General features: G+C 31.7%; 5 protein-coding genes and 2 pseudogenes across 9 annotated transcripts; all 7 read left to right on the top strand.

Annotated features, from left to right (window-relative positions):
• The first annotated feature begins 7,178 nt into the window (after positions 1-7,178).
• Positions 7,179-14,801, top strand: LOC100788717 (sucrose synthase 2). Of its 5 annotated transcripts, none has more exons than XM_003547342.5 (15): positions 7,179-7,492; positions 7,609-7,741; positions 7,867-8,018; positions 8,424-8,616; positions 8,953-9,071; positions 9,215-9,431; positions 9,792-9,887; positions 9,970-10,143; positions 10,637-10,753; positions 10,891-11,057; positions 11,668-11,892; positions 12,538-12,859; positions 13,499-13,743; positions 13,829-13,967; positions 14,477-14,801. In XM_003547342.5, the coding sequence occupies exons 1-15, from the start codon at positions 7,413-7,415 to the stop codon at positions 14,504-14,506; spliced, it is 2,409 nt and encodes an 802-aa protein (XP_003547390.1). In that variant the 5' UTR covers positions 7,179-7,412; the 3' UTR covers positions 14,507-14,801. The 5 variants fall into 5 exon arrangements, with proteins under 5 accessions (XP_003547390.1, XP_006597734.1, XP_025981545.1 ...); XM_026125760.2 differs by lacking the exon at positions 7,179-7,492 and adding an exon at positions 7,505-7,523; XM_006597671.4 differs by lacking the exon at positions 9,792-9,887 and having other exon boundaries at positions 7,180-7,492.
• A 9,683-nt stretch (positions 14,802-24,484) lies between these two features.
• Positions 24,485-34,576, top strand: LOC100788184 (probable acyl-CoA dehydrogenase IBR3). The gene is made up of 17 exons (XM_014767965.3): positions 24,485-24,700; positions 24,880-25,017; positions 25,686-25,826; positions 25,930-26,061; positions 26,488-26,673; positions 26,966-27,043; positions 27,277-27,390; positions 29,339-29,437; positions 29,805-29,922; positions 30,065-30,327; positions 31,429-31,623; positions 31,766-31,908; positions 32,092-32,176; positions 32,266-32,475; positions 33,667-33,819; positions 33,936-34,040; positions 34,139-34,576. The coding sequence occupies exons 1-17, from the start codon at positions 24,566-24,568 to the stop codon at positions 34,328-34,330; spliced, it is 2,487 nt and encodes an 828-aa protein (XP_014623451.1). The 5' UTR covers positions 24,485-24,565; the 3' UTR covers positions 34,331-34,576.
• Positions 34,577-37,035: 2,459 nt separating this feature from the next.
• On the top strand, positions 37,036-44,316 carry LOC100787654 (pectinesterase/pectinesterase inhibitor-like; annotated as a pseudogene).
• Positions 44,317-45,678: 1,362 nt separating this feature from the next.
• On the top strand, positions 45,679-51,467 carry LOC100787117 (pectinesterase/pectinesterase inhibitor-like; annotated as a pseudogene).
• Positions 51,468-52,562: 1,095 nt separating this feature from the next.
• On the top strand, positions 52,563-59,786 carry LOC100786571 (condensin-2 complex subunit H2). The gene is made up of 11 exons (XM_003547338.5): positions 52,563-53,118; positions 53,215-53,314; positions 56,533-56,639; positions 57,066-57,208; positions 57,288-57,714; positions 57,805-57,977; positions 58,061-58,219; positions 58,306-58,392; positions 58,699-58,800; positions 58,872-59,039; positions 59,179-59,786. Exons 1-11 carry the CDS (start codon positions 52,929-52,931, stop codon positions 59,545-59,547), a joined length of 2,025 nt encoding a protein of 674 aa, XP_003547386.1. The 5' UTR covers positions 52,563-52,928; the 3' UTR covers positions 59,548-59,786.
• A 5,743-nt stretch (positions 59,787-65,529) lies between these two features.
• LOC100786058 (uncharacterized protein At2g29880) lies at positions 65,530-66,705 on the top strand. Its single transcript, XM_014767631.2, has 2 exons — positions 65,530-65,760; positions 65,855-66,705. Exons 1-2 carry the CDS (start codon positions 65,635-65,637, stop codon positions 66,503-66,505), a joined length of 777 nt encoding a protein of 258 aa, XP_014623117.2. The 5' UTR covers positions 65,530-65,634; the 3' UTR covers positions 66,506-66,705.
• A 24-nt stretch (positions 66,706-66,729) lies between these two features.
• On the top strand, positions 66,730-67,964 carry LOC102664719 (uncharacterized). Its single transcript, XM_006597670.4, has one exon. The coding sequence runs from the start codon at positions 66,817-66,819 to the stop codon at positions 67,903-67,905; it is 1,089 nt and encodes a 362-aa protein (XP_006597733.2). The 5' UTR covers positions 66,730-66,816; the 3' UTR covers positions 67,906-67,964.
• The last annotated feature ends 4,125 nt before the right edge of the window (positions 67,965-72,089 follow it).

Genomic DNA, 72,089 nt, shown 5'->3' with positions numbered 1-72,089 from the left:
GCAAGAAAGAAATATGCATCCTTGTTGGTTTTGCCTAAATTTGGGTTAAATAGTTTTGATTATGGGTTTAGTTAAAATCATTTTTCAATTAGTCAAATGGCAGTTTTGGATCTGGACGGAGATGGCGGCCCGCAGAGTTGGTGCGGTGGTGATGGGTTGGGTGGAGTGAGAAGAAGGTGAAGGAAAAGAGAAAGGGGTAAGGTCTTTTCTCATTTTTGTAGGAGCCAATAGCAAATGTGGTTGGGGCTAATAACAACTCCCTCCACACAATGAAGAGAAGCCTAGGAAAATTCCAAGCTCCCGATAGCATTTGCTTTTATAAATTGTGATGACTAATTTTAGTTAATTTATTCAACAAATCTAAACAATTTGGATTCCTTTAAATTGGACATCGTTCGGGGTGGTTGTGAGTTACCAGTTTTCAGTTTTGAAATGCTATTTTGTTGTGAGTTTAGGTTTTACTTGTTTTTAAAACATTTTTTACCATATATTTACAAAACAATAAAAATAGGTTTTAGGATTTGGGAGGTGAGTTTTAAACAAAAAAAAAAAAAAAAAAAACTGGTGGCCTATCTCTCTCTTTCTCTTGTTTTTGACTTGGTTCTCCACTCTCGCGTGTCGTCGTTCTGCCACCTGCCACCGTCGCCATTGTCGGTCGCCCGTGACTTTCTATTTCTCCCTCTCTCTTCTACCTGTGGGTATTTCTGTTTGTTCTTCTTTCATCCAATGTCGTGTGTGTCTTTTCCATCACTCACTTTTGATCGCAAGTTGTCACTGCTTTTACTCTCCCTCTGGTGATTCGAATACTCGCGATCAGCCTCATCGCGATGAAGAGCAACGCCACATTCCCCATCACGGAATAGCCTAGATTCACCCTCACGAGCGTCCTGCTCCTACAGGCAAACCGTGATTCATTGGTGATGAAATTCAAGGCCTTGCCCTGTGACTTGAACACATCAAACCCTAGCTTTGCCTTGCAACGCAGTGTGTCGATGGTCAGATTAATATAGATTACCTGAGTGTCGATTCTGGTGTAGAGGCTCACGACGATGAAGACCTCATCGGAGTCCAGTGTCACCACGACCACTAACGATGAAGACCCGAGTATTCCCATGTTTAATTATTTTTATTGTGTTTAATTATTTATTTATTTATTTATTTCTAACTTACAACAACTTTTAAAATTTTGAAACCAAAATTGAAACTCAACACTCAAAACTGAAACTGGATTTAGTTTTTAATGATTTCAAAATTAACCACCCCGAATAGGGCCTTAAGTGTTTGGGGTGGATGTTTGTCGAATTAATTTTGAATGAAAATGATTTTGGTTAGAATTATGTGATTTATATTTAAATGATTTTTAAAAAAAATAGTTAATTAGTAATAAAATTTAGACTAAATTATAATTTTTATTCTCCTATAATTTTAAATTCGCAATTTTGGTCATCATATTTCTAAATCAAGTCATTTAGTCTTCCTATTTTTATTTAATTAATTTTATAAACACAATTTTACATGTATTTATTTTTGTAGTAAAAATTTACTTTAATATAAATTAATAAATTATTATATATAAAACTTTGTTGTTATTTTATTATAATTTTAAGAAAATTAAATAAAATAATATATAGAATATTTTAAAAAATATTTAATGTAATTTATACAAATTACGTGAATTTAAAATAATATTTAAATAATCTAAAAATTAAAAATTTTATTTTTTATATATAAAATAAATTTACATAATTTATATAAATTAAATAAAATAATTTACATATTAAATTATTTCATTTTCTTGATTTATATAATTGATATTAAAAAACTTATTATTACATTGTTTTTTATATTTAAAATGAAAATATTAACATGTAAGTTTCCAAAAAATAAAATATTAAAATTGTATTAATTTACATAATTATAATAAAAATAACATATAGAATAAAATAAATTTAAATAATTTAGATAATAATTGATGCAATTATATTTATTTATATAATTAGAGTAAAAATCAATTTGTAAACTAATTTATATCTTAATTTATAAATTTAATTATATATAATTTATGAAATTTAATTATAAATTACTAAAATTAAAATAAAAATATATAAATTATTCAAAATAAAAATATATGAAATGATATAAAAAATTAAAAATATTTATATATTAAATATTTTTTAATTTAAATATTTTTATGAGTCAAAAATAATTAATAAGTTTATACTAATAATACATACAAAATAGTGTTTATAAATTAATTATATAAAACAAATGTTTTAATGTTTCACTATTGTATCTTTAAATAAAAATTGTAAATTAAATTCCTATTAAGATTCTTTTCATTTTTCATTTTATTTAATTTTTTCACATAAATGTTATGTCAACAACTTACATAAGCACCACATTAATTCCAATATGTCACATAAAATATAATTTTTAATTTTGGGTGATCAGAAGAATCAAAATTATTTAGTCTAAAAAATATGAAAATTAAATATCTTGATTTAGAAATATGGTGACCAAAATCATGAATTTAAAATTTAGAGAATCAAAATTACAATTTAACATAAAATTTAATATCAATTTTTGTATCCAATATAAAAATTATCTAAAGTTACTTTACTCAAAATCAAATTTAAACTTAAAATAATTCTCTGTGATATTAATTAAGTGAACATTTGCGTAAAATCACATTAAATAATACTACATGATCCCGGGAATATTTAAACATGCACTCCCACACATTATTGGTAGGTACTGTGAGAGAGATGTTTTGACAAGGCCAGGTGAATTATTTGATCTAACAAAAGGAGAAAATGTAAACTCCAAATATCAATACATATAAGGGTACCCCATAACATATCCACTAGCTAGAGTTATAGTACCCACGCTACAAGGCAATCATAACATATCAGCATGCATTCAGCTGCGCAGAAACCTTATACACATACACTGCCACAAGCTCTTTCAGTACTTTCATACTTGGTGCAAGTATGTAGCACTAAAAGGGAAAAAATCAGAACAAACCTAAGTAGTTGTATACTTACACTAGTTGACACAACTTAATGAAACCGATGATCTACCACCCCAATTACGACGTGGTGGCTTTGGCTTTTCATTGTTGGTAATATTATTAGCCCCCACCAAATGGCTTTTCATTGTTGCTATTCACAATAATAGCCATTCAAGTAGGGGGACTTGATTTCTTCTGAATCGATCATAGTGCTTCTCTATCTGATCAAAGCCATCCGAACCTATTTTGTTAAGGTTTGATATCGATGGAGATGCCTTTGGACACATTGTAACGAAGTTGATTTTGAGGTTATGATCTGGTTTCTTGCTCGAAAGTACCAAGCCCAAGGCCTCTTATATAGATAGAAAAAGTTTCTCTTTTAATTAATATCTTGCAGAATCTATGATATATTTGTACGAATGAACCAAATTACATGTCAAAACTACAAGGGTAACATGGATTGATGCGTTTATTAAATATAGACACTTGGACCCTTCTTTGGATTATAGTACTTTATATGGGATGAAGCATTTTTTTGATATTGTTGCAAATATCTCAGAATCACTTAATATCGTCACATCTACATCGGTTATCAAAAAATTGATGTAAAAAAATAAGCGGTGATATTTTTGTAATTAAAACTAACTATATCAAGTGTTAACGACGATTTTTATAAAACCGCCTTTGATTTAAATGTTACAAAAGATGTTTTATAAAAACCACCTTTGTTCATAAGTAGACTACTGCAGTTTTTTAAAAACCCATCTTTGAAGTCACACGATTTTAATTTTCTATTTTCACTTTCTAATTAAGTTGACTACTATGGCTTGGTGACCTACGCAGTGTGTCAAAAGTTCTGTCATCACCTCCTTCACTCTCCCGTGACCTCGAAAGTGTGTCGCAAGGTCCGTCGTAGTTCGGGATTTTGATTTTTGCCAATGTTACTCGCTCTCGACAGGTAGCGCTTTCCCTGTACTGCTTCCAGCTGCCTCCAATCGAGTAAATACCAATATTTGATTCATGGTCCTAAATTTAATTTGTTCTTTATTCGTACCCTAAATATAATTAGTTTTTAAAAAATTTCCCTTTTTGGAATACACTGTTGGCATCTTAGGTTTGTGCATGTCATAGATTAAAAACAATGTAAAAGCTCAGGTCCTCCACAGAAAGCTGATGTAGACACTAATGTGTTATTTCTACACATTCAATCAGGAAAGAACATGAATTTAGAACCAAAGCAAGCCTTTTGATCCACCCTATGTTAACATTCCTGGTAATAAATTGAATTGCAACATGAACTTTGTATTGTTAATATGAGAAGATAAATCTTACAGCATGTATGTCATGTGATATCTGGTGTTTGAAGATTTCCTCATGCATTTGCATTGTCTTTTTTATGGACTCTATGTTGTTTCTATCAAGCATCCTATCCACGGGATCTTGCAATTTATTCACTCCAATACTACAATGTTTGTTAGTCTCTACTTTGTTATGATAATGCTCCCAGACATCCACACCACCCACAATGTTGATGTTGTCTACTAAGGATGCTAGAAGATTTATGGAATATTCAATTTTAATTCTCATGTCAACCAGTAAAACAAATTAATACTTTTTAAGTTCAGTGGCTAGTGAGTCTTAAAGAGGCATATTCAAAGACTGTTCTTATGTACTAACCGTTTTTTAATGTGGTTGGTACATAAAAACAGTCTTTAAATGTGCATGTTTTTTAAGGCAGTTATTATAGAATTATTGTAGTTGTAAATCATTTTCAACGTCATTGCCTTCAAAGAAGGTTTTACAACCATTGTTAAAATCTATTTAGAACTGTCTTTGAAAAGCTTATTTCTAGTAGTGACCCCATTAAACGGATTTAGATAGTCATGCACTAAAGTATAAATAATACTACATCCGGTACTTATTATAATTAAGAAATAAATAATAGTGTATTTTATGCTATCATTTATTTCTTATAATAAAGATCACTCTTTGTAATGTTTTGTGATATTTCGGTTCGTTCTTGAGCTTGATTAGTTACCGGATATATTCAAATTACTAGCACTAACAGGGATGGAATTTGGTGTTTTGGTCGTTATCTGATCTAGGTATGGTTATATATGAGGCTACACTTATTTGAGTTATGAAAAAGCCATTAAACAAAGTAGTTTCAACTCTAATTGATCTAGTCTTCAAATCAGATAGATCAATCATGGTAAAGGACATGGGGAATCTAATTCCTAACTGGACCCTTCTACAACTTGTTTTTATATATTGAGAAATAAGCTTAATGTCCTAATGCTCGATCTAGTCTTCATTTTCAGTGAGCCCTTCTAAAATAAATTTACTTCTTTTGCATTCAAATCTTGAGAAATAAGTATAAATTTACTTTATTTCTTTTTATGAAAATCTATCTGGCTAATAATTGCATTTTAATTTATTTTATTGGTTGTATGACTAGGTTAATTATGTTTACCATCTACTTTTACCTTTAAAAGTGATGAAATAATTCTTATATTGTAAATTTTAGTTAATTAATTACTTAACGATACATTTTTAAGATTTAATTTTTTTAGTAGGGTAACTATAAAAAATAAAATTCCTCCTTTAAATATACAAGCATCAAATTTGATGCAAAAGTTTCATAATTATGTGTTTTTCAAAATAATCCAAGAATATATATTAGAAAATATATTTACTTGAAAGATAAACTAAATATTTTTTTCTTTTAAAAATCCAAAATTACAAATGCCAATCATAAGTTTCACATGTCATCGAGAATTTTTCTAAATATAAAAAAATGATATTTACTTTTATGAAAAATTCTTATCAACTACTATTCTAAAGGGCAAAAAGAAAAATAAAAATGAGAGAAAAAAATTAACAAAATGGAAAGAATAGTAATTGGAAAAAGAGAATATTTGTTTTAGCCTATCAAAAATCAAGATGTCAAACTCTTATATAGTATTTTTAAGTTTGTTTCATTGCAAAGATTAATAAATAATGTTTAATCATCAAATCAATTATAACTAAATTAATATAAAAGGAAGGGCATAAAAAATAATTGATTGCAAATGTCGTCATATATATCTTTTAAGATAGAAATAATATAAAAGAAAAAACTATTAAAAAAATTTCAACTCGATTATTTAAAAAAAATTGAAATTATTTTTTAATGAATTTACCATAAAGACTATAAAAAGGAACTAATTAATGTATTTTATAAATAAAAAACTAAAGAGAATATAAAACTTAAAATTATATATATATATATATATATATATATATATATATATATATATATATATATATATATATATATGAGATTTGTTAACATAGATCCACTTATTTTTTTAGAAGGAGTAGGTTAGCAACATACCTACATTTAGGTGTATTTTAAGAACAATTATAGTTATAATATATTAATGTACATCAACTATTTTTTTTAGAAAGAACACGTTACCAAATTACAACTAGACATATTTTAAAAATAATTATAGTTATAATTTACTAACATGTTTTTTAAAAAATAAATAAGTATACGTTAGTAAATTCATATATATATGAAATAATTTACACTCGTTTTTCATAGAAGAAATAAATTAAGAAAGTATAACTATGCTTAAAATACATTCAAAATGTTAGTTGTTAACTTATTCTTTCTTAGAAAACAATCGTGTGTGCTTATAGTAATAAACATGTCCCTGAAAAGAATCATGAATATTGACCTCGGTCAACCTTGTATAATTTGGATTGATCCAAATTTAATATTTTTAAGTTGAAATGACCCGTCATGGGAATTGAATCTTATCGTTTTTTTTATTGGTAAGTTCTCAGTTTTATTTTATTAGAATTAAAATGTTATTGTGAGATTTAAATCTACCACCTGTCCACGTCTCCTCCTCCTTTCTCCCTTCAACTCTTCAAACCTTTATTCCAATCACCAAGCTAACTTACTGGAATTGAATTGAGACAAGACGTAATTTGAGTAATCTTAAACGTGTGTTTATCGACTAATTAAGACAGGAAAACCTCATGAATGTAATGAAACTTGCCTTGGGGCGACAAGTTTCAGAAGCGGCAACAAAAGAACAAGTCCACCGTTTGAGAATTTAAATTAAGAGTGTAAGAAACAGCAGTATTCTGTGTTGTGGGGCGACAAGTGCATGCAGCCACCTCTTCCTTTCCAAGTGCCAAGTGCAAACAACAATGCCAATTTCTACACTCTATTCCTTTTCTTTCCCTTTCTTCCCTTATCACTTGCCTCTTCCCCTATAAATACACACCTTGACCTCATCTCCAATGTCCTTCTCTTCCTTTCTCTCTCTCACACACTTTGCTTTGTGTCGTCATTCTGTCTCTCTTTTCCAATGCTTCACCCACTTTTTGCCATTTTTTATTAACCATGCCCGCTACCAGTGTGAGGGAGAGGGTGCTAGACACCCTCTCTAGGTACCGCAACGAGTTCATCTCTCTTCTCTCCAGGTGAAGGTTAAGTTGTGATTTTGGCAACTGGGTATTCTTAAATTCATCTTTATGAATGCTAAGTATGTGTATTGTGTGTGATAAGTAAATAAATAATTACTCTTTTTGTTGCAAAGGTATGTTGCTGGGGGCAAAGGAATACTACAACCACATGACCTGCTGTACGAGGTAGAAAAGCTTCTTGAAGAGGATGAAGGGATGCAGAAACTCAAAGATAGCCCTTTTGTCAAAGAGCTAGAATCTGCAAAGGCTAGCTCAATATCTCTCTCTTAAGTTTTAGCTCTGATATCGATAAATGACAGACAATACTTGAATTTTCACAAGTTTTCCTTGTTATTGCAGTTCTTAAAAAGTTATTCTTTCTGTTGTGACAGGAAGCAATAGTTCTGCCTCCTTTTGTGTCTATAGCTTTGCGTCCAAGACCTGGTGTTTGGGAGTATGTTCGTGTTGATGCATTTGAACTCAGTGTGGATAATCTGAGTGTTGCAGAATATCTCCGACTCAAAGAAGAACTTGTAGATGGACAGTAAGGGTTGTCTGACTTATCTCTGTTATGTGAATTATTTTCTTCAGTACTATTGAATGTTGTATTTATTGCCTAGAAACCTGAATTATTTTCATTTCTTTTAGTTGTCAAGCCTCTACAGGTCAATATTCTTACCTCTGTGAGTCCGTATTCTCCCCTCTGCAGGTTGACTTGAGAATACTGAGTTTAGAACATGCAGAGATACTGGCTATTGGGACTTGATTAAAAAAATAAATACAAATTCAGGGACCCAATTGAAAAAATAATTCATGAACCCAGTTAAAAATGATCAGATAGTTAAGACACCTGCAGATTAATTCAACCTTTTTGTGTGGCATTCTATAATTTGATTTTGGTTTCGCAGAGAAATGTAATTATAACATGATTTTTGAAAATTTGATCCAGGTGCACTGACAAATATGTGCTTGAACTAGACTTTGAGCCATTTAATGTTACGCTCCCTAGACCAACTCGATCATCCTCCATTGGTGACGGGGTTCAATTTCTCAACCGACATCTGTCATCGTTCATGTTTCGTAGCAAAGAAAGTTTGGAACCTCTCCTTGCATTTCTTCGCACACACAGATATGATGGTCATGTAAGTTTGTCTAGTATATGGATGAAAGCAATATTTAGTCATTTAGAAACAGTGATGTATAATTATATATCTCAGTAATATTGCATGATTCACCGAAATCTTAGAAACAGTGATACTTATATGCAGTAATTTTGCATGATTCACAGAAATCTTAAAATACCAATGAATAAATATATTCTTTTGATGGTGAAGATTTGTTCTTTTAGTAAACATTAAATTTCATTGCTACTCTTATTTTACCTTCCTCATTTGTTATAGTTCATGAATTATTTCAGTGCTGTTTCAACTTGCTGGCTGTAAATTTTCAAATATTTTTATTACAAATATATTATGTAGGCAATGATGCTAAATGACCGCATTTATAACTTATCCAAGCTCCAGTCTTCCTTGGCAAAGGCAGAAGAATTACTTTCTAGACTACTACCCAATGCACCATATTCTGACTTTGAATATGAGTAAGCAAGAATCTCTACAAACTGATGTAATTATGAATTTTCATGAGTTTTGGAGCTATTTACTTACAGGTAGAAGTAGCTATTCTTTTACTGGATTCACTAGATTAGATATTAATTTTTTCTTCCTCATTATTTGGGTGTAGACTACAAGGATTGGGATTTGAGAGAGGTTGGGGTGATACAGCAGAGAGGGTGTCAGAAATGGTGCATCTTCTCCTAGAAATCCTTCAAGCTCCTGATCCAAACACCTTAGAGTCATTTCTAGGAAGAATTCCTATGGTGTTCAATGTCGTAGTTGTATCACCCCATGGTTACTTTGGCCAAGCAAATATCCTGGGTTTGCCTGATACTGGAGGACAGGTATTATTTTATAAGTTTTATTGAATTCTACATGACATCAATTACAAGTGAAATTACCACCAAGCACGTGAATCAACTGGCTTGGAATTGTTCCAGCTTAACTTGAGGACTCGGGTTCAAGTCCTGGGCATGCAACTGTGTTGAATACTTGGAGAGAAAGCTTTGCTGCCCATAGTGGTCCTATCCGGCTCGAACAGGATTGTCTCCGGTGGAGAATACCTTTGGTTTAGACCAAAAAACATTACAAGTGAAATTGAACAATTGTTTATTATGCTTATGATGTTGGCTTCTTTGTACTCTAAGAACTATAAATCCTCATGCTGATTAATTATAAGTAATACTGTCACTCATGATGGACAGCTTGTTTATATACTTGATCAAGTACGTGCTTTGGAAAATGAAATGCTGATCAAAATTCAAAAACAAGGACTTGATGTGTCTCCAAAAATTCTAATCGTATGTGATTCCAAAAGTGCTATTCTAGGTATGACAAGAAATATTTTATCACATTTTATTGAAAGCCTTGTGGTGCTTCTAGGTTACTAGATTGATACCAGAGGCAAAAGGGACAACATGCAATCAGAGACTGGAAAGAGTTAGTGGAACTGAACACTCATACATACTGCGAGTACCTTTTAGAACTAAGAATGGGATTTTGAGAAAATGGATTTCAAGGTTTGACATGTGGCCTTATCTAGAGACATTTGCAGAGGTAAGTATCAGCTGATGCTTAAATTTTGATCTTGTCTTGCCTCGTTATTCTTTCTCTTCTCCCTTTCTCCATGCACTAGTACAAAAAGGAAGTTAAATAAGTATATATACATTTCTAGTTTTCCACATTTACATTTTATTATTTATCTTGCTTTGGAATTGGTTGTTATGGCTAGCCTTTGAGGCAAACTGAGCTCAAGTTAATACAGTTGAAAGTTTGGAAGTATGCATGAAACTAAAAGTTCTTTTTGGTCAATAAGTGATAAAACATTTTGAAGCATTTTTTTTATAACTTGGAAACATTTTTTTTGTCAACTGATATCAGGGAAATTTTGATATATGTAATAATTAGCTTAAGAATTGTCAGATTTTTTTTCTGCATTTAATTTACATGCCAGGAATCCAGGATGCTGAGCAATTGTTGACCTTATATGCCACAATAGTCTAATGGCATTTCTGATTTATGGAATATGACTGTCTCTTACTTTATAAAGGATGCATCACACGAAATTGCGGGTGAGTTACAAGGAATTCCAGATCTGATAATTGGCAACTGCAGTGATGGAAATCTTGTTGCAACCTTGTTATCTTATAAGCTAGGAATCACACAGGTGCGCTAACTCTTCAACATCTACTTATTATCAAATTCAAAGATCAATCAACTTCAAAATTCATAATCACCCATTATTTTGGTCTGAAAGGATTCCAAGACTTTCTTAATGTTATCTTTACTGAACTTTCCATGTAGTGCAACATAGCTCATGCCTTGGAGAAGACTAAGCATCCTGATTCTGATATATATTGGAAAAAATATGAAGACAAGTACCATTTTACTTGTCAATTCACAGCTGACCTTATTGCAATGAACAATGCAGATTTTATAATCACTAGTACATACCAAGAAATTGCAGGAAGGTAAGTTCTTTTATAGAAACATAATACTTAAAATAAATGTTTGATTATTGTTTTCATCACACTAGTAATCAATGTTTCAAAGATTAATTTCTCTTTAAGACATATGTCACATTATATTTTACATATCATGTGATCTTTGTACAGTGGTCTAATTTGGATCATCCTGTCACAATCTAACAATATCCCTTTTTATCTCTTTTTGTCTATTAATAATTTGGTTTCCCATGTTATACTTTTCATATCTCCAAAAATGCACAGAGCAACTAAGCATTCATGATACTGACTGTGCATATTCAATTTTCCACTAATTTTTGTTAGACTCAAAAGTTAAATTGAAGTAATATTGATGAAGGATTTCTGTTTCTCATATGACTTAACTTAGTCATGAGTCATGACCGCATGATGAGAATTTCTAACGTAACTTGGAGTCAATAAGATTTCATCAAAGAATAATTGAATGGTATCCTTAAGTACTGGTTCTTTAACGTAGTTGTTTGATGAATTAGCTCTATCCACTTTTTTCTTCAGTTGACTACATGTGACTTTGTAAATATATTGTTTGATTTGCATATCACATTATTCCCTAACATTATTTATTACTTTGCTTCAGCAAGAATAATGTTGGACAATATGAGAGCTACACTGCCTTCACTCTTCCAGGACTGTATCGTGTTGTTCATGGCATTGATGTTTTTGATCCCAAGTTTAATATCGTGTCTCCTGGTGCGGACATGTGCATATATTTTCCATACTCGGACAGAGAAAGGAGACTAACTTCTCTACATGGTTCAATTGAAAAACTGGTATATGGTGCTGAACAGAATGAAGAGCACATGTGAGGATTTATCAATAAGATAAATGTTTGCATGATAAAAAAAGACACATTTTGTTCTCTTCCACTTTTTGTTTTTTAAATTGACTTTTTTGCACTGGCATCGTATCTAACTTGGATATTTAAAGATCAAATTAACAGCAGTTGCATTAATCGCTATCTAATGAACTAACTTCAATAAATACTATTTCAGCCTCTTCTCTAAGACATATGATTGAGCTAATAATGCACAAGGATAGACTTTTTCTTGATTGTAAGAAGCTGCCGTTGCTAAATTGATAAAAATAAATAAATAAATACAGTTAATCGTAATGTCCTATGTGGCATACTGTAGGGTAAGCCAAACCTAAATTGTTTTCATGAAGCCTCTAATTGGACCTGTTGTTCACTCCTAATATGACAATTAATACCCTAATCATGTTGTAGTTAATAAGAAACTTTGCTGGTTTATAGTTTCAAATTTTGAATATATGGCTTTAATCTTCACTTGGTTAAAATTGCACTGGCTAAGTGTAGCAGGTTTTGTGTTTCTGAAATGCATTTTCTTATGAATTAAGTAAAAACATTTCTTGCAATTCCTCTATTTCTCTTGTAACAATAATTGCAGATAATATTCTTCTTTAATATCTCTTTTTTTGGCTGATGCAGAGGCTTGTTAAATGATAGATCAAAGCCAATTATCTTTTCTATGGCAAGAATTGATCCAGTGAAAAATATAACAGGGCTTGTTGAATGCTTTGGTAAAAGCTCCAAGCTGAGAGAGCTTGTGAATCTTGTGGTAGTTGGTGGCTACATTGATGTACAGAAGTCTACGGACATAGAAGAAATGAGGGAGATAGAGAAAATGCACAATCTCATAGAAGAATACAACTTACATGGCCAATTCCGTTGGATAAAGGCCCAAATGAATCGCGCTCGTAATGGAGAGCTCTACCGTTATATTGCTGATGTGAAAGGTGCTTTTGTGCAGGTAGGAGAAAGAGAAGTATTCTTTTGAGTAATTAATGATTAACGTAACACTAAGATTTTCCACCCAGTATCCACCTAGAACACGTGGTTGTATAAATATGATTGACTTTGTCTTACAAGTAATTAAGAGTAAATGAATGTGGTTATATATTATTGTCGATTTGTACTTGTAGCACTAATGGTTAAATGTCTCTCAAGTAGTTAACAGTGTCACGAGATTTTTGAAATGTTTAATAGTGGTTAACTTAGTCTCAGAAGTGATTAGAATAAATTATGCATATACAAATTATCAGTTTGTAGGAGTGGTATTAATGATTAAATTTGTCTCATAAGTAGTTAATAGTGTGATGAGGATATTGTAATGTCTAATAGTAGTTAACTTTGCAGTCACAAGAGATTGTGATTAAGAGTAAATGAATGTGTTTATACAATTATCAATCTGTACTTGTAGTACTAATGGTTAAACATGCTTCACAAGTGATTAATGGAGTATGAGGTTATTTGAAATATTATATTTAATGGTGATTAACTATCCCGATGAACAATCCCCAGTGGAACGATTATAATTTTTCATTCATTTTGAGCAATTAGATGTTTGGAGGCTATGTATATTCAATCATGTTCTTGTTACCTGTTGCAGCCTGCTCTTTATGAAGCGTTTGGCCTAACAGTTGTGGAAGCAATGACATGTGGTCTTCCTACATTTGCCACTTGTCATGGTGGCCCAGCTGAGATAATTGAACATGGCGTTTCTGGATTTCATATTGAGCCACATCACCCGGATCATGTTGCTGCAATTTTAATTAACTTTTTTGAGCAATGCCAGAGTGATCCTGGCTACTGGAACAAGATTTCTGATGCAGGGCTTAGGCGCATTCATGAGAGGTCTACTTTTGCTAGGTGTATATTTTAAGAGATGAATCTTCCTCTACTTAGAAACTGACTTTTATTTTCTGTTTTAATTTTGTAGGTATACATGGAAGATATACTCTGAGAGACTATTGACTTTAGCTGGTGTGTATGGCTTCTGGAAGCATGTGTCTAAGCTTGAGAAGAGAGAAACTAGGAGGTACTTGGAGATGTTTTACATTCTCAAGTTCAGGGATTTGGTAAGCCATATTTCCCTCAACAATTTTTGTGTTCAACCTTTATGCCTTTCACTTTATTAGAATCAAGGTTTTAAAAAATGGTTTTCAGCTGCAACGTCAATGTTTTTAGGGTGTCTACAACCCTAACATGACTGCAATTGTAGTCCTATCAGTCGCATTTGTCCACAATTTTTCGCACTACATATCAAGGAACTTAACAAAACCGCAACCACAATTTAAATTCATCATGAGAATTTTTATGTGCCATTTTCTTCTTCTTCCTTCTATTGTAGCCTCCTTGGCCAATAATATATATATATATATATATATATATATTGGTCTATGCACCTGTTTAGGATTATGTCTTATGCTTCAATGCATTTTTCATCTGAAGTTATGACTTAATGAAATGGCTGTTTCCTAGTTGCAAAGCTTTGTTTTCATAAATAACTACTAGGAATTCTTGAAATTCCATGTAGAATGAATCAAATAATCTTGATGATGTTTCACACTACCTTATGTTTTTTCAGGTAAAATCAATTCCACTGGCAGTCAATTAGCATCTTCAACTTCGTTAAAGGAGTTTTTCTGCTTGATGCTCACTGATGAATTTACTAATAGAACAAATGAGAATGCTATATGAACTTTGTTTTGTAAATTTGCTTTTCTTTTTTTATTTAAAAATTGATTTTCTTTGTTACTTTATATATTTGATTTTATTGGGTATAAATAGAACATATTGAACTCTTCGTTTAGAAGAGACAATGCATGTTATAGCTCTATGAAGGTGTTCAAGTGATCAGTGGACGGTGTAGAAATCCACAGAAATCATAATTATAAAAGTTGGCTGTGTTCTATGGGGTGTTCTACTTACTCTTTCATTCTTTGATATTATAAAAAGACCTATGATTTTAGTCTTTCTGAAACGAGTGAACTTTTATTTTAATTTTTGTAAAAAAATGGTTTTTATTTCTCAATATGAAATTATTACTTCCTTTCTTTCATTATAATACAATAGGGTGTATAAGAGGAAAAAAATTATTTTAAAATAACTGTAATTTTAATTTTTTAATATAACATTAATTAATTTTTTTCACTCATGCCCCTTATATATATTAATGATGAATTATAAAATCTAAAAATAAATTAATTATGATGTAAAATTAATTTTGTAAAATTATTATTCTTATTCATCAACTTATTATTATTTTATATAAAATGTGTAAATTTTAGTTCTGTTCCTTTTAGTAATTTTTTTAGATTTTATTCCTCTAAAATATGAAATCATTGTCCTTAAAACTTAAACGTAAGTGGAGTTCGGTCCTTTCATTAACTTCTTCTTATGAACCCACTCAAACCACGTTTCTGCACTGTGATTGCTTGGAGCTATATATTTTGCAAGATGCATACATTGAATTTATCTAAAAGGCTAAAACACAATTGCATTTTCAATCTTTATTGTAAATTAAACACAATGGCCCGCGTGATGACGCAACAAACACAAGCGATAGTTACTTTGAACCTTATCACCCAAAGTATCACTTTGGTAAACAATATTCAAGGCCAATTACTGGTTTACCGTTTTCTCCATCAATTATTAATTCTTGGTCGAAGAAAACTTGAACAAGGTTTAATTTGAAATTTCTTATCCAGAAGAAACTGGTATATTCAGGTATTTGTCATATGATATTTTCTTTTGTTATATGTTGGTTCATTAACAATCTTTAATTAGTTCTCTTAGTCTTTATCAACTTAGTATTTTTCTGTTTTCTATTTTCTGTTATAACATGTAACAGTTAATTAGTTTTAAGTTGGTTGGATTAGTTAGGCTTGAAATAGTGCTTCTATTTCTTCTTATTATATAGCCTAATTTTGTAGAGAGTTCTGTACTTAAATTTTTTTGCAGAGATTGAAAAGTGACTGCTATGAGCACAGTGTAGTTTTTCTGTTCATCTTTTTTCCTGCATTTTGCTTATTCTTGTTCATACAAGAAACTCATTCTTTTGTGAATTAAAATCTGATCTTGGCACAACAAATTGGTGCGGTGAGCATGGAGCGATTTTGAGTTCGATTCAAGAAATGGGCTCGGCCAAGTGTGAGGTTGAAAAGTTCACAGGGCAAAATAATTTTGGACTATGGCGATTGAAGATGGCTTGGTAGAAGCACTTGATGGAAAAGCCAAACTCGAAAAGATGATGGGTGATGGGGATAAGAAAGCACTACTGCAGAAGGCACACAGTGCAATTATTCTCAGTTTCGAAGACAAGGTGTTGAGGCAAGTCTCTAAGGAAACAACTGTTGCTGGGATTTGGTCAAAGCTTGAAGGTTTGTACATGACCAAATCTTTAGTTAATCGTCTTTACCTAAAGCAGTCTTTGTATTCGTTTAAAATGCATGAAGATAGATCAGTAGGAGAACAATTGGATTTGTTTAATAAACTGATTCTAGATCTTGAAAATATAGATGTCACTATTGATGATGAGGATCAAGCTTTGTTATTGTTGTGCTCTTTGCCTAAGAGTTACTCTCATTTCAAAGAGACTTTATTGTTTGGAAGAGATTTTGTTTCTCTTGATGAAGTGCAGGCTGCTCTGAATTCAAAGGAATTGAATGACAGAAAGGAAAAGAAGTCCTCTACAAGTGGTGAATGGCTGACAGCAAGAGGCAAGACTTTCAAGAAAGATAGTAAATTTGATAAGAAGAAGCAAAATCCAGAAAATCAGAAGAATGATGAAGGAAACATCTTCAAAATCAGATGTTATCACTGTAAAAAGGAGGGTCATACAAGGAAAGTTTGTCCTGAAAGGCAGAAAAATGGTGACAGTAGCAATAGGATGAAGGACTCAGGAAATGCTGCAATTGTTCAAGATGATGGCTATGAATTTACAGAGGCACTAATGGTGTTTGAAAAGAATCTAGAAACTAAATGGATAATGGATTCAGGGTGTTCATGGCATATGACACCAAACAGATCATGGTTTGAACAATTTTCTAATCAAGCAGATGGGTTAGTACTCCTTGGAGATAACAAGCCTTGCAAAATTGAAGGAATTGGGTCTATAAGGTTCAAGTTTCATGATGAGGCTGAAAGAATTCTCACAGAGGTCAGATATGTACCTGAGTTGAAGAGAAATTTAATCTCTCTTGGTGAATTTGATAAAAGAGGGTATGTGTTCAAGGGTGAAAAAGGAATACTAAATGTAGTTAAAGACTCCATGGTTGTCATGAGGGGAATTATGAAGAATGGCCTCTATTCTGTAGATGGTGAAGTTGTAATTGGCTCTGCAGCCACTGCAACCGGAAGAGTTTTATCAAAAACAGAGTTATGGCACATGAGGTTGGGCCATGTAAGTGAGAATGGATTGATTGAATTGGCAAAACAGGAGCTGTTATGTGGGGACAAAATGGAAAGATTAAAATTATGTGAACATTGTATCTATGGCAAAGCCTGCAGAGCCAAATTCAATGCTGGACAGCAGAGAACAAAAGGTACCCTTGATTATGTTCATGCTGATCTTTGGGGTCCAACCAAGACTCCCTCTCATTCTGGAGCAAGGTATTTCTTGAGCATTGTGGATGATTACTCAAGGAAGTTGTGGATCTACATTCAAAAAACAAAAGATGAGGCTTTTGATAATTTCAAAGGCTGGAAAACACTTGTGGAAAATCAAACAGGCAGAAAGATCAAGAGGCTTCATACTGATAATGGTCTTGAGTTCTATTTTGAACATTTCAATGATTTTTGTAAAGAGAATGACATTGCAAGGCACAGGACAGTTGCGGGCACCCCTCAACAAAATGGTTTAGCTGAAAGATTCAACAGGACCATTTTGGAGAGAGTAAGATGTATGTTGCTGAGTGCAGGATTACCCAAGATTTTTTGGGCTGAAGCAGCAATGACTGCTGTTTATCTCATCAACAAGTGTCCTTCAACAGCTCTGAATTTCAAAACCCCTAAGGAGATTTGGTCTGGCCATCCACCGAGTCTAAAACAGCTAAAGGTATTTGGCTGTGTTGCTTATGCTCACATCAAGCAAGATAAATTGAAACCTAGAGCTGTCAAGTGTATTTTTCTAGGATATCCTGAAGGAGTGAAAGGGTATAAGTTGTGGTGTTTGGAGGCTGGTTTTAAGAGGTGTTTGGTGAGTCGTGATGTTGTAGAGAGTTTTGTACTTAGAAAATTCTGCAGAGATTGAATAAAGTGGTTGCTGTGAACACAGTGCAATTTTTCTGTTCATCCTTTTTCCTGCATTTTGTTTATTCTTGTTCATACAAGAAACTCATTCTTTTGTAAATTAAAATTTGATCTTGGCACAACATCCTCCTTCCTCCTTTCAGCTTGTTGTAGATATATCAAGTTTCTGTTTTATGTTAAACTCTTCATTTCTAACTTCCTTTTTACTTTTCAGTTACCTACCTTGTGGTTCTCATACGTATTCGGGTGAAGACACAGAGAAAGATTCATTGTGCACTTGTTCCAATCCAACACCATACTTTGTCTCTCTAATTAAGTTGTTTTAATTTGGAAATTAAATGTGTTGTATTTCTTTGTCTCTTTTTTTATTTTTCTGTGTGTTGGCTTTCGTTGGCTTTAGGATATTTCCAAAACTGAAGGTTGTAGAGGAAAAACCTGAGTTAGACAACAAAGCAACTCAAATAAAGTATGATGTTTTTGTTAGCTTCAAGGGCCGGGAAATTCGTCGGGGTTTTTTAGTTACTACTTTAGCATAATATAATTTTAGTTAATGCCACTATGCTAGAATTCCTCTTTATTTATTTTCTATTACCTGACTATTAAGGAATCCCCCACTAGACGGAAGGAAAAAATGAAGGAAATATTTTATCATGTATGTTGAACCCCCCAAACAAACTTCAAAATAATTGATTCATTAATTTAATATTGACAATATTGATTTTAACACTCTCTCTCTCTCTCTTTGTGTGTGACATATAGAGAAGCTATGCTTGTGAAAGAAATTGTTAATCTTGTATTGGAGAGGTTGCCTAAAGCCCCCTGCTAACTCAAGAGGACTTGTTAGAATTGATGAAAAAATTGTAAATGTAAAATCATTGATAAGCAAAGAGCCAAAAGATACTTGTCTTATTGGCATATGGGGGTATGAGTGGTATTGGCAAGACAACTTTGCAAAGAAATATTGAATAAATTACGTTCTGGATATAAAGGTTATTCTTTTTTAGCCTATGAAAGAGAACAATTAGGCAAATAAGGAATAATTTCTTTGAAGAAACAATTTTTTCTGAATCTTTGTTCCGTTTTCTCACGGGTTTACATCAAAGACAATTGATTCGTGCACCAACGTTCTTCTAGTACATCTAGCAAATTATTATGAATTCCAAAAGTATACATGCTAATAAACTTATAGATTCATAATCTCTAAAAATAAGTTAACGGATTCGTAATCTATAAGAGAGTTATGGATTACAGTTTTTTTCTTTAAAAAAAATATTTTACAAATTAATGGCCATGCAAAATTTAAACATATGACTTTTAGGTTATTAGCACGATACTTTAACCTACTAAACCAATAGGTCAATTATGTTATAAAATAATTAATGTCGTTATATATAACACTAAATTTTTTAATATATATTTAATGCACATATAAGTTTATATAATAAATTTTGTGACAATTAATTTTAATATAATAATTAGTTTGTTTATATATATAAATTTTTATGAAACCTAAGATTTTTATTTAAAATTTATATATGTAAAAAATATATTATTAGATCAAAATTAATTTATTAAGTAATATATTTTTTTACTAATTATAAATCCGCATGTATATTAGCAGGGGTACTTTCAGAATATACAATAATTTACTGGGTACAAGAAGAATACTAAATGTATGAAAGCAATTGCCTATATCAAATCGAATCATCAAACCCAAAACCTTTTTAACTGAAATCAGCCCAAACCGACGATTTACTTAGCGGGTTCGGGTCTACGAAAAGCAACCCTTGGGTTAGGTTGGATTGTTTTTTTTTCTTTTCAAAAACTTGGTGTTTCGAGATTATAAAATTATATACTATATGTAATATTGAATTTATACTTTCGTAATCCATTAATAACTTAACAACTCAATGAATTATCAACATTAAGTTATTATCTAATGTTATTATTTGATAATAAAAAATTAATGAAAATAAAAAAAAAACTTTGAAAGATTAAAATAAAAAGTCCTCTATTTTATAGGGATAAAAAAAATTATAAGACCTTTACTGACACCAATTTCAAAGCATCCTTTTTGGATAAAAGGATGTTTTCAACCATCAATTTGCCGTGTAGAATCACATGCTCCATTATCAACTCTAATGCTTACTGGATTGTTCTCAGTAAAGGCATATAGCCTCCCCTTTGTGAAATAGTAGCTGAGGCCTATACAATTCAGTTCTTGTTGCAATTGACCTTGCTCATTCCTCAGTTCACATACCAAATTAAAAAAAAATGATAATAATAATACACTTTTTAGTGCACTCTACTTTGTTATATATTCGAGTGATTAATTCCAATAAATAAAGTGGATCTTATTCCCTATTTAGTGCATGTACATAAATTTTAATAAAAATATAAACAAACACTTATTTTATCTTTCATCTTATTTTTTTTTTATCTTATTGTTACATTACTTATTATATATTACATGTATAATTAAGTCAAACTTATTACATCTATTTTTTTTTCCTTATATTTCTTCTTATTAATTTAATTCATCTCATTTACGTTTTTTTATTCCATCCAAACATTGCTCTTGTACATATAGTCATGTTTCCAGCAAGCACATTTCCGTGTGCAAGGTCATTTTCTTAACAAATTATGTTATCTTTGGAGTTAACATGTCTTTTTGGCATTTACTAATAAAGTTTGCGAAATGATACACTATTTCATGAGGTGACTAAAATGATAAAAATGAATTGAAATTTGGATATTAGTTCAAACAATCACAACATAAAATTTCAAACATATACTACTGTACTAGACAAGAAAGTCAAACAGCACAAGCCAAATAACATAGAGTTATCTGCTGCCAGTTATTTTGATGCCTTTAGGCTTTAGGACTATTTTTTATTTTAAAATACCCGTGCTTACTTTTTTTCCTTTTCTAATACTTCTTTAAATGGATAGTGTATAGCAGTTAGAATGTTTCAATCCATAATGATTAACAACATAACGGCAGAAAATAGTCAAATAAGTAGCCATATGATGCCTATTTTCTCAATGTCCAGAATTCATAGTAGAAGAAAATTAGAACAATAATCACCATAAACAAAGATAAGTTCCAAATCTAGACACTTGACCAAAAGACACATCACCCACTGGGAAAAGCTCTCAATGCCTGCACTTACTGATATTAGAAATGAATAATATATTTGGTCCAACTTAATATGCGAAATCCAAATTGCAGAAATTATATTTTAAATGCCTAACATTAATATATTGCAGAAGATTTCCAAAGGGTTCAATCCAATCCACAGACACGTATCAAAACGTCCAAAAATTATAGCAGAAAATGCAATTACAGTGAGTAGAATTAAACCAAACTAACTCAAATTAGGAGGATAAAATAGGACTCCTTTAATGAAGAAACTTCATTATGCAATAAAGCCCTCTAGATGCAGGGGTATTCACGAAATTAAATTGAACTAATTAAACAGTGATTTAACAGATTAAACTTTAACTGATCCTCGCAACCCAGTCACCTTCGTCAATATAATAATATATGAGAAAATCAAATTAATAAAACTTTTTTTTTCTACCACACCAAAAAAAGAAAAACAGAGTATAGCATAGCAGCAGACAATCAATACCTAGAAGGAAATTGAAAGACCGAAAGAATAGATGAAGGAAACTTAATCATAAAAATCTATATTTTTTGTCTACGTATTAAATCTAATTTAAAGAAGAATCGAGCAAATAACAAATATGTACGAAGAACATTAAAGAATATTTATCAGTAAGAATGGTACATACAATAGTGTTGAAGGAGTATAAAAAAATAAATAATTTATCAAATTTCCATGTTGTCCGAACCAAGAGAAAACTAAATGAAGTAAAATATCAAATGAAAAATCAAGCTGAAAACTACTACCAATTCAATTATGCAAATCAGTGTACAAACACCTTTTGGTAGGACCTCTGGTGTGAGTTTTTTACCCAAATATTACAAGTACAAAATTATTTATTCAAGTGATACAAAATATTGTTAATTATGAGAAATTGGCTTGGGGCAACCTGATTTCACAAAGGTGGATTTTTTTTTTAACATTGAGAAATCAGTGAGGCATGTACTGATTTCTCAATATGTTTTTTTTTTTCATTTTTATAATCCATTATTTTTTAATTTGTTGTTTTTTTAATTGTATATTTATTTTATTTTAAAATATTTAATTTTCCTTTTTTGCATTTTTATTTGTTTTTTTAATTGTATATTTTTGTTTATTCACTTTTCTAGAGTGGATTTCCATATTTTTTTTATAAAATTATCTCAATCCTTCTATAAAAAATATATTAATTTGTTGTTAATAAAATTTATATTTAACCCACAACTTTAATTGAACTAAAAAAGAGATTAAGTCAACATGAAATAGAATAGAATTGCAAACAATACAACATAATGTTTAAATTATCATTGTTTTGATTAAGAATTAAAATTACAAACAATGAGAGTATTTGTTTTTAGAATGACATGGGTTAGAATACATGAAACATCTTTTGTGTTACTCAATCTTTTCATATTCATTTTGATGTGTATACAAAATGATATTAGATGATTTTTAGAATTTCTTAACATTTTTGGATTATGATAGTTTAGTGGTTTGTGCCGGTGTGGTCATTATGCTTCATGCAATTTGTCAAATAATCATATGTAAAAAAAAGAAGAGAATCAAATTCATTTTTTTTATTTGGCATTTCAAAGAATTTTTTAAAATAAAATGAAAAAAAATTAAAAGAGTGAAGTGTTATTTGGAGGGAAATTTTTTAATCCAACAATAAACATGTGTTCTGGCACAATATTATTTTATTAATAGTAATAGAATAATAATAGATAATAGATTACCAATATATGTGTATATATAATTATAATTATAACTAGAGTGGGACTTCTGCACTTGAAATAATCAAATAAATATAGATATTTATTATATTACTATTAATTATTAATTCCTATCGTAGTAATCTTACACTTTTCACTACAATATCAAATAAATAATATAAATATGAAATATTGGATTGAATATTCTATATTTTTTTTTTATGTTTGTATTAATTTGAATTATGTTATAAATAATCAATAATTTACAACTCATATTTTCATTTATTAAATTCCTATGCATACGTATATTTTGGTTATGTTAGCCTAGGGTTTTTTAAAAATCAAAAATAAAAAGTGAAAGAGTAAACAACAGGTGACAAAGGAGTAAGGTAGTGACACGTGGAGGAATAAATGGTTATTGGAACAAATTATACTGCATTGTTCATATATCTTTAATATTTTAGCCTTCTATTTTTATATCAAAATTATTAATGTTTTAAAATTTCAAAATTAAATTATTCTTTTCAAATATGTCCTACTCTTACTGGTATGAACATTAAAAAACAAAATATTAAATAAGGACATATATTAGTTCAAATATAATAATATTTTATTTTATTAAATATTTTTAATCTATATATTAATATTAAACATCCAATGATATGAGCAAGAGATAAAAGAATTGTAAACTTTTAACTATTACTAGTAGTAATTACTAATTAAAATACGGCATTTTATTTATTTTAGAATATTCCATAATGCTTTCTCGACATTAATCCAAAGCGTGCAATAATTAAAAACTGGTTATTTTAGTAATTTTTCATATTCACTCGCAACTCTTTTCGTTTAACCCGACGTGACTTATCGAGTTTATTGTAGTCGACAAGGGTCCCACAATCGGAGTGTGACACTTACCTATACGTGACGTCCTAGGCTTCAAAACCGAATCCAAATCCAAATCCAAATTCAAATAGACATGGCAGTGAAGTGTGAAGTGGGATGCTATGTATTGTCTCCTAAATTTTTTATCCCCATTTCTCAACATATCGGGTATTCCGGGCTCTCTCTTATGCTTGAACTAAAAAAATATATTTTTTTTAAAAAAAATAATATTAAAAATTTTATTTAAAATAAATAAATTAATTATTAAATATTTATTTTTAACTATTTATATATCAATAAATTTATTATAATGTCTGTTTCTATAAAAATAGTTAAAAAAATAATATTAAATTAGATAAAAATTCTAAAATAAAATTAATTAATAATAAAAATTTTATGATTAAATTATGTAAAAATTCTAAAGATTTTAAATGATGTAATAGGTTTAGCTTTGAATCAGGACGGGTCTAGTAATCTCTATATCCGCACTTGACTTCTTTATTAGAAGAACCAAAACTCATATCCAATCAACTCAAATAACCAAAACTCATATCCAATCAACTCAAATATTACCCATCAAAATCAAAACGGATTAGAAGTAACTAGGGATACCGATTTTCTTGACATGGCTAAATCTAAATTGTCCCGCAACCTTCTGACCGTCATAGATCGAATTCGGATATGGCGAGGAACACAGCTGACCTCGTAACGCAGCTCAACGTTGCTCATCACTTTCCCCACGACTCTCTGCTCCGCTATTGCTCTTCCCACGTTTCTGGCTTCCCTCATCCTCCAACTCATTTCACCGTTTCCCAGGTTTTTGTCTTCTTTTTATTTTCAACATTGTTTTTCATCAACAAATGTTAGTGGTTAATTATTAAATTTTTTTGTTAGCGGGAATTCAAGGACTTCTCTCCCCTTTCTTTCATATGGGTTTGTATCAAAATTTGTTTTTTTTTTTCTTTTATTTTGACTCTGGTGAAATCTTGTTCTAGTTTGGACATGGACAATCCAACCCCACGTACTTGTTGAAAGTGGGTTCACATGGCTCCTTGGTTAAGCACTATGTTCTCAGGAAGAAGCCTCCGGGGACATTGCTCGCTTCAGCTCATGCCGTCGATAGAGAATTTCAGGTTTCTATGTTGCATGCGTGTTTGAATGAGAATTGGCAAAATTGATTTTGAACAGAATTGATTTTGAAGTGATGTGATTTATGTTTGGATGCTTTCATTATAGAATCAAGTTAAGAGTAAAACTCAATTTAAGTTTTTTGATCCAATGCAAAAGCTACTCAAAGTAGCATCAACAGTTTGCTGCACTAAATTACGTTAACAGGTAAGTGTCAAACATGTTGTTCAAAGCCATAATCAAGTTTGACTAGCTTTAGACTCAAGTTTGGTGGTTCCAAATGGGGAACCAAACAAGCTCTACATCCATGAATATTGACAGGATATCATCTAGTAAACCAAAGTGTATCAACCGCTTATGTGATTTTGAGTAAATGTTCACATATTTGGTTTCACATTGAGAAATTGATATGGGCTCTATAATTAATTGGAATCGGAACAACTTTACATAACTTTTTCCTTGAATAAAAAAAAATTATACTCAAAATAAAAACATCACAATCTAAATTACATTACTTCAAAATTAATTTTAACCAAAATCAATTTTACTAATGTTCATCCAAATGCACATGTAGTTTATGAAGTTTTGGAAGTGAATCAACATAACAGTGAGAAAAACATAATGATTCCTCTCTTTTCTTTTATTTACTTTTTTTGCCCCTTATAATTCACAGGTTCTCCAAGCATTGGGTGCTCATACTAAAGTTCCAGTTCCTAAGGTTTTCTGTTTGTGCAATGATCCAACTGTTATCGGAACCGCATTTTATATCATGGAATATTTGGAGGGGCGCATATTTATTGATCCCAAGTTACCGGTATGATTTGTTTTCTAGTTCATTTTGGTTTTCTTAACTGCGGTTGGTGATAGCTAATTTGTCGTTGATTTGAATGCTGATATGTGTTGTGTAAATGAATCAGGGTGTGGCACCGGAGAATAGGAGGGCAATTTACCGGGCAACCGCTAAAGCCTTAGCTTCCTTACATTCTGCTAATGTGGACTCCATTGGTCTGGGAAATTATGGGCGACGCAATGATTATTGCAAAAGACAGGTAAATTATTTTCTTATGATTAACAGATAAACCTTGTTCATGGTCAGTGTTATGCCTTGAAATGGTTTTTTTTTTTTCTTTCAAAGAGATATATTGTATGAGGATTTTAAGCTGAACACAGATGGATGTATTAAACAGTTATTACAGCACAATAAAATTCATTGATGAGAATGTTGTGAGACCTTGGAAAGTTTGGGCACTCTATTTGATTCATTAAAAAGTTTGAGCCCTCTACAAGGTTTCCCAGGGTCTATCCTGGACTGGGGGTACTTATCCCTTCCTTTTTTCATGCCCATATTTGGGCTCCATTCCTCCATCTCCTATCACCACCCCTGCTATTATACCAGGACACAGAAGAATAGTTAGGATCAAAATAGTTTTATTTTATCAACTCTATGGTGCTAATGGGTAGTTTTTTATTTTTAGATTGAGAGGTGGGCTAAGCAATATGTTGCCTCAACCCGTGAGGGTAAACCTGCAAGTTATCCAAAAATGTTTGCCCTGATTGATTGGCTACGGCATCAAATCCCTCTTGAAGATACTTCAGGAGCAACAGGAGGTCTGGTTCATGGAGATTTTCGCATTGACAATCTTGTGTTCCATCCCACAGAGGTAAACTGCATATAGTAACATTATACACTTTTCTAAAGTTCCATTGGATGAAGAGTATATTTCTATGTTCTGGTATTAATGCATAGTTTTTTTTATCTGCTCATGCTCAAAATTAGAGTATCATAACCGTTGTGCTAAAAGAAACAGAAATTTATGTTCTCAATGCCATGTATAGTTTATTCTGGAGTTTGGACAGTGTCAAGACTCAATATTAGCATTTAGGACTTATTAACTATTCATTGGCATCTTAGAACCCACTTCTTATGCCTGATAAGTTTTCTTTCTACTACAGGATCGAGTAATTGGAATACTTGACTGGGAATTATCTACCCTTGGTAACCAAATGTGTGATGTTGCATATAGCTGTATGGTATGTACTATATAGTCATTTTTCTGAATTGATATTTTTGCAAATAAAGATGTGTTATTTTACACAGCATAGTCATTTTGAATATGCATTTTGTTTATATGATCTTGATGGTTGGTATTTTCCTTTAGTCTGTTGGCTTGTTGAACGTTAAAATAGAATCGTTGTTTCAGATTCCCTAAGCTGTTGGCTAATTAAATTACCTGTTCAATTCATGGTTTTTTTTCTCCTGGAAGACTTATGTTGCAGATATTGGGCATGAAAAAGTACGTGAAGGTATGGAACGTTCTGGATTATCTGAGGGAATTCCTTCACTACCAGAATATTTGGCTGATTACTGTTCTCTAGCAGTAAGTATTGTATTATATATGCCTCAATTGGATTTTGTATCATTCATTAGGTATGCTGATATACAGTAAAGAAATTTATGTATTACCTTTGCCTGAAGACTTCTTGGGGGTTGGAAATTCCACTGTTAGGTATGTGTTGATTTAGATTTAAATCAAAATTAGCAACAATTCGAAAGTTCTAATCCATTACGTTCTAATAATACATCTAGATATTAAGATATAGGGTTAACTAGAAAAGTTGACATGGAAGCCATAATTGTTCCTAAAAAGCACCACAAAGAAGGATTCCTGTATGTGAAGGAGAGAAACTATCCACATTCTCTATATATGTGTAAAGTAAGATCACATAGCTCAATGGGGAAACCATGGCACATATAGGATAAGGATAGGGCTTCTCCTTGGGACAAACAATCTGTGTAAATCTTCTAATCATTAAAAACCTTTCACACGGCACACTAAACCCAAACAATCCTCATGGGTCTAAGTGCTTATGACAGCTCAATAACACATGTAATTACAATTTACTAATGTGTTATATCAATATATGCTTCATAATATGTGACATTTAACTATTCAAGTTTTAGGAATATGTGACAATTATAGTCTATCTAGGATTAAAATATTCAGCAGCACGTTCAATAACTAGCTAATCTCAGAACTTGGAGATTTGGATCATACATTTATTTTGTTGGGAACTTTTAATAATTTTATATTTGTTGATATTTGAGAAGAGAAAGCAAGAGACATGACTAAATTTATGTCTCAATGTACACAGCAGAGTTTATTATTATATAGCGTGAGTAATAATTACAGACAAAATAATTGCCTAATTATCATAATTATAGATACCTAACAATATCTAATACTCCCCCTCTCAAAGACTTGGTGAACATATCTGTCTATTGAGTCGACGAAGATAAGATCTTCTCCATGATGAAGTGACAATCTACCTCAATGTGCTCAATTCTCGCATTTAATACCAGATTTGAAGCAATGTACATATGACTTGTTGGGAAGCTGAATTTATGTCACCCAACCAGATATCTCCTTTGTAGTTAGTGCAGTCAGTTTCTTCCTTGTGAAGGACATTGGGATGGTGGCATTTGTATTCTGAAATATATCAGAAGGAGCTCCAGGAAAAGGTCTTTTGTATGAAGACAAAAGGCCACACTCAAGTTCTGGATAATCGGATGCAAATTGGGCATATTCTCTCACTGATAGGAGATCCACTCTGGATATTGCATTCTAATTGGTGCTAGCTTGATTTCTAGCAAAAGTAAGAAACAAAATATCTTATTATTTTATATGGGCCAAGAGACTAACTCAACTCCACAAAACTATCTTGTAAGGTGAGGACTGTCAAGCCTTATAAGGACTACATTGACCATATCTCTAGATGATGTGAGGTCTCAACACACCCCTTCATGCCTAACATTGAACATCTGGAGCGTTAAATGTCGGTGGCCCAATAACAACACCCTATAGCAATTCTCATCTAGAGTGTAGACAAATATGGGTGACCTTATAATGGAACTAGGATATGCTTTGATGCCATGTTGAGAAAAAGAGAAAGCAACAGACATAACTGAATCTGTGTCAATATACAAAGCAGAGTGTATTATTATATAATGTGGGTAGTAATTACAGAGAAAATAATTGCCTAATTACATTAATTATGTAAATCCTAGAATTGCCTAATTACCATAATTAAAGTCATCTAACAGTATCTAACTTTGGTCATTAACTTTTGCTAGGGATGCTTTTGTCATATCTCTGACATTTGTATGATAAGTTGATCTATCATGTTAATTTGAAGCTAAAATTTTCAATTTATATACATCTAGCCCCTAGAAACGGTTAAGTGAAATGGTGTTTGCTTTATATCAGTTGTTTTTGTATCATATATTTGCCTATATTAGAGATCTAACAATGGAGTTTTGGATGCCAGGGAAGAAAATGGCCTGTTGCTGAATGGAAGTTCTATGTTGCCTTTTCTTTCTTCCGTGCAGCTTCAATTCATGCAGGAGTGTATAATAGATGGGTTAAGGTATCTAAACTTGTTAGAGATGCTGTTGTTGTTAGAGCTTTAAGATATAGGGTGTGTTTGATTTATTTTTCATTTTAGTTTTCAAAAAATCATTTTACAAAAACAGTTTTTATAAACTAAATTTTAGACAGTAAGAGTGGGAAAAAATGAACAAGATAGTACAAAGAAGAACATGAGCAATAGAAAACTAAAAGTGAAAACTCAACAACTTAAAGATATTTTGTTTTTTAAAAAAAAAAAACTGAAAAGAGGTATTTTTTTTAAACAATTTTAAAAAAACTATTTTTATCCAACGAGTTTTTCTGTTTTCTTGTTTTTAAAAACAGAAAACAAACAGACCCTAAAATATTTTGTAGCTTCAATTTAGGGTAATGCATCAGGAGGTGAACGTGCTCGACACACAGAAGTACTTGCAAATGGCCTTATAGATACTGCTTGGAAATTTATTGAACACAAATCTGTGCTTCCTCAGCATCCTCCCTCAGGTTGCTATAGCATTTAAACATTATGGGCTCTCATATGGGACTTATCTCAAAGATGCTTTGTTACTCTACTTGAAGCTAGTCATCTTACTAGATTATTAGTATTGCACTAATAGCTAAGGCATTTTTACTCTTAACAAATCAGATGCAAACGCTCAAGACTATTCAAAAGAGTTAGTGAATGGGAATGATATACAGGGACTCTCAAATCAGGGGAAGTTTGTTCCTAGTCAAAAGGTTTTGGCGCTGAGGAACAAATTAATTAAGTTCATGGAGGAACATATTTACCCCATGGAAAATGAATTTTATAAACTCACTCAATCAGACTCACGTTGGACTGTTTACCCAGCAGAGGAAAAGTTAAAGGAGATGGCAAAGAAAGAAGGGTTGTGGAACTTATGGATTCCTGTATGCATCTTAATTTTTCTCTTTACTTTATTTTATCTGTATTTTGTGATTTCAGAAGCTTTTCTTATCCATCTATCAGGTTTGATATATTACAGCTTCCTCCTGATTTTCAATAATAGGGATGAACTTATTTGTTATAGTCTTATAGACCTTGGTGATTGATATATTAGTATTTTCACCATTTTCTATTTTTTATTGTCAAAGTTCACACTATTGTACTAGATATTCCATAATCTCTTAACAAAATAAAAAAAAAATTATGATCTGCTTTTTTAGTGAATACTAGTCACAGGATAAGTTAAATAAGGCTTTCGATGTGAAGCACTCAACCTTATGCAAAACTAATGCTTTTAGGACTTGTTTAGAAAGATTATTACATATACACCTTAGTTCAAACTTTGTGAGTTGTACAATGAAATATTAAATTGCCAATGTAGAAGTTTCAAAATTTGGGGAATTATATGTTGAGATTTGGCTTATCTAATAATACATACTAATTACTAAATCAATGTTCTTATTTGTACTAATAATTAGGTCAAATACTTGTGTTGTATTACTAGTCAAGCCCAAGCTCACAAGTAAGACTACTAACCCTAATTAAATTAAATAAGGAAATAAATCAAGAAATATAAGGAATAGGAAATAACTCCTAAGATTGCCTCCTCAATTAGATGTTCTTGATTTTGCCATATATTGTAATAAAGATCATGTAAAATATTCTAAATATTCAAAGATACAACAAAAATGAGATATTTTGTGGACATCTTACCCCCTCCCCCCCTCATAATGAAACTTGATAAAATCTAAGCTTGTTAAAAAAGGATAATTAAAAGAGAAAATAACATAAATACAAAGGGTCCATGAAACATGAATTGAAAAAGAACTCATGGATGCTGGAGATGCTGGAGGGATGGGCATTGCTAGAAAATATAACTCAACAGGACAGCTAAGAAAATATTCAGCCTGATGAGCTGGATGGACTATTGCATTATTAAACATTTGTCATCTATGATTATTTTTTAAAATTCTTTTATTAGCTTTCAGTGTTACTATGTTTTTTGAAAGAAAAAAAGTCCTCTGAATGTATCTGCTTTTATGCAGATTGATAGTGCTGTGAGAGCAAGAAATCTTCTCTTTGATGGGAGCAATAATTATCGCTCTAGTGATGCAAATGACTTGTTATTGGGAGCTGGTCTCACAAATCTTGAATATGGATACCTTTGTGAGATCATGGGTCATTCTCTTTGGGCTCCACAAGTGTTTAATTGTGGTGCACCTGACACAGGTAATATGGAGGTAAGATGAAACTCATGGATTTGCTTGGTTGATCAATAACTGACTGAACTTAATTGGATTCTCTTGTGGGTTGATCATATTTAGCATGCGCTCTATCTATGTTGCATTTTTGTCTAATTTCGTAGCATTTCTTTACGTTTAGGTATTACTGCGCTATGGAAATAAAGAACAACTACAAGAATGGCTAATTCCTTTGCTTGATGGGACAATTAGGTCTGGATTTGCAATGACAGAACCACATGTTGCGTCTTCCGATGCAACCAACATCGAGTGTTCTATAAAAAGGTTGCATTATCCATCTTAAAGTAATTCATGACTCATGAGTTCAGTCTTTTAGCTAATCTAAATGCATTGGAGTATTTGTTAAAAAAACATAGGTTTGAGCCAAGCTTCTTGATAGAAGACTAATAGACATTTATGAGGCTATGGATGACTACCTATTTTCTTTATTTTTTTTCCCTTTAATAGGCAAGGAGATTCATATATCATCAATGGGACAAAATGGTGGACAAGTGGTGCTATGGATCCAAGATGTAGAATTCTGATAGTCATGGTGAGTATTTGGTTGAAAGTTATTGCATTAGCAGTCCATGTGCCGTTCATGTCAATAGAGACCAGAGACTGATAAAAACATATGGACAGGGGAAAACTGACTTCAATGCAGTGAAGCATAAACAGCAATCTATGATCTTAGTGGATGTCCAGACTCCTGGCGTTCACATAAAGAGACCATTGACAGTGTTTGGCTTTGATGATGCACCGCATGGGCATGCAGAAGTAACATTTGAAAATGTTTGTGTGCCCGCAAAAAACATCATACTTGGCGAAGGACGTGGATTTGAGATTGCCCAAGTAAGTTGAAAAATATTGTGATGTTGGTTTGAACCCTGTTATCACCAACTTAAGCATCTTTTAATTTTAGTTCTGTTCGAAAGCTTGCAGAGCTTCAACTTCCATGCTTTATTGCCTCCTATGGCTTAAAGAGTAGTGCTTCCTAAAGTATCAATGTTACTTATTTTTTTCCAGTGACTAATAATGTTGACACCATGATAAATTGGCAGTCCCAAAATGTTGACACCATACGAAGCATTCAACAGTCCCAAAATGAGTAAATTGAGATAGCGCCCAGGTTTGAACTTTGAAAGATGTTCATGTTTCCCACATGAGGCACCCTTTTAGGGGGGAAACCATGAGGCTCATTCCAATAGTCCATAGAGGACTATTCCTTCTGTGAACCCATGATTATAGATGAACAACATCAACTTTGATACTGTCTTTGGCAAACATCTAGATAACAGCCCAATAAGTTTATATGAGGCTTTTCATAAGTACTACTATAAATTATCATTTAAAAGTGGCTTAAATATATCTTTAGTCCTCACAATTTAGAGTTTTTTTGCTTTTAGTCAAAATTATTTTTTTGTTTTTAGTCCTTGCAAATTATGTTATTTTGTTTTTTGTCCTTATTATGTTTTAGATGATACTTTTTTCACTATTCAAAGCACTATCTAAAGTTCTTTAAGGTCTAAAACAAAACAAACATAATTTGCAAGGACGAAAAGTGAAAAAACATTAAATTGCAAGGACCAAAAATATATTTAAACCTTTAAAGGTGGACACGCCAATAATAGTTTTAATATATTCTACTATAGAAGGAATTACGGGTTTGTGCATGGGAGCTATTTTGGCTTTCTAACGGCAAACACTATATCTGCCTATATTGTTTGAGATGTGTTTGCTTTAGTACCAAAAAGCATATTTTTCATGTGCTGATAACTTGCATTCTTTCAGGGATAATTTGCAAGGACGAAAAGTGAAAAAACATTAAATTGCAAGGACCAAAAATATATTTAAACCTTTAAAGGTGGACACGCCAATAATAGTTTTAATATATTCTACTATAGAAGGAATTACGGGTTTGTGCATGGGAGCTATTTTGGCTTTCTAACGGCAAACACTATATCTGCCTATATTGTTTGAGATGTGTTTGCTTTAGTACCAAAAAGCATATTTTTCATGTGCTGATAACTTGCATTCTTTCAGGGTAGGCTTGGTCCTGGAAGGCTCCACCATTGTATGAGACTGATAGGTGTTGCCGAGCGAGGCATGCATATGATGATTCAAAGAGCTGTTGGCAGAAGAACATTTGGGAAGTTGATTGCTCAACATGGTTCATTTATTTCAGATATGGCCAAGGTATTAGGATTCAAATAGGAATGGTTTTAAAAAAAATCTAGAAGTGGCAGGAATAAAAATCTCTGTTTTAACTTCATTCAGAATCTCTTCTGCTTACTTAGCTTTTTGTTCTTCAGTGCCGGATAGAGCTAGAGAGCACCAGATTGTTAGTGTTGGAAGCAGCTGACCAACTTGACAGGCATGGCAACAAAAAAGCTCGAGGGATATTAGCAATGGCGAAGGTAATTTGTTTGTAACACAGCATACTGTTCTAATCTTAGGTTGCTATCACTTCACTTGTGATCTTGATTTCTTTCAACACTGGTTGGCATGGAAGCAGGTAGCCGCACCAAACATGGCACTGAAGGTGCTTGACATGGCAATACAAGTGCATGGAGCAGCTGGTGTATCATCTGACACAGTCCTGGCACATCTCTGGGCAGCTGCAAGGACACTGAGAATCGCGGATGGTCCAGATGAAGTTCACTTGGGGACCATAGCCAAGTTAGAACTACAGAAAGCCAAACTTTGAGAACCTGAACATTTTTCTCCACAGGACTAAATGGAAGTCACCAAATAAAAACTAAGCGAAACGGGAAATTAAACTTAAACCAAGAAAATGTTCCAAGGAGAAAACCTCTGAAAATAGCCGTGTTTCAAAATGCTGTTTGAAGCATTATGTAACATGAGGTTGTTCAAAATAAGCTTTCTCTGTGTATTCCAGGTTTGAAAATTGTAACTTTCAATTCCTTGTTTAATAGTAAATATCACTTTCAAAGGGGTCTAGCTCAATTGATTTAGTAAGGGTTGTGAGTTGTTATAAATTTTCTGATATTATCTTAGATTTCCACAGATAAAAAAAAAATATCATTGTCCAGTGGGTTTGTTAAAAGAAAAAAAAAAAACACAGGGGATATGCTAATAAGTAGAGACGTAAAGTATGGACAAACATATAATTAATAAGCATATAGAATACATGTGTACAAACATAAACAGTAAACATATACTAAGATATCCAATGTAGAGAGTAAAGAAGCTTGAATATGCATAAATATACCTAAGTGAATGAGGAAAAAGAGGAAGAGAGAGAGAGAAGAGTAAATCGTTACGAAAAAGGTTTGTGAATTTATTAAGAAGTTATTGTGCATAAATAAGAAAAAATGTATATTTACAAGATAGCAGTATAACAACTATAAGTTGTACCCTTCTGGAACAGTATAACTTGTAGCCTTTCTGGAACCATGTCTGTTGTGCCCTGTACTAGTATCCTACCCCGTGATGCAGGGGGCATTTTTGTCTTTATATTTAAAATATAATAGAAATTATTATATGATACAAAATAAAATTTAGTTTTAAAGTAAAATATTTTAATCACTTTAAAATCGTATATATTAAAGAAAATGATTATATAATGTGAAATTATCTCAGTTTTAAATCTAGATAATAATTCTACGATTACATCTGGTAACTAAGTCGTGGCTGATTAGCTCTTAAACATCACTGAATCATAATATATATATAAAAAAAATACTCTTAGCCTTCGTCACATTGACTACAGTACTTTAGTTTTTATTCGCAGGTCTTTCTTCTTTTCCTTTTGTAGGCTTTTATATATATATATATCAAATTACAATTTAGATAATTATTACATTATTGTTATAACTTGATTTAGAATATAATTTTTATTAATCTGATTATTGAATTATATTTATATATTACCGAAATCGTCAGTACCAAATTTTGTTAAAATTGAATAATTAACAAAAAAAAATAATTAAATGATTTATATTTTAATATATTTTAAAATGATTATATTACATTGATTTTAATTTAAATGAAAAAAGTAATAAATAATTTTGGATTAATATAAAATTTTACATATGTGATCTATGTGAATCAACTTTAAATCTAACGATGAGTTTTAAAAAAATATTATCCAGAAAAAATTATAGAATATTGTAATGATTGTCAAAGTTATATTAGTGTAGTTTTATCTCTCTCTAAGATTAAACCACATGCATTTTTTATTATTCAAAATGTTATCTAAACCACTTTAATATAAGAAAAAATAATAATTATAATTTACAAAGATTAAAAGAAAAATATACAAGAACGAAAAGTAAAAAAAACGTTAAATTACAAGGGGAAAAAAAGAGTTTAAGCCTTAAAAAATGCATTTTGAGATGTGTTATTAATTTTGTGTACATGGAAAGGAAATGAATTGTATTGATCATTTTCTCTGTAAGAAATGATAACATTATAAAAAGTTTATCTCACGCTCTGGGGAAAGAGAGTGATAGATAGAGTCATGTATATTGACATTTCAAGTTTAGTCAAATTCCTCCCAATATTTGTTCTTTTTTTATCCTTGCACTAACCTTCTTTAATAGTTTAAAAAAAATATTGCATTGTCACTCTTTACACATTACATTATTTTCTTTATTGTTTAAAAATATTACAATATATACTTATCACAAAGAAAGTGAGATAAAAGAAATATTAGATGTGAAAATTAGAATTAAAAAAAAAACATGGTTGATATAACTGTATACCATAACAGCAACAAACTTGTTTTCTCTTGTAAAAAGAAAATAAAAACTTCAAAGGCCATGCAAGCATACACGTCAGAAACTGATATTAGCTCTTAAGTTCTTGGTTAAGGAGATCCTCTAAACCATAGCTTTTTTAAAAATCATTTTCTTAACAACAACATGCCAAATTTAAACAGCAACTAGCATATTTTAATTGATGTTGTGCACCAAGTTTAGGAATTAGGTGGCATGTCTGGATTTATTGAACATACATTACAAGTACCCTCCGTTTCATAAGGGATTCCCACCTTCCATTTAACAAATGGAGTGATTTTGCCAAGAATTTAGAGCAAGTATAATTAAAATCGAAGTCATAAATTAGAAAGAATAACTTTGAAAAAGCTACCCAGAAGGGAAACAAAAGGTAAACAAAACACTATTTCTTATTCTTTTTCATCTTGTTAAGGAAAATTATAGTCTAGAATTGCATGTTCATATAGGATATGGGTGATTATAACGATGGTAAAGAACAACAGAGAAGGTTTGCCGTTCTTGGCATCTCTTCAATCCTTCTTGTGGCGATGGTGGCCGCGGTGGGTGTTACTTTAAACTGTGGAGATAAAGGAGAAGAAGAAAATGATGACCATCATCTCCACAATGCTCAAAGGAACAACGTAGACATGATTTGCAATTCAATTGACTGAATATGTTTATATATAGTAGGAGGAGGCTTCTCTCTGAGGAAGAAACACTTGTAGATGATTACTCTTCCTGGGTGAATGAAGGGCAAAGGCGTCTTCTAGGGCTTGGAGGTATTAAACCTAATGCAATTGTGACACAAGATGCGACTAGCCAATTTGCAACACTCAGTGATGCTCTTAAGACTGTTCCCCCTAAAAATGTGATTGTGGGCAAGGACATGACCCATGTCACAGTTATTGGAGATGGTCCTATGTACAAAGACGAGATTCACCGGTAGTTTAAATTACAAAGATGGTATCCATACTTACAACACTGCTACCTTTGGTAAGTATCGCAAAAGCCATTTTACGTATATAGTATGATATATTCTTGGGTTAAATAAGTTTATTGTGCTGGTAGAATTTCAGATTTTTGAGTTTTAGTTTGTATAAGATATTTTATTTATTTTTAGTTTTTTATTACTCATAATTAGTTTCTGTGAGAATATTTTTTATTCTTTTGTCTATTTTTAGTCCTTCCAAAAAATAATTAAAAACAATAAAATATACAAAAGACTAAAAATAAATTGAAAAAATATAAAAACTAAAATTTGAAATTTGAAATTCTATCTGTCAGAATATATTGATATGTTTTTTCACACACATTTTAATACTCCTCTGATGTTTCTTTATCTCTTTTTTCATTTCAATCATGTCTCATATAGTGAGTTTTCCAATAGTCATTATTGTAAAAAAAAGTTTTTTACGTCGGTTAAATTGTGTATTCAACATCAATTATTAATCGTCGTTGTAGAAGACATCATAAAAAGTCTACACTTTTTACAACAGTTTAATAAACAACCAATTTTTGAAAAAATATCATTCTAAGAAGGTTCTTAGTTAAAATCCGTCTTAAAATGATTTTTCAGAGAATCATCTTAGAATGACTTTTTTTAAAATAAAAAAATATATATAAAGGATTTTAAGATGGTTTTTCAAAGAACCGTCTTAGAATGATTTTTTTTTAAAAAAAATAAAATATATAAAAAATTCTAAGACGATTTTTTAAAGAACCATCTTAGAATGATTTAAAAAAATGAAATGAGAATTTTAAGATTATTTTTTGAAAAAGTCATCTTATATACATATTAGAGTGTCATTGGCAAGTAAACAATCTTATAGAACTTTCCTAATTTATAGTGTTTTAAAAGAAATTTAATTCTATGACCAATAATACTTTAACAGTACCTAAAAATAACAAGTCAATATTTTCAAAATCTATTTCCTATAGAAATTGCAATAAAATCATATACAAAATCCAAGACTTGAGGGTAAAAGCACTACATTAACTTTTTTGAGAATAATGCTATTTGCACAATAGATGGCCATTTCTCCAGAAGTTGCACTATGTATAAATTTTCTTTTGGCACTTTCAGTAATATTAAGAAAATGTTTAAGAGATAATTCCTCTCTTGAAAAAAAATTTAGTGAAATAAAATACCATCATTCAAAACCACTACCATCAAAATAGCATTTCAAATCCAAATTTCCCAATTACATCCAATCTTCTTGGTCATACCTTACCAATCTACTTCAATTAAGTACTGCATAGTTCTTACACTTCAATATGAAATCAAGGGCTAAAAAGTCATACTCCCTCTATTTCTTTTTATCAACTTTGTTTCTCGATGTGTAAATTAATACATTAGAATTTATGTTGTACCTTAACAGCATCCTCAGCATTATTCTTCACGGGTGCATAAGCAAGCCACGATTCCATCACCTACACAATTATATAGAACCAGTGAGGTAGCACCAAGTATAACAAGCATTCATCCATTAACTAAAGTGCTATACATTAAATAAGTAAAAAAAAATTCAAAATTATGTCCTAAATTTAAAAATGATCATTGTTTTAGCAAGATCATTTTAACTAATTTTAAAAACATAAATGATTAAATTAATTTTTTTAAAGATAAAAGATCAAATTAAATATGATAAAAAACATAAACAACTAAAAGTGTATTTTAACCAAATTAAGTATTGGATTTTTTATGCACCAACACAGGAATGCCCTTGTTATCATTAACAATGCGGCACAAGATTTTAACTTTGTAACTATAGCATATGATGTTAATTGGCTTTGTTACTGTTGTTACTAGATTTTGAAGCTTACTTGGATTTGCATTTTATGGTCAATAAGGCTGAACACAAAGTATATTGTATTAAAGTTTTTAAACTAAATGCTGATGAAGTGGAAATGGCAAAGGTTCAAATTAAAGTTGGTTATATGATCAAATCAATTTAAACATACATTATAGTTCTGTACCTGGCTTGATATTAGATATATATTATGTCTAATATTGACATTCTAGATGAGTTTTTTAAATTTCATGGAAATATATTATCTACATATTTCTTATTAAAATATTTTCAGTTCTCTTCACGATCCAACAATGGTAAAAGAGAAAAACTCCATTTGGCACCATTTGTCCAAAACAATTTTCTTCAAAAGAACATTTTGAGTGGTGAGCATGCTGATCCATTTGACAAAAACAAACTAATCCTTCCACACTTAACATCTCCATTTGCTACAGGCGGGTCCCACAAGCTGAATTTAGTCAAACGCATATGGAAAATTAATTCAGCGAGTTCAAAAATAGTGTACGGGAGTCTATGATTCTAGGTAATGAAAAATGCTAAACTCTTCCCTTTCCAACTTCTAAGATTTGAATAACCTAACTTCTACCCTAGGTAACTTATAACTTTTATGCACACACTAAGAATGTATTAAGTTAGAATTTTGAAAAACAAACCAAGAACCACTTTAATTTATTAATAAATAATAAAATAAAATAAAACTTTTAGTATAATTTAAAATTAATTTATTTATCCTAAACTTTTAGTATAATGGTCATTTACTATCGAAAATATATAGGTAAGATGATTTGAGATTATTTTTATTTAATTAGTAGTATGAAGTTTGAGTTTTGAAATATGTAATTGTGTTTAAAGAAATTTTTTTATAACAAATAATAATCTTATTTAATTCAAATAGCATTACTTCTAACAAAAGTTATCCATAATCTAATAAAAAGAAAGAAGATAATGGTCATTTCATTATGGCAAACATGGTAAAGAGCAAAGGCAGGACGATGCACTAGCACTATGTCACACACAACTTCTGGTACAAATATGTATAAAGTAATGAATTAAAAGAAATGGAAGCCTTTTTCATTTTCTAACACCCTTTATTTATTTTCTCTCTCTCTCTGCTTCTCATCTCAAAATGTCATTTACTGTATCGGGACTATACCACAGGTTTCTAGGATTCCTTCAGTGGAGCAGCAGAACATAAAATGGAAAGCATTATATGCAGAATCTCAAGATCCAATTGATCCGAATTCCTAAGGCTAATTTCATATATATATATATATATATATATTATTTTATCTTCTTCCGTGAATATATACACTTTACTAAAGAAGTGATGCAAGCTGTACTCGACTCAATAAGTTAATGAATCTTATGCTATTTTCTTCTTGATGTTGATTAGTACTGCTTCACACCAATTGTCTCTATGTGTGTATCTATAAATTTATAAAATTCTTGCTATTTTGTTGCAAACAAGTCAACCTTGTTTTGTTTAACATATATCATACTATTTTTTTTTAGAAATATTATGGATATTATATATAATAATGTTTACAGAGTTAAAGAGAGATGCCCACAGAAAGAGATAAATGAGAGGTCAACTTACTTATTAGAGAGATTATGAGTGAATATGCAGACAAGTCAATTAGATATTAAATATATGCAAGATAGATTGTCAGCTTGTGTTCAGACTAGAGCAAATAGAAAATGTTGACTAGAGAAGACTAAGGTTTCTTCAAACTCATGCTACGTCGCTGCAAAGAAACCATTACCTTATTTCTTAATGATTTCAATTGATTCTCATATTCTTGGGCCTTCTGTGTGAGTTCTGCTTTAGCATCTTCAGCCTGTATTGAAGGGCCAAATATTTCATAATACATATAACATGAAATTAATTTCTCCAAGGATAAAACTTAAATGTTTTTAGTGCTACTTTCCAATTAGAAATAGAGTTCTATGTCAAGTATCTGAGTGATAAAAGTTTCAGCATAGAATACCCAGGTTTCAGTTGAAAATCCTCATGAAATTTATGACCAACATGGTGTATTAATGAAGCTGATGGTTCTGTAGAATATACAAATGACTAAAACTAATCACTTAAAGACAAGAACATCATCTATTTGGAAAATGATGATAGGCAAACAATATAGATAAATAGTATTTAACATGAATTTTTAGGGAAAAGGTCTTCCATACAAAAGTTAAGATTTAACTTTAGGACAAAGATATGATGTCTCAAGTTCTTTTGACATTATTCTCTAGTTAACATCAGTATTTCTTCTTAGTAACTAGTAACTACTGCTATGAAATGCCAATTTTGATTAGAGAGTAGTACCAACACTTTTTATAATAGCTTTTTAATAGTACAAGCTAGAATTTTACAAATTTTGTTTCTTAGGAAATTCAAGTTACAAATAAGTTTTCTTAAACTCAACAATAATAATAATGCCTGATTGATTACAAAGTTAGGCATCTTATACCTTCTCTAAGTCAGATATTTCAAACCAGGACAATCCAATTCCGTTCAAAGCTTTCAAAAATGATTTAACATTTTCTAATTGTGATGGCAGAAAATTATTAGGTTCACTAACCTACATAAGAGAATCCAGACTAAAAGGTATATCTCAAATCAAGTTTCCAATTACAGTTAGAGTTAGTAAAAGGTTAAAGAGTTACCAAATTCACGGTACCATGTCGTAGCTTGTTCACTATCTAGAACAAAACTGTACCATTGCTCAAGCACGCTCTTAATTCACCATCTGTGACATTTATTAGAAGGTTCAATGAGGGGACAAGACTAGTTAACCACTGAACCAAAAGCAATCGATGTTTGGCTGAAAATATTCAAGTAGAAGGAGATTGACATATGAATGAATACATAACATGCAAATTATTAATAGGTGTAGTGACTAAGTAAGTCATATTCCATTACCTTCCACCTCACCATAGAAGGATAGAAAATTCCCATTTTCATTGGATAGAAAATTACTAATAGGGCTAGTTCCTTAACCTATCATTCACAGTACAGTCATTAAGGCAAACGAGAAAATAAGGTAAATGGATACACATAAAAGGTCAAATTGGGCATAAACTCACCTTCAATCACATTGCTTTGGTGCTTCTGTATCCAATATATGATAATCAAGCGAGAATCTGCTATGGCTAACCAATGAAAAAAACCTATTAGAGAATAATATTCACCATTATGCTTACACCAGAGATAACAAAACAAAACATTCAAAAACTATAAGAACTGTAAGAAAATAAAAGCCAGTGTACCTTTTCCTGTTTGTGCAATAGGTAACTCTTGAACTAACGAACACCACGCCCACTTGATGTTTGATCCATTTTATGGGCCTTCTCAAACATATGGAAGCTAGAAAAACAAAGAAACATCAGTATACAATTCCGCAATCAAAAATAAGGGATGAAGAAAACCCTTTTGGAATCAATGGGGTTTATGCTAATTGCTTCCAATATGAGTAAAACCTCATTTGCTTTTAGACTGGGAACACCAACTTCAATGTGCTGCTTAGAATAAATAAATAAATAAATAAGGTAATTTGAATTAAAGAACAATAACATATACACAGAGAGTTGAAAGAAACCTTGACGCTAGTGGGATCTCCACCATAGGCATCGTATCTACAACATCGTAGCACATCAATTAATTTTTTTTCTTCAGAGAGCTGAAACTTGAGTGCAAGATCTACAATCTTCTTTGCGAACTTTTCGTTGGAGAAAGACTCCAAGCTAGTGCTTCAAGCCCTTCTCAAACTTCCTCTGCACGTGAGGATAATGAAGAAGAAGCTACAGTGGTTCACGAAACGACACACTAGGGTTCAAGCGATTCATGAAATGAGGTACTAGGGTTTGCGTTTTGGACGATGAAGGGGAAGAAATTGAAAAGGTTAGGGTTTGAGAAAAAGAAAGGGAATGAGGAAGAACCTGTTGCGGACCATTGCAACTAGTTCTCTGGCTAGCCTCGGGTTTAAGTGGAGCTACCTAGCTAGGTATGTAAACTCCAGAGGAGAGGAAGGGGTGCGATGTGAAGAGGAACAGGCGCGAGGAAAAAAATGTCTATGACAGTCCCTTTATAAAGACTGACTTTGAATATCTTATTTTAAAGACGATTTTGGCAAAAATCACCTTTGAAAAGATATTTTAAAAACGGTTTTATAATAGTTGTCTTTGAAAAATTATGATTATTTACAAAAATACTACAGTGTTTTTGAAGATGACGATTTTTCTAGGACGTCCTTGATGCAGTGTCGTAATAAAGCTGTTTTGTAGTAGTGAGTAACACGAATGTAGATAAAAGGTAACTCAAAAAGAGTACTATCTTCATAATAGTGTATAATTCATTTTTGCACTCCTTTATATATGAGGTGTGATACTAATATTTGGTTACCTAACTCATTGTAAGTCATTAATTAACAGCTGTTAATGCTGCCAACTTCATGGCCAAGGATGTTGGATTTGAAAACACAGCGGGGGCTGAGAAACACCAAGCAGTGGCACTTCGAGTAACAGCAGACCAAGCAATGTTTTATAATTGTCAAATGGACGTGTTCCAAGACACCCCTTATACCCAATCTCAACGTCAATTCTACCATGATTGCACCATCACTGGCACCATTGACTTTGTCTTTAAAGATGCCTTTGGAATGTTCCAAAACTGCAAACTAATTGTGAGAAAACCCTTACCTAATCAACAATGCATGGTGACAGCTGGTGGCAGATCCAAAGCTGAAAGCCCTAGTGCCCTTGTGTTCCAAAGCTGCCACTTCTCAGGGGAACCCCAATTGACTCAACTACAACCCAAGATAGCATGCCTTGGAAGGCCATGGAAGACATACGTAAGGTGGTGATCATGGACTCTCAAATTAACAACATCTTTTTACCAAGGGTACATGCCATGGATGGGAAGTCAATTCAATGAGACATGAACATATTACGAGTATGATAACAAGGGCCCTAGTGCTGACACTTCACTAAGAGTTAAATGGTCAGGTGTCAAGACCATAACATCTGCTGCAGCAACTAATTATTATCCTGGGAGGTTCTTTGAACTTATTAATTCATCAACTGAACGTGATGCTTGGATTGTTGATGCTAGGGTACCTTACTCTCTGGGCTCTATGGCTGCTTAAAATTATAGAAAAATCAATGTTACTTTCTATACAAAAAATTAGACAGCAGTTTGTACAACTAGGAGAAAAAAAGAGAAAAGATAGAGAAATTTGAGATTTAATAAATGATGTGAAGAGAGACAAAGAAAAAAAAAAGATATTGCACAAATTATTATAATGTGTATCTCATCTCAAAATTCCATAGCCCTCAAGGGAATTTGAAAGGGTGACAAATTAGAGAGAGAGAAAAATGTATGGAGCATCATGTTACCCCACTTACACAAGGGTTATAATAATATTTTTTTCATATCAGTCTTAAGCATACTCATGAAATGTATTTTCTTATTTAGGAATATTAAATATATATATATATATATATATATATATATATATATATATATATATATATTAGAGTTTTCTCCTATTTTATTTTAGGATGAGAGAAAAGATTTTTTTATTTAATATTTTTGTAGTAAATGAAATCACCTTGTTACAAATTCTTACAAACAATTTCATATAGTAATGATTTTTACATATAAATTTGACTTTAATATATTTTTATCTTCAATATATAATTGATTGATTTTTTATTTTCGTCTTTATTAAACTTTTTTTTGTTGGTTCCTAATAAAACAAAATATTTATTTTCAATCCTTGTTCTGTTAAATGATGATGCATTCGTTAAAAATTCAAAAGACAATTTCTCATAATTTTTAATCATTATTATTCATTTAAAATTTTAAATGACAATTTTTTTGCGATTTAAAATTGTCATAGTCAATTAAAGCAAGAGAGAGAGAGATGCATCGATTTCATGTTCTCCTTCTAATCCAACATTGTTCAATACAAGCATGAAATCTCCATCCAAGATCCCAATACAAACATTGGTCAAATATCCACAACCAAATATACAAATTTAAGCTCGAAAAAATATACAAATTGAAACAAAAATTAAGACAAGTGCAAAAATACAATCTTTGAATGAAAATCACAAGGCTCCATACCAACATAAACATTGAAGAGACCAAGATGGCCAAAAATTGAGTAAAGTCAAAACATAATCATAGGTGAAGAAGAAACAATAAAAGCATGCCAATGCTCTCTTGGATTCCCTAACACCCAAACCCATCCCTCACTATTACCCATGCACTAATCTATCTCGGAACAACCAAGGCATTTATCTCCCCCCCCCCCCCCCCCCCCAAACCCAAAAGACAAGATCATCATCCTTTGGGACCTCAACAATAAGCCACCTCACAGTCCCCCTATGACAAGCATGTCCACGATCGGGTGTAATGGTTCTTGGAGAGTTTCATAGCAAGTACGTCATTGTTGATGAAGAATGTGAGCGGTGACAAGACGAGCAAAGCTAAGGTGAGGTCAATGGGGTTACATGATAGATTCATGATTTGGGCATGGGTAGAGCGAAATGAGGAGAATGAGAGTAAAAGATGGCACATTTGGAATAGCGAGAGCAATGAGGACAGTGAGGACATAGAGGTCGAGAAAGAGGAAGATCGAAAGAGGAAGGGTGAAAGATTTGTCATTCTTGGGATAGATCTTAAACCAGATTTGGATCTTTCTTTGTTGTTTTCGTGTTGAGGATGTAGAAGTGAAACTAGATATGTATCTTTTTTTTCCATTGATTGATTATGGCATTATTTTTAAGATAGCTAGAAACTGTAGTTTAAATTTTGAAACAAATAATAATAATTTTTTAATCGTCCAGAATCATCTTTTGAATTTTTAGTAGACATATTATCACTTAATTGATAAATGTTAACAATAAAAATCATAAACAAAATTTTTATTTTATTAAGAACTAACAAAAGAGTTAGTAAAGACCAAAAATAAAATTTGAAATATATTTAAGATAATAAATTATTATAATATATAATTAAATATGTTATACTTTTTATAATATTTTATATTTTAAGTCTTTTATTGATTTTATTTAAATATTTAAATTTTCTTAGTCGAATTTAATTATTTTTTAGTGATAGATAATTGTTAATATTGACATTTTTTTACCAACATAAAAATTTGTTTTTTATAAGTTTATAACTTAATATTAATTATGCATATGTGTCAATATGGAATAAGTAGATAAGGGGTGGGGTCATGGGATGTATTACTAGTTCTTGTCAACACCATTATTTATATATGCAATTTAATATATTTTGTGAAGAGTATCTTCAAATACAAAATCACAACCATTTGAATTTGAGCTATAATTAAAAAAATAATATAGTGCAAGTTATTATTATCATTTGTTGAGTTGTGTTTTGCTTATAAATCATAGATAATGTTAGGTCTACAAGCTTTGTCAAAATATAATAATTTAAATATGTTTTTTATTTTTAATGAATAATTGAAATTTTATTTTTGGGATAATTGGTATTAATTGGTAATAAATCAAAGGTATTAATTGTTTATACAACTAGTGTTAATATTTAGTATTTATTTTCCCAGGCTTGTATTGCATTTGTGGTTAGAGTCATTACTTTGTAGACTACCTTGATAAATCGTTCATTATGGATCATAAATTTGGGCTCTTGAATTAATTTCAAATGTTGATAGATATATCTTACATCTACTACATTAGATCATTACTCCCCTAAGTAATCCTGCCGCTGACCACTGCTCCTCGTCGTCGGAGGCGATTCTCAACGGCAGTGCACTCTCCACCCCAGTCCCATTGTCTCAAAAATCCTTCCGCCGGTAAAAACTCATTTCTTTGTTGGTGCTTTTGATCAACTCCAGTAAGATTGAAGCAGTCTTAAACATCTTAATAATTTCATTTAAACAATAAACAGAAAATTGGCATTTTCAACGACAATCCAGACATTCAATGATAGCTAAATTGAAATACAATATGCTTATATATTATGCATAGTTAAAAACCGATCCAAATTGTTCCTCCAGCAACAACGAAGTATGCTTCATTGCTAATGAAAATTCGTAGTTGTAAAAATAAATTACCAAACCCCATATTTTCAAAACAGGGCTTAAACAAAACTTCTGAGTAAAAAAAATATGGAAACTTGCTTGATCTAATTGCCGTAAAACGAAACTGTTCCCGCAAATCGGATTCAAGCGCGCTATTGGGGTGGGACCTGTTTCTGCGTATCTGAAATGGAAGCCTGCAGATCTAACGTTGCAAATCTAAGCGAAATGTAGCTGGAACTTTGGGGATCGATCGTGATGACACCAGATTTGAGCAGCAAGTTGCGGATCGAGGCAATGAGCTACATATCAAAGCCACACAAGCTTTTTTAGCATTTAAAATCGATGTTCAAGGTTGCTAGAATGATATTCAACTTTTTTCACTTTTACTTGTTATTTCACACTTATAATTTAACAATGTGTTAAATTTGAAAGCAAATGAAGCATAAGTATAAGAGGTGGAGGAGGCGTCAGTGCATATCAGACCACCTATAAAGATGATCCACTCTAGAAATAATCCTAGGTTAGATGGTAAAGTACATTTCAAAGGTTTGATGTGCCTAATATTCTTGTGACAGAGGTTTGGTGATTTTTGTCTTATTAGTTTTCAACATAAAATGTCCCTCCCTCATTGCTTAATGTTAGAGAGTTGTGTTGCTCCTTGGAAAATGCTACAATTTCTATCCATTACATTTTCCTGGAACTTCCTATTGGAAACAATTAAGTTATGTAAATGTTTTTTTATGTTGTATATTTTTTCCTTGTTTTACGTAGCTTATTCATTTATGATTATGTATTTGTTTAGTTATTAATTGATGTATGCATGGCATGGCTGACTAGAGTTTTTTTTTTTTAATTATTATTTGCATCTTAGAGTTTATTTTGTAAAGGCTTGACAATATTCCTTTTAGGCTTGATACGATTCTTAAACAATTAAGAGAGAATTTAAAAAAAAAAGAATAATTTTTAATGAAATAATTTTTTAATATTTCAACTAAGTGATTTTCTTTTATTATTATTTCAGGTAACTAATGTTGTTGTTCACCGCTAGATGCAAGATGATCATGACCAATATTTTCTTAGGTCCATTTAGTCAGTGCTTTTTCTGTAACTATTTCCCTTGGTTTAATTATATGTCACTGTAATTAAATTTTATTATTTCTAATTTTGTTCTTTTTAACTATGCAAGCATATAAATTTAATTATTTATGTTGTTGTTCTTTTTAATTTATTTGATTATTTTATTTTATTTTATATAATATTAAATGGATTAAAACTATTATTCATAATTTAGGTATAAGTTATAGTGATACAAAATACATGTTGTCATATGTTAATAAATTTATTCTCACATTTGTTACAAAGTGTAGGAATAGGTTATAATAACACATACGATATGTGGTTAAATACCATTCAAAATCCACGTTAAAATTGTTGTGGGTATATGTCAAATGGATTTATACCTACATTAGGCCTATAGTGGCACTTTTTCTTGTCACTATAGGTGACTTTGCTTGTACTGCAACAATAAACTGATTCCGGTCAAATTTTTGGTTGGAAACAATCAATAAAAATATAAATCAAAGTTTGACAGATGTATTCAGTTTTTCATTTGGAAAATTTATTTATTATTCATATTTGTTTCAGATCAAATCGTGAATCATAATATTAAATAAATTTGGGAGTAGGATAAATATAAAACCTCTATATACAGTAAAAAAAGTATATAAAAAAAACACAATTAATACACCACCTATGGTAAATACGAGTGAACTTGTCATTTATAATATGCAATATATATAAACTATAAACACAAGCAATGGTCAGGGGTCAATATTTCATACATGAAGACTGTCAAGTACCATATATAGTTTGTTTTAAAGAGATAATCAATGTGTATGAAACAAATTAGTCTTTTGATATTTTGTTTTTTCTTGTTAAACTCAAGGTCAAGAAGTAGATCACCTTTGTCAAAACTGTCATGATAAAATGTAGGAGTGTGAACTTCAACCATATGTTAATTTGGTTCAAAGGTGGGAAAATGATAGGAGGAAAAATAAAATTCTCCAATATCGGAGAAGATGGCTTTAGCCTCCTCACTTCCCTTCCTATCCATTTTCCTCCCAAGACGCCAACCAAAGAGTGTGTAAGTATAAGTTCAGTTTTTACTATACTATATTAACATTTGTATCAGAATCTTTGCTTTGTTTACAATACTTACTCATTCTATTTTCTAGTTGCATATTCTAATTTTTTCCCATGTAATTATCATTTCATGAGAAGGAAGGTGATTGTAAATAATCCTGTTGATAGAGCTTAGAGCCGTTTATTCTGAAAGAAATATGAAACCAATCATATACCTTCACCTAAAAGTTTTAGCTTTAATAGGGAGAGCTCATCCTTGAAATGTTATTATGGCCTTTATGACCAAGTGGTTAGTAGTTTGATCCTCTTCGCTTCCATTCTTGTAAACAAAAAATTGGTTTTCAACACAAAGTTGGCATGTATGCATTGTCCTAGCTTCAAGCCCTAAGTTGTATATATGCATGTTAGAGATATGAAACCAATTGAGTGTCTTGTCTGTCTGATAGTTGAACTTTTTTGGAATGTTGGAACTAGACAAAACCAACAAACATTTTTTGTGACATAAAATAGGAAGTAATAATGTGTTTTGACTGGCTTTTTTATTTTAGTTTTTGCAAACTGGACAACATTGTTTGATTTGACTGATGTTATTTTAGTAGATAACAAGATCATATAAATGGGGCATCAACCCAACCTGAAGAAAGTGGTCACTTTGTTTTGGTTGATGAAGAAAATGATGAATTAGGGCTTACTTAGATTCCACCCGATATAAGAGGGATTTAATATTATAATGATTAGTTTTATGTGACAAAATTTAGTTTACCAAAATATGTGTGTTCCATTCTAATTAAGGTTGAGCATATATATTTACAAATCTTCTTTAATTGGTAAGATATTTTAGCTTATTTGGTTCAAGATTTTAACAATATCAATTAAATTTGTTGGGTCATCATGTGGTATTGTTAAAATAAGGTTCTCATTGCTTTTGGCCTCTATGTCAAAACTAGATATTTATTGAAAGTGTCTTTCATCATAGGCTTCTCCCTTCCCTCATACAATCTATCTTATGTGTCTCCTATAAGTCTTTCATCAAGTGTGTCAAAATCAAGTTATCTTTCATCAAATATTTGGCCCAGTTTGATCTACTCATTCTACTGTCTCCTATGAGTAACGAATGAAAATTAAATCTAAAGCAAAAAGAGTGTCATGCATGACTCTTCATCCATAACTATATCCATACATTGTATAATTTCAATTTTCACCCTTCTTCACACATGAGGTATATATGGCATTAATATTTGATTACCTAACTTATTGTAAGTCTCATTAATTGACAGCTGTTAATGGTGCCAACTTCATGGCCAAGGATATTGGATTTGAAAACACAGCAGGGTCCGCGAAAAAACAAGCAGTGGCACTTTTAGTAAGAGCAAACCAAGCTGTGTTCTACAATTGCCAAATGGACGGTTTCCAAGACACCCTTTTTGCACAATCTCAACGCCAATTCTACCGTGATTGCAGCATCAGTGGCACCATTGACTCAGTGGCACCATTGACTTTATCTTTGGAGACGCCTTTGGAGTGTTCCAAAACTGCAAACTAATTGTGAGAAACCCCTTAAAGGGTGCACGATGCATGGCGACAGCAGGTGGCAGAAACAAAGCTGATAGCCCTAGTGCCCTTGTGTTTCAAAGCTGCCACTTCACAGGAGAACCCGAATTGGCTACTGCAGAACCTAAGGTAGAATTCCTTGGAAGGCCATGGATGTCATACTCTAAGGTGGTGATCATGGACTCTCAGATTGAAAATGTCTTTTTACCAGATGGGTACGAGGCATGAACGGGAAATACAAACAAGGAAACATATACATTTTATGAGTATAACAACAAGAGCCCTGGTGCTGACACCACAAAAAAGAGTTAAATGGTCAGGTGTTAAGGTCATAGCCTCTACTGAAGCAAATAATTATTATATATCCTGGGAAGTTTTATGAACTTGCTAATTCAACTGCACGTGATGGTTGGATTGTTGATGCTGGGATACCCTACTCTCTAGGCCCTATGAATGCCCAAATTCCTACAGGGCTGGCCCAAAGTCCTACAGGATCAGCCCAAAGTCCTACAGGGTCAACCAAAGCATGAGGATGGTCGGCTAAAATTGCACTTCCACTATTATTTTTTGGCTTTCCGGAATACAATAGGGCATAACAGGAAATAACAGTGAGAATGCGGGAAGCAACATCCAGGAGGTCCTAACCCTTGTTTGGAGCCCCCTAATAATAAAGTTACTTTTGTATATAACTAGTGCGTGTTTGGAGTGGTGGTGTGGTGGATCATAACCATGATCAAAACCATGGTGACTGTGAAGTAACTCAGAATTGCTTCTGATTTTTTAGTCTTTCACCACAATTTTGGCCTTCCATTATGGTTCTATCACGTATCCAAACATGCTCGAAGATATAGTGGTGACTAATTAGTTGTCTTTTTTTTTTTTTTCCAAACATGTATAGTGGTGAATAAGTTGTATACTTTTTCCTAGGTGAAAACTGAAAAGGGTTTGAACCTTGTTGGAGGAAAAATCACTTTTGTTTTCTGTAAGGCCCCTAATATTTTTTACACTCGTTCTCATTTAATCAATTAGTCATTAATTTCGATTAAATATGTTGTCTCTTAATACATCATTTCTATATATATATATATATATATATATATATAATCACTTTAATAAAATGTTGATATTAGTTTTTTCGTTAAAAAAAGTTATAGTTTTAGAAAGCCCTCCCTTAAAATCACTTTAGGCCTTAAAAAATATGTTGGGCTGATCGTGAAGTCCTATACCCCTTAGGGGATGTGTGAAAGAGTAACAACTTAAAAAATGAGAAACAAAAAAATATTAAGGAACATCATGCTACCATTACAAGGGTCATACTCATACTATTAGCATCTAACATATTAATCTTAGAGGGAAAATATATAAAATTCCCTATTTTGGTCCTTATAAATTGAAGTGATGACAAAATGAATTATTAAAATATTCAAATTAACGATGATAATTTTTTTAAGAATTAATATGATGATGCACATATATAATCTTATATGATCAAATTCAAAATTTTATTTTCTTTAGGCATTCATGATTATTTGGGCATAATAATCAATTAGAAAAAATATTGAAAAAGAAAAGGAAAACAGAGGTATGTTTATTATATAGGTGAGGTGTAATTATCGTTTGCCCTTTCATGGGTTCAGATTAAGAAGGCCCCTGAATCAGGGCCAATTTTGATTTGTGATCGAGAAGCAAGCGGGAAAAACAAATCGAAAAAGTTTTGAAAAAAAAAAAACGCTCTTTCTCTCTCCTCTCGTTGCTGCCATAGTTCTCTACTCGTTCTCTCTCTCTCTCTCTAGTCTATACCACACAAGCTTCGAACTTGTCAGCACCCCATTTTGCGTTTCCAGGGGAATTTCAAAACCCTAATTTTCGTTTTCGGAGTTCTCTAACTCCTCGCTGGAAAACTGAAACCCTAGGGTTTTCCCCCTTTTTGGTTCTTGGCGTCTAAATTTGCTTCATTTTCATGATTTGTGTAGCGATTTCTTCCACTTAAGATGACTAAGGGTACCTCGAAACCGGGGGGTAGTGGAAGCGGTGGCTTCCACGCGGTTCACGCGGAGCGTGACCTAGAATCGAATTGGGAAGTTGACCTCGCCAAGAAACTTGAGGAGTATTTGCTTAAAATTTGTTCCGGCGAGATCATTGGCGAAGAAGAAGGACATAGTCATGTGAACTTCGCCGAAGGTTTGTTACATCGTACTGAATTTTTCTTTTAAAAGTTCCCATTTAAGGTTTAAGATTTGTGTTTTGACTGAATTAGCTATTTCTGGGTGATTGTAGCTGCTCTGCTGCTTCAGGGTTCCATTCAGGTGTATAGTCGAAAGGTGGAATATCTCTACACCTTGGTCTTGCGGGCTTTGGAGTTCCTTTCTCAGAAAAGGTTTGAATTTTGGGTTAAAGTCTCATCCTTTATTTGCATTTTGTTATGTAATTTGCAATTCTCTCTGTCTTGCTCATTTGTTTCGGGGGAGGGGGCGTGAAACAAAGCGGCTGAAACCTATATTGCAATTTATTATGTAATCTGCAATTCTGTCTCTCTAATAAACATAGGCAAGGTTTTGACCTGCGGTTTTGGATTTGTTGTTACGTTCCTTGATATAATGGGAAATTGTGATCAAATACTGTCACAATTGCAATCTTGGACACCCTAAAAGCCTTGACATTGTGACCATAATCGCGGTTGCTGACTAAAGTGTCCCAGTGTCAGAGACTCCTTGCTTTCCGAAAGTATGGGGGGGCGGGGGGATTATACACAGCCTTCCCCTTGTGTATGCAAAAATGCTGTTTCTGGATTATATCCCATTGGCAACTGGTCACCAAAGTGAAACCGTGCAACTTTACAGTTGCACTAGGGCATGCCCTCAGCATGGTAGGGAAAATAGTATAATTATCTGCTTCAGCTGTAGTATTTTACCTTTTATCATCATCATCATTATTGTTGTTGTTGTTGTTATTATTATTATTATTATTATTATTATTATTATTATTATTACTACTGCTTAATACCCAATTTGATCCCTTAGTTTATTAAAAATGCTCAATTAGTTCCCTTAGTTCTTCAACTATGCAATTGGCTCCCTTTGTTTTTCAATTTTACCCAATTGAGTTATGTTAGGATGTATATTCCAGCGGCTTTTATTTCCAAATATTGGCGGTTTTTAGCCACTACTAAAATTTATTATTATTTTTAAAATTTTACACTAAGTAGCAGTTTTGAACCACCACTTTATTTATTATTATTTAAAAAATGAAAGCTTTGCCTTGTATCAGGCAAGTTTTTTTAAGATCGAAATCAAGTTCTTGAACAACTCATGCAATGTCTCAATTTCATTAAACTGGCGATTTGGAAACCTTCTAAGATTTCAACCCCAAAGGGGGAGAAGAAGGAAACTTAGGGCATGGGACCGAGAAAGAGGCCATTCAGAAACCAACCCCACAAACCAAACACTAGACCTTCCTTCTTCTCTTCCCAAAGGGTTGTGTGATCTGAAAAGAATGGTGAGAATAGTGATGTGGGTCAGTGACAGTATTAACCAAGAGGTGTTGAGATCGAAGAGGGTGTGTGTGAGAGGAATCTGAGAAGACATAAAAAAGGTTCGACAATTCCTATGAGCAGGATGAACATCCCACACAACATCTCCACCCTCCTCTGCCGCCGTCGTCCTTATGCCCTCAGCGACACGTGTGCTACATTGCAAGATTGAACCAGATTGGAAAATCAGGAATGGAAGGAGGTTGAACCAGATCTAACCACACAACGTCTTTGCGTCATCAGTGAAGGTGCGGCAAATGGAAAAAACTAACGACATCCTTCTAGAACGGATCTAGCAAGAGTTGATTCGGAAGGTGCTGCTGAAGAGTAAGAAGAAGATTATGCTGTTAAATTCGTCAAAAACTAACAACATCCTTCTTAGTTGGATGGAAAGGACCCAATTGGGTAAAATTAAAAACAAAGGGACCCAATTGCATACTCAGAAAACTAAGGGACCTAATTGAATGTTTTAAATAAGCTAAGGGACCAAATTGGTAATTAAGCCTATTATTATTATTATTATATCCCATTAACAACCGGTCACCAAGGTACAACTGTGCAACTTCATGGTTGTGCTAGGGCATGCCCTCAACATAGGTATTAAAAGTGAGGGGATATATGGAATTATCTACTTCAGCATTAGGATTTACGTTTATTATTATTATTAGTAGTATTACATGTCAGAGGCAAACAACTGTTCCGGCTTTCCTTTTTCTATCTGGTTGCAGTTTTTGGGTTAATTGGTGAATAATTATCACACATTAAAGACCATAGTTGTATCATATTTGATATTTGCAGTCAAATTTGAAATCGTGGCTACAGTGTTTTTTTTGTTTTGTTTTTTATGTAATGTTGCACAGATAGTGATACGGTACTAGGTACAACTAATGAATACTGTAGGTTTTTTTCCCCTTTAAAAAATCTAGGATATGAGTACATTAATAACTTAATATAAAATAAATAAAAAATATGCATATACAGTACTGGGTACAGTTATAGGATACACAAAAATAGAATTTTGTATAAACTAGTGTTGCTAAATAGTCGCTATAGCAGTGTTATAGCACTTTTGTATAGCAGTATTTCTTGGATCCACGATAGTGACTCCATGTGTTATTGTGGCCACTATCATTGTTGTGGTTGTGTCCTGCATCCTCTTGTCATGCTTGGCGAGTCTCCATCCAATCGAACTTATGAGTTAATATTATGCCAATTTTCATGTAGTTTATTTTCATGTGCATACAACTCCATTTTTTTTACATGCATAACTGATATATGTCATATTTCAACCATTATGTGGCTTTCGTTATATGCTTGCAACACTATCCGCTATATGATATAGCAGAGTTTTGGCTTTCTGCCATTTTCTGCAATCTGCAATTGATAACACTAAACAGGGCTAAATTGTATAAAATAATATAATAGTATGATACAAGTCACAAATAAGCTTAAGATAAAAGGAGATTAAATTCTTCAACATAACAAAAATATTATCTTATAATAAAAAATTATTATTCGAAAATTGTTTGACAATCAACATATAAAATCTAAGTATGACTATGATATCACACTTGAACAATTTTAATCTCATGATTTCCTTGTTTATCATTAGTGTAAAGAATAACAATTTCAATCTCATTGTTTCTTTGTCCATCATTAGTGTAAAGAATAGCCTCTAAATTTGGTTCATCAAGAGTAAGAGTACCCATCCTTGAAATGGTATCAGGTCCTTTGTGACCAAGTGGTCAATAGTTTGATCCTCTCTGCTTCCATTCTTAAACAAAAAAGTGAATTTCAGCACAAAGTTGGTGTTTGTGCATTGCCCGTGCTTGATGACCTATGTTGTAGGCATGTTAGAGATATGAAACCAATCATGTGTGTCTTCACCTAATAATTAAACCTTTTTTGAGTGTTGGTACTTGATGAAACCAACAACATATTTTAAATGACAAATAAAATAGGTAGTAATAATGTGTTTTGTCTGTTTTTGCAAACTAGACAGTACTGCTTGAGCCTTTAAAAAAAAAAGACAGTACTGCTTGATCTCACTGATGTTTTTTTGGCAGACAGCAGGATCATAAAGATGGGCCATCAGTCCAACCTGAAGAAAGTGGTCCCTGTGCAGTTACCGATGAAGAAAATGATCAATTCTGGGGTTTGGACGACATCCCAGGTACCCTATCTAATGGAGATGACTGAATGATCAAACCAGAATCATGACATTAGGGTATTTATTATTATAGTGATAGTGATAATGATTAGTTTTATGTAGCAAAATTTAGTTTACAACAATAGGTTTGCTCCATACCAAGGTTGAGCATATATTTTTATAAATCTTTACTTCAATTTGGTTCTGGATCAGAACAATATTCAATTAAATTTGGGTCATGGTATTGCTGAAATAAGGTTCTCACTGCTTTGGGCTTCTATGTCAAAACCAGAGATTTATTGAGAATGTCTCATTCTAGGTTTCTCCCTCCTCTCACATTGTATTCTGTGTCTCCTATCAGTCTTTCATCAAGTGGTTCAAAACAATAAGGGTTGCTTCATTTCAGTATATATATTTGCAAATGGCTGTCATATTTTTGTTATGTTGCAGTTGAAGAAAAGAATTCCTTGGATGGTACAACAGGCAAAGAAGTGAATTTGGAACACTTTATAAAACCTCCTGCAAATCTAGTTGTTCTTGAAGGTGACTGCTTGGATGCTGGTGGTGATGGAGGGGAATTGGAGTCTTTTCTGGTACCTTAATTGCTTGCAGCTGTTTGCATAGTGATGTTTGTATAGTTTTATTCACTAATGATATGATGATTTGTTGCAGTTGTCCACCACAGACCTGTACCAGGATTTTATTTTATTGGACACATCTGATGCTGTTGCAGTTCATGAGTTTTTGAAGGGCAGCAAAGCTGCCACAACTCAAAATGATGCTAATAGAGGAACCTCAGCTCGTAAAAGCTTTCATTCTCCAGGACATACTGGTGGAAGTGCTCGTAGATTATCCGCTGCTAAGAATCAGGGTGCTAACAACTGCACCCCTAAACTTAATTGTGGTTTTGATGATGAAAATGTCCGGCCCAGTTCTCCTGCTTCTGCTGGTCTTGATGACTTCAATTACGGATTTGATATGGATCATGGATGTGATGCATCTAGAGATTCAGACAATTCAGATGAAGATAATGATGATCCATGGAAACCTTTAAATCCTCATGAACCAGGCAACTTGAGGGTGAAGCCATTCAGAAAATGTCCCCCCCAACCTCCCTAAATTCTTAATCAAATTTGCCTTACCTTAATTGTGTAATTTATCTGCTTTTATCTTTTTTCTGTACCTGCAGTGAACACTTTAAAAAAGAATAGCATCAATGTGAGACAACCAGTTTCTATGAACACCTTGTTTCCGCTTGCAAAATTGCATGGTCCTATCAGTCCAGAGCTCATGGAAATGTGGGAGATGCGACATCATGTCCATGAACGACAAAGGGATTCTCTAGCTCTATTATATGAGAAGGTACTTTTTCATGGTTTCTCTGTTTGTCTATTTACCAATATATGAATTTTGATTATATACAAAATGTGATATGTAAATTGCAGCTGAGGCAATCTCTTGTTAATGAGGGGAATAAAACTGGTGGCACATTTTTTAACTCTGAAGCTGACAATGATGACAACGAATATGATGGTGGAAATCCTGATTTTGATACGCCAGACAATGCTTACATGGAAGAAGATCTACCTCCTTTCAGTAATGAGGTTAGGAGAGGAGACCAGTAATATGACTATATACTTATTCTAAATGACAAATTTGAAACTTATATTATATCTACATGAATTAACAGCATGAATTTGATGATGCTCATATCAACCCTGATGAAGCTGTAGATCTTTCTCAGGCTAGTTTGGAAGATCTTTGCCGCTCTCACCTGGTAGGAGTGCTATTGTCTTTGACTTTTTTGGGTATAAAAGTAGTTATTTATCATTTCCAAAAATCTGTTGAAAAGGCTTCTATCAATCCCCCTACCCCAATTCATAATTTATTTGACTAAACCCTGAGAGAAATTTAAGTCCTGTAAAGCACAATAGTATATATATCATCCCATTGTTTCCACACAATAGTTTTGAAGGAACACTACAGTCCAGAGTTGTAGACCTATATGATAAATGCTGCAGTATCTGTTTTCCTTGCCCTAGTATATCTTATACTAAAATGGTTACCATTTTTCCACATATAGAATGCTCTCTTAGCAAGCATTGCTGAAACTGAGAAGCAAACTGAAATGGCTGCTAGGGTTTCAACATGGAAACAAAGAATTGAGAACAACTTGGAAGAACAGGTGAGTTCATCTTTTGGGTGTCTTTCGTCTCATTTTTAGTTTAAATTGAATGGTCTTTTTTGGCCTCATAGGAATCACATCCACCATTTGATATCCAAGACTATGGTGAGAGAATTCTTGACAAGTTCTCCCTGCTTTCCCTTGAAGCAAGCAGTAGTGGTGTCCTATCCTTTTCTGATTTGGTGAAGGGTCAAGAAAAGCATGATGTGGCCCGAAGTTTCTCTTCCCTTCTTCAACTGGTAATTCCTTTGTTAGCAATATCCAGTGCACTTCTTGAACCTTTACTTCATTATGATGTTTGACATTGAAGAGTCCAATTAATTGGATTAACCATGGATCATAATTTCAATCTATGATGTGGGTTCTATCATTTTTCAGGTAAACAACGGAGATGTAACTTTAGAAAGAAATGGAGTTGATGGGTCTGTCTGCTGCACATCCGTTGATCCCTTTCATGTTAGGCTCCTTAAGCAAAGCAGTAAGGAAGGCGACAATGCACAGCTTCGTTTGCCAAAAAAGAGAGCAAAGTCTCCAACAAAAAAACCCTCCACAAAAGGTGACAAGAACAAAACTGTAAGAGAAAAGTCTCCCTCGTCTTCTAGATATGGATCAACTGGGGTGTCACCACCAACAAATTGCAAGTTTTCTGTAAAGCTTGGAAAGGTGAGTGCCATGAAGTCCCCCGAAGCCAAAAGAAGACGTAGATCTCAGTATGTGGAACCAGTTAATTTGCATTCAGCAGGGTGACAGTGACAATTGCTGCTTATAGCACTCTGTCCCCTGAATGATTCAAGACATTTGCTAAATGTCTTAGGCTTAGTTAAGTTATGAAGTCACTACAGTTCTAGTTATCACTAAATACTAACATCGATCAGTTTTACCCTGTATCATTATTGCTGTTGACGACATTAACATATTGATGTAATAATATCCCCATGTAATACCATGAATTTTTGTTAATGTAATAACTCTTTGTCCTTGCCCAATATGTTAATGTCAGTCAGCTTTACTTATCAATCCCTATACAATGTCATCAGGTTGAAACTAAAAGTAAAATCATGTGATTGCTAGCTAACTCTGCATTTTTGCTATTAGTTTGGAGAAATATTATCGTACTCTTGGCATTAAATGGTGGCACCATGGGGGAATGGTGTGGTGATTTTTTCCCAACCACCACAGGCAATTTGTGAAGGGAGGCCCACTATGGTGATGCCATAGGCTGCAATAGTGTGTCTATATAGCAGAATTCTGGCCTTTCGTCATCCGTCATTGATAACATTGCATACCACACACGCTTCATTAAAAATCTATCATGTTGGATTAAGTTAACAAATAAATTTAAATCTTATCTGCAACAAATGATACTCTGGAGGTACTTTTGAATTTCTCATGCGATGGATGGAAATAGGCATCTAAATTATATAAAAGTCATGGTTTATCAAATAAGTACGGATGAGAATTGAAAAAGAAAATGCGTTTGCCTACGCGTTTGTTGCATAGTGGAAATAAGTGTTACAACAACTATGGAACAAATTTTCTTTGGAAGAAAGCAATGGAACTTGGGAGTTGGTATGTGTAGCATTTGAAACAAAGTACAATCAATTGCAGATTCTTAGTAACAGTATAAAGAGGTTGTGGACAACCAATCAGCAACTACTTTTACAATCTTATGTTTATGTCCATCACATTACTATGTTCATCACTTCATCTTTCAGTCTCCCCACTTGTAAAGGGATCCATAATTATAAAACCGACTTTTCTAGGTTAACACCATCTCCAATCTAACACCTCTCTTTAGGTTCTTAAATGGACTTATCACTTATTTTTTTACTCTTTTTAATTTAAGCACTCATTCTCTCCCATCCAATACCTTTCATTGAATTTTTAAATGGATCCCACATATAATATAACTATCACATCTTTAAAATTGTCACTTTTTTTAAAAAAAAAATACTTGTTGGCCTACCAAAATGATTTAAGAACCAATACTCAATTAAGGATCGATTCTCTCTCATAAAAGGTTATGATACCCTTTCAACGTTGTTTCAAGATTAAGCACCGCTTCTTACTCCTTAAATATTGTGTAGGATACACAGTTGCAAATGCTCATGATTTTTGCATTTTAGATGTAATAAGTTTGTTTTTTAAGTAAAAAATCTCTCAAATTTTAACCTTTTGCCACGTGCCCCTGTCGTAAGTGTTGACAACACCTAATGCATAGGATAGAAAAACTAACTTATGTTTGATAGGTGAGAAACTTAGTGGAGGAGGGGCACAAATGAAAATGAATTAGTTTGTTTACTGAATCTGATTTAGAGTAGATTTTAGTTTGAAATTAGTTGGTTCCACGTATTTTCCTTTAAAATGTTGAAGTTTTTCATATGATCAACTCTAACTAAGGATTCTAATAATGACTGATGTGTTTTATTTTGTGTTTATTATCGGTTAGAAACTTAACTCATAAGATTGAATATGACATCATTGTTTTTCTAAGTCTATCTTTCTTCTTCATCAATATCAAACCACATTAAATATATCTTAACTATAGTCAATCAAATAATCAAATGAGATAACTGATTATGAATATCGTATTAAACATATTGTCATTACAATTAATCAATATTTCAAAATCAATAATTCATTGTTGATTGCATGTTGTCGTGTTGATGCTTCTAACTTAACAAAATAATCATATCTTACCATTTCAAAATTGATTAAATGAGTTTCACTAAATCAAACATGCACACCTCCATATATTAAAAATTTAATCAATTACTGACCCTACTTAATCGACTAATTTGTTTAAAATTCATGTGGCCTTCACTACAATTGATTATTTTCCAAGTATAACTTGTTAAATCCATCTGTTTAATCAATTATATAATAATTTTAATTTATTAAATTTACACATGGTACATTTTTTACGGGGAAATAGGCCAACACAATAACAAACTTTATAACAGATTAATAGACAACAAAAATAAATTCTCTCAAACTTGCAAGAACATGTGAGGAGCACCAATAAAATATAGAGCGCAAAATAGAAATTAAAGAAAATAGAGACACAATTTGTTTAACATGAAAAACTCCTCAATACAAAGGTAAAAATCATGGGTCGTCTAGACTAAAGAAATAACTCAACTACAATCAATGAAGATACAAAAGAGTATCCAATAGGTGCATTAAAATGTGTTACAAACTAACAAATCAAAACAGACACTCAATTGGTACAATAGAGACAAGAAGATGAAACCCCAAAATATAGAGCAGAGAATGTGAAACATTTATCTCTCTCCAAATATCTTTTTCCCGATCCAATCAAACAATTTGAAGTATCACGTGTGTAGAATTTGCTGTCCAAAAATCAACCTAATCCAACAGTGAACAAATTCATAGTTGTAATATGAAAAACACTCTCGGGTGGCTATCTGAAAATCACATTGATTTTCCCAATAATTGTTTTTCCTTTCAAATGAGCCGGTCTCCCTCTCTATGTCCATCTCTCTAATTTTGCCCCAATAAGTGAGATAAAATGAGTCTTCTTCTTTGGGCCTTTACTCCACATAGGAAGAGAGTCCAAAAAACCCAACAATTTTGCGTCCCAATTATATGAAGGGTATAAGAATATCTTTATAAGTTTATTAAATTCTTTGCTCCCATTTCATTAAAACCAAACAACTTTACTTCTTATTTTCTTTTTATTTCCCACTCATTTCTCTTGAATCAAACAATGCATCTTTCACTTTATTTCTCTTTTCTCTAATTTTTTTTTTTCATTCACTCTATTCCCCTCCTTACAACCAAATGAAGTGTAAATAACTATGTTCCAATAGAATTAACCAACTAGGAGACCAAATTTTGGCATTATTTACATTTGATTGATAGCCTTATTTGGTATACATGAAAATGAGAGAAACCATCATTGAAGGAATTATTCATTTCTATAAGATTCAATTAACTATTTTATCAAGATTTTTAAAACTTGGTTAATTTACTTGAAAGCATTAAATCTATCCTAAATTTATATTAAAAAATTCAAAACAACCCTATCATTAATAGAGATACTATAATTAAAGTTTATACCAACTAGTTATTAAATTAAGAGAAATGATATTAGTGAGGATTATTTGGCAAATAATTAACACACCCAACGTTATGAATTGAATCTTATCAAAATGATTAAATATCACTTTTAATTTGGGTCTTACAAAAATAAGGGGGAAAATATTTTAGAATCTTTTCAAGGTAAGAGGTTAAAATATGAAGCATTTCAATGGAAATTTCTTATTTTTAACACAATTTAAATGTTATAAAAATTAATATTTAATATGTAAGATACCATATCATTATTTAAACTATGTTAAATTTAAGCATTAAAACAATTTTACAATATCATCTACCTATTGATTTAATAACTGATTATTTAGTTGGTCATTTGGATCTTTCAATTAATATATGTGGATTTCAAACCTACAAATGAGGATACTCCCAAAATCACAAAAAAAAAAAAGTAAGTTAGACAAAAAGAGAAGAAATTTGAGCAAAGAAGTAGCTTACAAAAAAAAAAAAAAAAAAAAGTGACTTAGACAAAAAAAAAAAATTGATAACCTATTTTTCTGGGAAATTCTTGTTTGGTAATTGATTTATTAGTACAAATATTCATTGGCTGATGATTAATTTTCATTAAAAAAAACTTGAACTGACCTTATTTAAAAAAAAGAAGATCAAATCCAATATTTCTTACACCAATAAATTATTAGTCAATTTTAGTTAATATAGAATAGGAATAGGATATCACCTATTCACCTATTAATAAGATTTACATCAACATATCAAAGTTGTCATTCAGAATGTGTGGTAATGGAAATCGTAACTGTTGTCGATGTCACCGATAGACCTATTCAAACCACTATCCAAGACCACAACCACTTCAATAGCAGCATCTCTCACCCATAATGAAGAATTCCACCTCCCACGACCATGGAGAAAAAAGATGAATATACAAAAATCTTAATAATATATCTTCTAAGAGTAATAGTCTAATAGACTCTTTTTAATACATTATCTACTATTAATTAAAAATTTATTATAAATCATTAAATTTATAATAATTCACAAAATAAATCCATTAATAATAATAAGTTAAAAAAAAAACATTTCAAAGAATGTAGTATTAGCATTTCTCTTACTCAAAACAAATAATTAAACTAACTAAACTAACGAGTGATAATCACGGCTTTGTTCCACACAAATTAGCATAAACAAGGTGTATCCATTCACCAAAAAAGCCAAGGTGTATCAAAATTTAGATACAAATTAATGTTAATTAAAATTAAACAATAATATTTTTAAAAAATAAAACATAAAAACAATTGCGTATCTCCTTCGGAAAAGAGCAAACTAAGGGGGGTGTATTGGATTAAGATTTCAAAGGATTTTAAAAGACTTTTTTATGATTAAAAAGTCTTGTGGTATTCAATCAAGACTTTTATAAAATATAAACAAATCTTGTGGTATTCAATTAAGACAATAAAGATTTTTTTTTTCAGGGCAACAAAATCTGTTGGTATTCAATTGAGATTTCTTACCACTTTTAAAATGTCTTTTGGTATTCAAAAGTAAATAGATTTTGATGGATTCTTTTGTGGAATGGATTTTGAGAGACTTTTTAGTTAGAAATACACATAAAATACTCCTCCAACAATCTCACCCAAACCCTTGAGACTTTTCATAATCTTCCAAAGACTTTTTCTTCTCCTGCCGAACAAGACACAAACCACTACCAGGTTCATTCTCTTACAACTTTTCAATCAATTTTACCTATTTTTTTAATGGCAATCGATAGTCAATATTGTTCATACTATATGTATATTACGCAAATCAAAAGAAAAGGGTGCTGTATATGCTTCAAGATTTCATATTCATATTGTTTTCAACGTCCAGGCAATGAATATGCATCAAAAGAATGGCAATTGATATGCATCAAGATTTCATATTGCTTTTTTTTTTAGTACTGTATATGCAAATCAAAATAATAAAAAACTCTTTTTTTTTTTTCTGTTTCTTCAACTTGTTTTTTTACAACGTCCATTATTATTATTATTATTTTCTTGTGTTATTATTAAAATGTTAATTATTAATGTGTTATTATTATTTTTTTGACAGCGTGTTATTATTATTATTATTGTGTTAATAATTTTTTAATTGTTATTGTGTTATTATTATTGTTATTTTGTTAATAGTTTTTTTTTAAATGATTTTATGATATATGAGTATTATTTTTATGGAAAATGCTAACATGTGCCCTTAAGACACTTGTTAGTGTATTATGTATAGAAATTTTGTATTGAAAGTTGTGCAATTTATTTTTTTAAAAGTCAAAAATTATTGTTTTTAAGACATAGTTACTATTGGAAGTATCCTTAACATGTGCCCTAAGTGCGCATGTTAGCATGACCCTTATTTTATTATTAGGTAGTTTTTTATTGGTTTTTCTATTGAATTGTATATTATTCGGGATATAGTCACTATACTTTTGACAATTAGGAAACAATAACTATTTTTGTCAAATAACTAGTTTCTTATATATATATTAGCGATCAAATGGGGGATTCACAAGAAAATAACAAAGGAAAGAGTAGAGACAAAGATAATTATGTATCTTGGACTATGGAGGATACCAATGAGTTGTTGCACCTCTTGGTGGATGCTATGAATAGAGGATTGCGTGATGCCAATGGGTCACTTAGCAAACAAAATGTAGAACGAATAATACTTCCTCAACTCAATGCAAAAACTAAATTCCCTAAAACTTATAGTCATTATTTGAGTCGGATGAAGTGGTTTCGAAACCAGTATAACATGATGTCAACCCTTATGCGCAACAACTCTGGCTTTGGATGGGACCCAATTGGAAAAACTTTCACTGCTCATGAGGATGTATGGAAAGATTACTTAAAGGTGAGCTAAGTTCATAATCTTTTAAATATATTAATAGTTATAAATTTAGTAAATTATAATATTTGTAGTATATTAACAATGATTTTTTTTTTAGTCCCACCCAAGTCACAGCAAACTTCGAGGAAAAAGTATGGTTGATTATGAGTATTTGAAGATCGTTGTTGGGGGTGGAGTTTCTAGCGGGAATAATTCTATATCAGTCGATCCAGATGATACTGATGCAACAACTTTTGAGCCAGAAAATAGAACTGTTGGGATAGAAGAATTTTCATATGATCCTAATAGTGATACATTCATAACACCAAATAACTATGAACCAGCATATCAGCCTCCATCACCAAACCAACCAAGTCCACCATCCCACCCCCCTTTAGATTCAGAGGTTCCCATAGAAAAACAAAACTGTCACAAGCGAAGGAGATCCGAGTATGGAGGGAGTTCAAGCGTTGTTGGGATCAACAATCAAGGCAACGTTCTGGAAAATCTTTCTGTTGGCATTGGGACTATTGCTGTGAATTTTGAAAAAATATCCAACATGATGGAGAAAAGAGAAAAAGATAGAGATAGAGATAGAGAGCTCGAGGGTATTATTTGGGATGTTATAAAAGAAATTCCAAATTTGGATGACATAACGCGTTTCAAGACAGCTGAATTGTTAAATACTAAAGCAAAAAAGGATTTTTTCTTGAAGATGTCACCGGAAGATCGCTCATCTTGGATAAACTTTAAGTTAGGGAATAATTAATATTTTGATCATCTATTATTAACATATTATTTTAAACATCGTGAGTTTGTTGAACTATATCTTTTGGGTCTCTATTTTGGTTGAAGTATTTGGTTTGTTTTTTGGTCGAACTATTATGGTTGTATTTTGGTTGAAATATTTGGTTTGTTTTTTGGTCGAACTATTATGGTTGAAGTATTTAGGTTATATATTTTGTGAAATTGTTGTGATTAAACTTTAGTTATATTTATTTTATATATGAATTTGTATTAACTTTGATATTAACTTTGATATTGACTTATAACCATGACCATGACATAAAGAACGAAGAAATGGATGGAGATATATATAATGAAGATACAAATGATGAAGATATAGATGACGAGGAAACAAATGAAGAATTTTATGAAGCCACATACACATATGTGATGGCAATTTATGCTTTAATAGATATATTAAATCAGTTTTTGAATATGATGCGTGGTGAACATATTGAACGTCCATTAACTCGACGACAAATTACTAGTCGGGGATATGACTATATACACAAAGCATTAAATGATGATCCTGCAATCTTTCGACAAGTATATAGGATGTATCCTGATGTATTTCGAAAGTTGTGCACGATTATAAGAGAAAAAACACCTTTGGAGGATACAAGATTTATTTGTGTTGAAGAAATGCTTGCATCATTCCTACAGATTGTCGGCCAGAACACTCGATATTGTGTAATCCGCAATACATTTGGCCGATCACAATTTGCTACAAGTGAAAATTTTCACAAGATTTTGAAAGCTCTGAATGGAAATATATCACAAAATGTATTAGCTGCTTGTAACTTTGATTTGGAATTCATGTACGTTCTTAGCGGGTGGGAGGGTTCAGCACATGATTCCAAGGTGTTAAGTGATGCTTTGGCAAGGAAGAATGGACTTAAAGTGCCCCAAGGTAAGTATTATCTGGTGGATTGTGGATTTCCTAATCGACGCAAATTTTTAGCCCCATATCGAGGTGTACGATATCATCTACAAGATTTTGCAGGTCACGGTAATGACCCTGAAAATGAAAAGGAATTATTTAATCTTCGGCATGCATCCTTAAGGAATGTGATTGAGAGGATATTTGGTATTTTTAAATCGCGGTTCACAATTTTTAAGTCAGCACCTCCATTTCCATTTAAAACACAAGCAGAGCTTGTGTTGGCATGTGCAACACTTCATAATTTTCTTCGCAAAGAATGTCGTTCTGATGAATTTCCAGTGGAACCTACTGACGAGTCTTCATCTTCATCTTCAGTGTTACCAAATTACGAAGACAATGATCATGAACCCATTGTTCAAACACAAGAGCAGGAACGAGAAGATGCTAATATATGGAGGACTAATATAGGTTCAGATATGTGGAGAAATGCTAATAATTAGGCGAACATGAAGTGAGAATCACTTTGTTATTATTTTTTTAGGCAATAATGACTTTGTTATTAAAAGATTTAAAATTTCTATCGTTTTTATTTTCTTTATTCAAACATTATAATTTATTTATCATCTTTTTCATTCACTTTTGTAACTTCCGTTATTTTTTTGTTTAAAATGTATTAATCTTTCAAAATCTTAAAAATCCATAAAGTACTTTGAAATCTTAAAAATCTGTATTAGAAATCCATTAAAATCTTGGGTTAAGAATCCTGATTGTAAAAAGTCTTTTAAAAAAAATCTTTTAAAATCCCACAAAATCAATACAATCCCGCATAATCTTTTAAAATCTTCAAGATTGTTTTTGTCAAAATATTCTTTCAAAATTCCAATTCAATACACCCCCTTAAGAGAAAAGAAAAACAAATCACCGTTACTAGGAAATCAGATATTCTTTACAATTGTTTTCACTTCTATTTCTATGTACTGAAGCATTACAATGACCAACCAATTGGCAATTTTCGTATTCTATAATATAACTATTATTGGAACCCGAAGATAAACAACAAATAAGGAAAAAGAAAAAAAAAATCAACGAATAAGTACATCTAATTTATGTTCGTGCCAAAACCCGAGTCACGGACTCACTGAGTCTCCTCTGGCTCACCTTGCTCCGCGGCGCAGCTACAATCACTCCCGCATGACGACAGTGAAACGTTCCCCTTACGTTCCCTGCCGAGCATCCTCGTGAACGACAACATGCGACTCATGGGCGACCGAAACGACAACGACTGTCTCGACTCGTCTCGAAAATTCTCGTCGCGAAAATTCTCGTTGCGAAAATTCTCGTCCCTGGGCGGATCGTTGTTCTCTTGAGCCATGGGTGAGTTAGAGAAAAGATGAATAATAACAAAAAAGAGTTAATGAATGAAGAATGAAAAGGGTTGTGGTGGCTAGATTTATAGAAAGAAAAGAGAGAGAGAGAGAAAGAGTGAAGAAGGTTCTGAAGGGTTTGTTAGATGTAGAATAAATGTCGATGTAAAAGGTTGCGGAAATTGGGAAGCAGCTTCGTCCGGAGACCCACGCTTTACTATTTTGTCACGCGGATGTTATTTTTTCAATATTTTTTTTTTATTGCAGTGATGATAGTGATTGTTTATACAAGAATCTTGTATCAGATTTCAATTGATAAAAAAAATTATGATTAGAAGTGAAAAATCTTACCAAAAAGGAGAGGGTAAAATTCTTGTTTTTTATTATTAGAAAATATTAGAAATTCCTTCATAATTAAAATTAATTTACATTCATGTAAACATATAAATTTAAATATTGAAGAACACACATTCTAAGACATATATAGAAAAGTGTGAAGTCTCTTCAATGATCTGAAATTAATTCCTTTGATCTTAGACTTACGCATTCTCCTTAAAAAAAAATTAAATATTAGAGTTATGAAAAATTAAAATATCTCATTTCATCCCTTGAAAGAGAAACAAAATAAGAAAGAAAGTTTTAGTATTTTTCTTTGAGAGAAATAGAGTTATAGTTTTCATTATACTTGGTGAGAGTTCACATGAATTATAAATCATTCTTGTTGGGTGAGATTAAGAGATAGTCTCTTTTTAATAGTGGAAATATTTAGTGATTTGATCACGTGATTTTTATCTTTTACATTGAAAGGATTTTTAACTTAAAGAATTCTAGTATCATTCTTCTACTCTTTATTTTTATTTTTTTGTTTCTGCTAAATGCCTATTTTGAGTCTAAGGAGAAAAATAGTGCTTATATTTCCTAACAAGAAATTATAATTAAATACATAATTTTAGCATGTTTAACAGATTGGTTGGTTGATTGAACTTGGATTATTAGCTTGGCTGTGTTCTTCACCGACTACCAATGGCATTCATTTTTATTCTTGACACTTTCTTTTATCATTTTTTATTACCCTGAAATGCAATAATCAAATTATCATATCCAAATAGGTTAATTTAAGTAGCCCAAAAAGCTTTTAATTCATTCCTCCATAATAAAATAAAGGGACCATCTGAGTAGTTGGCACAAGTCACACGGGAGGAAAAATAAAAGAAGGTTTGAGTCCTTTTGTGCAATTTGATTATAGTAGTGATGCTTTGATCATGCTTCTTGAGCTCCATTTTACAGGCGGCGGAGGAGGGATCTGAGGACTGGATTTCGTTGGCCGCGTGGTTGCGAACTAGATCTCAGAGCATGCGTTCCGTGTAGGTGAAGATGCCTACGCTCCCATAATAAATGATAGCATGTGCCAAACTTGTACTACACATGGGGTCAAAATTGCATCACTTGCATGATTATTAGAAAAAGATGTAACTAATAACTTTTGTATTAACTTTTTGGAAATGTTTTATATATTTCTCCCTCTGATCAATGTAGGAAGTTGCATCACTTGCATGATTATTAGAAAAATAAGTTTCAAAATTTATATTAAATTTGTTGTTAATTGTTGATAAAACCCTGTAATGTTGAATGAAAGGTTTTTTGTTAGTAGTATTCCATAAAGGGTGGTACTTTATTGTGGAATCATGTTCTGCTGCAATAAGGGAATCAAGTTGCGGATGATCTTGTAAACTTTGGTTTATCCTTAGATAGACAATTAAGAATCTTTGAGTTTGTTCCTCATTTTATTTCAAATCTTATGTTGGCTTATAAAATTTCTACCGCATTTTCACGTGACTTTTAATGATCGTTTATGGGTTTTTTTTTTTCCAATCTTTCACCAAAAAAAGGTTTATTTGTTTTATATTAATAATCAATTTCTTAAATGCTTTATATTTTAAAATTAAAATTTATACTCAAGATCAAATGTATATTTCAAATATATAAAAATTTAAAATATTTTTTTTCAAATTATTTTTTCTTAACTATAAAGAAACGGTCACGAAATACATTATTAACTTTGAAAAGCTTATAGCCGACAAGGAAGTGTGATGGAAATGCGTTAATTATTCAAGAATTAAAACGCTAACTTATATTGGATATTTTTTCTTTAATTTTTTTTTAAAAAAAAATTGGTACAACGACTAGATACACTGCTATTTTGGACTCGATAGTTTGTGTTTCTTAAAGATAAAGTTTATTTCTAATTAACAATAATAATTACATACTAGTATTTTTTTAAAATAAAATTTTAGAAAATAATCTTAATGTTTTCGTGAAAACTAAAGATAATAACTTTTCAAAAGAGTTCAGTGGTTGTGTAGTATATACTTTTATTGTAAAAACTTTTACGTTGCTTTTTAATGTAGATAATCATTATTAAAATAAATAAATTTATCATATACATTTATATCATTCATGATTGTATGATTATGAGAAATTGCTTTATGCAATGAATGCATAATCTATTTTTTCATTTTTGTTTTATATCGGGTTAGCATTCCAATTCATTCAATAAGGCAATTTTTTATTCTATTACTTTTTATAATAAATAATTAAAATTAGTTTATAGTTTTCTAAATTAAATTAACTTTATAAATTTATTTTTATATAACTAATTTTTATCTATTGAATTTATATAGAAATTAGTTTATGATATGCTTGCTCCTATTATTTCATTGTCAATGGGGCTAATGAACATGGATGAGGGGAGAAAGAAGGAAGGGTCGGTCTCGGAGGAAAAAGCCAAATTAAAAAGAGGCCATAGCATGTGCATTGAAATGGGAACCCAAGTAGTAGTATTGATTATTGATACCTCGTAGTTTAATCAATAGATATTTTGTTACGTACGAGTGCTGTTTATGTTAAATTTTATAAGCAATTGGTTGTTTGTTTGTATAACATTTAGTAAAAGTGGATGATGATAAGTTTTTTATTTTTAAATATAATTTTCAAAATAAAATATGTTTGGTAAAAGTGGAGTTAAATTAGTATTTAATTCAATTTTAAAATAATTTTACATTTATTATAAAAAAAGTATTGTGACTTGTTTTTTATTTAAAAAAAATACATTTCAACTATTCTTCTCCCACCACTCATCATTGGGTTACTAATTGACCCACATGACTTGATCTTTAATAAAAAAAATTAAAATTTTATACTCAACGTTAATTGATTAGGACTTGACACCAAATTTTATTGGATTATACCAAATTTAATTTATGGTCAACTTGAATTGCGATCAAATTGATCTAACCAGCTGAGTCAACTTAGGTTTTAAA

Source organism: Glycine max, chromosome 15 (assembly GCF_000004515.6).
Source record: "Glycine max cultivar Williams 82 chromosome 15, Glycine_max_v4.0, whole genome shotgun sequence".
Lineage (NCBI taxonomy): Eukaryota > Viridiplantae > Streptophyta > Magnoliopsida > Fabales > Fabaceae > Glycine > Glycine max.
This window is presented reverse-complemented; position numbering and strand designations above follow the sequence as displayed.

Excerpts from the sequence above, each read along its gene's own strand:
- LOC100788184 (XM_014767965.3), top strand. The coding sequence starts at position 24,566 with ATGGCGAGGAACACAGCTGACCTCGTAACGCAGCTCAACGTTGCTCAT. Across the intron at positions 27,044-27,276 it reads ATGTTGCATATAGCTGTATG|ACTTATGTTGCAGATATTGG; the intron begins GTATGTACTATA and ends TTCTCCTGGAAG. Across the intron at positions 32,476-33,666 it reads GTGGATTTGAGATTGCCCAA|GGTAGGCTTGGTCCTGGAAG; the intron begins GTAAGTTGAAAA and ends GCATTCTTTCAG.
- LOC100786571 (XM_003547338.5), top strand. The coding sequence starts at position 52,929 with ATGACTAAGGGTACCTCGAAACCGGGGGGTAGTGGAAGCGGTGGCTTC. Across the intron at positions 57,978-58,060 it reads TAGCTCTATTATATGAGAAG|CTGAGGCAATCTCTTGTTAA; the intron begins GTACTTTTTCAT and ends TGTAAATTGCAG. Across the intron at positions 59,040-59,178 it reads TCTCTTCCCTTCTTCAACTG|GTAAACAACGGAGATGTAAC; the intron begins GTAATTCCTTTG and ends ATCATTTTTCAG.
- LOC102664719 (XM_006597670.4), top strand. The coding sequence starts at position 66,817 with ATGGATGGAGATATATATAATGAAGATACAAATGATGAAGATATAGAT.
- LOC100788717 (XM_003547342.5), top strand. The coding sequence starts at position 7,413 with ATGCCCGCTACCAGTGTGAGGGAGAGGGTGCTAGACACCCTCTCTAGG. Across the intron at positions 10,144-10,636 it reads ATCTAGAGACATTTGCAGAG|GATGCATCACACGAAATTGC; the intron begins GTAAGTATCAGC and ends TACTTTATAAAG. Across the intron at positions 13,744-13,828 it reads CTTAGGCGCATTCATGAGAG|GTATACATGGAAGATATACT; the intron begins GTCTACTTTTGC and ends TTAATTTTGTAG.
- LOC100786058 (XM_014767631.2), top strand. The coding sequence starts at position 65,635 with ATGAAGTGGTTTCGAAACCAGTATAACATGATGTCAACCCTTATGCGC. Across the intron at positions 65,761-65,854 it reads TATGGAAAGATTACTTAAAG|TCCCACCCAAGTCACAGCAA; the intron begins GTGAGCTAAGTT and ends TTTTTTTTTTAG.